The sequence below is a fragment of the Ranitomeya variabilis genome, chromosome 1 (assembly GCF_051348905.1).
Source record: "Ranitomeya variabilis isolate aRanVar5 chromosome 1, aRanVar5.hap1, whole genome shotgun sequence".
Taxonomy (NCBI): domain Eukaryota; kingdom Metazoa; phylum Chordata; class Amphibia; order Anura; family Dendrobatidae; genus Ranitomeya; species Ranitomeya variabilis.
The window spans coordinates 341,277,258-341,349,346 of record NC_135232.1 but is presented as its reverse complement, the minus strand read 5'-3'; the positions used below and the strand labels follow the sequence as shown (position 1 = coordinate 341,349,346).

Genomic DNA, 72,089 nt, shown 5'->3' with positions numbered 1-72,089 from the left:
ATAACTTACTGATACCCCGAAAGAAGGAGAGGGAGGATCATAATACTATCAGAATGATCTGTGCATTTGACAATGGGGCTCCATCGGTCAGGACCATCCTAAAAAAGCACTGGGGCATCCTTGCGATGGATGATGATCTTAGGGAGGTTGTGGGTATACAGCCACAAATTACATACAGAAAGTGCAAGACATTAGGAGATCGATTAGTACATAGTCATCTAACTACACCTACCAAAATGACTTGGCTACCAAATAGGCCCAGGGGATGCTACAGATGTGGTACATGTGTTGCGTGTGAATCAATACAGGTGGGTAAGGAATTCTACAACACCCACATGCAAAAAACATATACCATAAAATAATTTATCAATTGTAAATCAAAAGGGGTCGTGTATAGAGCCGTCTGCACCTGTGGCGTCACTTATATTGGTAAAACTATCAGAGAACTCAGAAGACGAGTAGGAGAGCACTTGGGAGATATCCGTAACCGGAGAGATACCCCCATTGCGAGACATGTGAACGCTAGTCATGGTGGAGATGTTAGGGTCATGAGTTTCATGGGGATTGACAAAGTTGCCCCATCACCTAGAGGAGGTGACTTTGATAAGATCTTGTTGCAAAGAGAAACAAGGTGGATTTTTTTGTTGGACACCTGTCACCCCCATGGACTCAATGAACAACTTAACTTCAGTTGTTTTCTCTAGGTCCATGTGGGCACCGAAGATATATTCTCTAATACTTTCTCTGGTCTCCTTCCATGGCTTCTCTGCATTGTTTGTGGCCATGTGGCCTTTCCCTCCCCTGTTTCCCTTCCTTTTTCTCCCCTCTCCCTTCCCTCTCTAAACCCCTCCCACCCCGCTGTTCTGTACCTAGAGTACATATATGTAGGTCCGTCAATCAGTGTCTGGATCTCTTGTCCTTAGAAACAGCTATAATAAACAAAACATTTGCAATGTCCTGGTGCAGGGTCATTACTCTGCCCCATTGTTCCCCTCTTTACTTTATTCCTGGTATTAGTTGGTTGGGATTCTGTTTGTGACACCGTAGGATTCTCCAGGAATGAGGGGTGCTTGCATTATATTGGACAAATTTTATAACCTGAGATAAATGTGGCACCACTGCTGGTACTAATTGGTAGCAGCTTCCCGCATAAATATAGTTCCACTTCCCACTTCTTTCTACCTCTTCCCTCCTGGGTCTTCTTGTCCCTTTTATTCCCCCCCCCCCCTTCCCTCCTACACTATTGATATTAGTACCATTTGAGATGCGCTATTAGTTTGTGTCTGGACACTTCCAGCCACACTATATTTTATATTTTTAGTATGTTAGTAGGCATGGACACTTCCAGCCACACATTTATAGCTTTCTTCTTTATTGGTTTATATCATGTACGTTATGAACAGCATATATGTGGTACGGAATGGGCTGCAGCGCACCTCAAAGTAGGAGTGCGTCTAATTATATATCTATGACGTCGCTTAGCGCCCTGTGGATTATTGGTGGCCTCGTCTTATTGAGGAGGGACTAAGTGGCTAGCGTACATAACAGAGCGGATCGCAGTCCTACGTCATCATTAGGCGCTCTGGTGCCTTTAGCCGTTTGCGTTCCACGGTTGGAGCGCATAATAACATCGGCGCACCAGAAGTTAAATATCCAATATGGCGCCGACACTTCCGGTTTTGACGATACGCTTTGATGAAGCGGCTGGTAGCCACGAGACACAGGGGGGATACGGCGTGCGTTCCAGTGTTGGAGCGCAGCGTGGATTTGGTCCGGTAAGTTCCGGTACTATAACCTGATGGGGGTGGTTACCAATTACTTCGATCCCCTGGAGGGGAGGGGCTTCCTAATTGTTATGTTTATAAGGAGGTAGCGGGCGCCATATCTGGTTGACTCACTTATTGTGGTGGATTGTCACACAGGAATGCTTATCTTCGGGATGGTATATAGCCACTGCTTATACCCCCAACTTTTGGACATTTGAGTGGACTTTACTCATGGACTTTTGAGTTTATATCTGGGCCTTTTGGCCATTGGAAACTCCCCTGATGAATCTCCGTGATTGGAGAAGAAACGCGTAGGGAGGCGTTAACTACATAATACACGGTGGGGGGTGTCCTTAGTAGGGCTCATTCGGGCCTGTCCTTGTAAGGACAGGAGTTATTGCTGGGGCACGACAGGGGATTAGGATAAAGGTCCCCGTCCCCTTCTCATTTCCCTACAACTATTGGACCCTCCCTGGGACCACCTATCTTCGACATGGGTACCCTTCGTCCATAATTGGTGAGATCAAACCAGTTCTTTTTATTAGAGCACAGTTTTCGGCATGAGCACTTTATTTTGATGTGTATTGTTTGTCCATTTTTAATATCATTAGTAAAGGTTATGTTTTAACTATATTGGGCTATACTCTTCTAGCTGATATCTACTGTTTACCCTAAGAGTTGTGCAACGGCTTGGTATATCTAAGCTGCAGCTGTTTGTCTGTCTATTTAGTTTTGGTATGGCTGGTTTTTTGGCAGCGGGGCCAGACACTGATCTGTGGCTGACGGAAGCAAAAGACATTTTCTCTGAAAAAACTTTCGCACAAAAAAATATACACCAACATATAGCACGGTCTTTAAAGACCTTACTAGAATCTATAAGGAACAAATAGTTTCGTTGTGGGAGCTGCAGAACTTAGAGAACTACATAGCAAGCAGCATTGTACCTAGGGGTCTTCGTATTCTCTTTATTACCAGCTGTACGCTGTAGAACACCACAACTTATGAGTTTGTGGGAAAAGGAGGCTACGTCCAGTTCCCTTAGGTTAATGCAGATCTTGGTGAATGAGGAAAAGGCTAACCTGGAGAGACTTAATTTAAAACTTAAAGAACAGATTGATATCACCAAGAAATTTAGCACAGAAAGTGATTTTGTTACCAAAGAAAGTCAGCTGCAGAACACTATTGAAAAATTCCAGTATAATTTAAAGGAAAGGAAACATAAGCAATACCTTAGAGATTTACAAGACTTTAAGGATAACAAAATATACCAGGTGGTGGGAGAACGACAAGAAAGGGTGGATAGGGAGACAGCGTTTTCCTCTACAGAAACAAACCTATCTGATACTGAAGGTAGGGCCGGTCCATCTAGAGGGCGACAATGAGGAAAAAACAGAGGCTATCAAAGGGGAGGTAGACACCATCCCTCTACCCCCAGGCCTGTTTTTTTAGACCGCCCCTACCAATTGAGGAGTCACAACACTTACAGCAGGGAATAGCTCCACAGGTTATCAATTTGTCCAAGAGGCATTTAGATCCATAGAAATGTCGGTTCTATCTAAAGGACTTTCCTTCATACCAACTACTGATTTTGCATTGTTCGATGTGGTTAAGGATCTGCATTTATTCATTAGGAGACTAAGGTGGCACAAGCTTTTTAAACAAAAGGACAGAAAGACTACAGCTGACCTGGGGATTCCTCTTGACATGATACAGGACGTTCAGCTACTGGCGGACTTAGAGACCATACCCCAGACGGTTAGAGGCTTAGGCCCATTTACTCAATTGAGGAATCCTAGCAAGAGGATGGCACCAATAGGGGGGGATGTTTCAGCAATTGACGTCTTCCTTAACTTGGCCATCAGAGATATTAAACAGCATACGGGGACATGGTCAAGGCACTATCTCAGTAAAGCACAGATCACAGCACTCCACAACCTAGAAACAGACAAAACAGTCATTTTTAAGCCCTCTGACAAAGGGGGCAATGTGGTTGTCATGGATGTGGAGAAATATAAGGATATGTGCCTGGCCTTACTAAATGATCAGACCACCTATACTCGAGTAATGCAGAATCCAACAGCATGTTGTATGAGGGACTTGGAGGCTATTTTGCAGAAGGCTAGAATGGACAATCTCATTAGCCAAGAGGAATATATTTTCCTCCTCCCTCAGCACCCGATTATGGCTACGTTCTATGCTCTGCCGAAGGTCCACAAAGGTATTGAACCTTTAAAGGGGAGACCCATAGTCTCTGGGATAGGGAGCATTTGTCAGAATGCAGGAACCTATATTGACCAGATCTTGAGACCTTTTGTGGTCTCTCTCCCTTCTTACATCAGGGATACCATGGACCTTCTACGCAGGCTGGAGGGGATCTCCCTGGAACCAGGGTCATTCCTGGTAACCATTGACGTGGAATCATTGTATTCCTCTATCCCACATGCTTGTGGGATACAGGGAGTGCAACACTTCTTGGGGATGAGGGGTCAACAATTTATCCCTCATAATCAATTTATGTTGACCCTCTTGGACTTTGTCCTCAATATCAACTATTTTTGCTTTGACGGGAGAGTCCTCCACCAGCTCAGGGGCACCGCTATGGGCAGCCCTTGTGCGCCAAGCTACGCCAACCTGTTCCTGGGCTGGTGGGAGGACAATGTCATCTTCTCAGAAATTAATGAGGAGTTTACTGTCTATGTCGACCTTTGGGTTCGTTATATAGACGACGTTTTTGTCTTGTGGAGGGGTACTAGAGAGATCTTCCAGAGATTCATGTCATCATTGAACCAAAACAACATAGGTCTTAGGTTTACCTTCGAAATTGAGGAAAAAAGCCTACCATTTCGGGATATTATGATCTCTAAAACCAGTGGTGATGATGGCCTTGATACCACAATTTTCAGAAAACCCACCTCCACGAACTCTGTGTTGAGGTGGGATAGCCATTTTTAATATCATTAGTAAAGGTTATGTTTTAACTATATTGGGCTATACCTTTGGCATATTGGCTCTACAGCAAGCACTCTACATGAATGTGAATAAGCTCCTGGCCGCAACAATAGAAAATGTATGAACTACAGCTTCCAGCAGACATATTTAAAGCATGGGATTCTCTTTTTTACTCTGAATTTGTATCACTACTGCATGTTTTCTGCCTGTAGTAAAATAATTGCCAGCTAGCTGATATCTTCTGCTGTTCTTGGCACTGCTCTGGTCATCTCCTAGTTTGCGACAAGTCACATTGCTCCATTCAGAACTGGCTTCAGGTTTTCGTGGACCCCGGTGCAAAAGCGTTTCCATGGGCCCCTGTAACACATATTACAATTCATGATGCACAGATACGGCAGAGAAATATACGGTAGGTATAGTACAATGCCAAACATTTCACTTACATTACATGTATTGTGCTTTTGTAGCGCCCCCCACCGCCGCAGGGCCGAGGGGTTACCCGGTACCGGGCCTCTGAGTCTCTGCTCTGGGGTTGTCACGGCGGCTAGGCCCCGGTCCGTGACCCTGCCGTGGGGCGCTCAGTCTACAATACGTATAAATGTCAGTGGTGGTGCGGTGCAGTAAATAACGAGGACACCAGGTTGCAGTCTCTTTACCTCTTTACTGAAGATCTCTGGGTCCTCAGTCCAGAATACGGTTCACCAGGCTGCGCAAGTCCGGCCGGTCCAATGGCACCTCCAGAGTTCTCTTCACAGGTGGAAATCGGTGCCTTCCTACTAGCGCTATGTGTTGCGGTCCTCCCCTGCTGTGCATACGGAAAGTCCCCACAACCGTTGTGTCTGTTTCTTAAGTTCCCTCACAACTCGATTAAATGATGTTCTTCTAATCCTCCGTCCCTCCCTGATGTTCTGGTTGGGACGGCACCCGTTTGACGGGTAGGCTCGGAGCTCTTCCGGGACCCTAGAGTCGCCCCTCTCCACAAGGTGCCCCCCAAGACTTCATAGGTGATTTGTGTGAGACAGCCCGCCTTAGACTGACTGTCCTGCCGCTGTTTAGAGTATTGCTTGAAGCTGAATGTTATGATACTCCCTCGGCGTTACGGCCACCGGTAGTGCGCCTCAGTAGGGTGTTGCTCCGGTCTTACAGCACGACCCCTACTGGTATTCTCCTATTGCTTGATCTCGTTTCTCACTCAGCACAATCTATCTCGCTTCTAGTCCTTTCTTGGGCCCCGCCGCTTCCCGGAGCTGGCGCGGACCCGTTACAGTCTTTCCAATGCCAAGCCTCTGTCAGGATCCCACCCCTGACAGAGACCCTACTGTCTCTTCCTCCACAACACCCTCTGCCACCAGGTGTTGCTTCGTCCAATCCAGTCAGCTTTCTGATCTAACTTCCTGCCTGACCCACAGTTTACCCACTATGGTGGGGAGTGGCCTAATGAATAGCACCCTTAGCTCCCCCCGGAGGCCCAGCTGTGAAATGTATTGGTGTCTGTGATACCTGATCAGATGAACTCCTTCAGTGCCATCGGACGCACCGTAGCTCCCCATAGTGGCGGAGCCACAGTACTGCAACGACCAGGACTCTGGGGCGCTGCACTCCCCCCTGGTTAAACACAGTACTCCGGGACTGGGAAGAAAACAACAATACAAGTTAGCAAAAAGACATACAATTTTGTTGAGTGCAATAACAATAAGCATATTTGAACAGAGCTTCCCTTTATGGGAGGTGAGGACACTTAAACGTTACAAACATGGTAAAACATCATAGCAACATGCTATAATTAGCTTTTCTTACCCAACCGGGTATTCTACTAAGTGCAAAATTATTGAACAATAATTTAACTTTGCCTTTAAGGACATACACTCTTAATCCACTAAAGACCTTCCTATAATCACATTATAAGGTATTTTAACTTTTTCATTCTCCTTCTTTAATTCTGCAGGACCGCCTGTCCTATCGGCACCAGACCTACTGCCTCTCCTTTCTGTTACAGGACCGCCCCGTTCAGCCGGGGCCTACTGCCTTTTCAACTACTATACACAGTATAGAACATAACATTACTTTCAGTTTAAGAGCACTAAGTCATCTCTACATGACTCCTATGAGGACTCAGGGTTTACCTTCTATCCTAACTATCTATCAACATTATCAAGCATTTTCTTCTGAACATTAAGCCTTCTCATTATCTTTCTTTCTTGCATGCTGGACACCACATCTATCCCTACGGGTTCACTGCATCCTTCTTCTATCTTTCACCTTTTTCTTCTCAGATAACATCATTAACATTTCTTCACAATTAACCAGTTGAACACATATAACTTTCTCGTACAAACATTATCATCACTTTTCTCTCATCAACATTATTGCTACTTGTCTTAAGCAATATTACTATCGAAGTGCGGCAAATGAACATCCCCTTTAAGAGGGGACCAAGTCTCTGTGAGGTAGCGTATCTTCTCAAGCTACCAGTCCATACTCAGCAAAGGTTCCAGTGCGGTATCTTCGCAAAGAGTCCTTCCTTAAGTAAAACCAGTAGGGAGCGCCTTTAATAAGGTGCAAACTATATACAAGAAGTTCGGATCATGCACTGTTCATGATTTCACAGTTTTTGAAGAACGTAGAAAGAAAATAGAAAATAACCAAAAACAATAGGGATCCCGGGTCAACAAAGGGATCCCTTTAAAAGTTTACCCTGAGCGGGTTTAGCAGAACAACAAGAAACAGTAACTATTTACAGATTCATGGTATCGAGGTTTATTCTTCTAAGTCTGGGGGCGGTCTTTGTCCCCCAGCCAACGTGGCACCCGTACTGGTAGTTGGTCTCTCAGATGCCATCAGATCAGCCGGTGCCTGGATTTGAAGGCTAATCCTGCTTGCGAGTTCGGTAGCCGCTACAAGACGTACCGTGGTGATGGGAACGAGGTCCGGCAAATCGGGATCGGTCATGATCGGGACAACAGGAGGTGCTCTCTCAGGCTCACAACGTCGAACGTTCCGGGCACACCATCCTTGTGCACTCCGATGGCGGGTGTAAGTCACCGGATCCCCTCTTCATAACGGGTCACCATTTCGACTGCAGCAGGGGGTCTTCACATTATAGCTAGTGACAAAGACATCAGTTGGTAGCCCCGGTTCCTGTATGGAGCCCCATCCCCTCTTCGGGTAGTAGGCCAGTACAGTTCCCCGCTTTACCACGTCTTTCCTGCCGGGAGCAGACTTCTTACGTTGCGTGTCAGGTGGTTCGGTCTCGTCCCGATCTTTCCAGTGTTGGATCAGACATTGCTTATACTGCTCCCAGGTAAGTACCGCAAGGGTGAGGCCATCCTCCCGGGTCCCATCCGGCCCTGTCCAGGGGGTGTCCCACCGAAGGATCACCCCGTCTAGGCCCACACCTATGGGTTCTCCCATCTTGGTTGGTAGCGGAGGCACTAGCTTCCCCATCGCATTGGAGGTGAGGATAACCCGCTCCACCAAGAAGGAACGATCATTGCCGGGGTGGGGAGCGGTCACGGGAGTGGGATCGATCAGGGGAGCCGGATCGGTCGGGAGAGCAGAATCGGCCAGGGGAGTAGGGATGTCGTCCATACCTGCGCCTGATGTGATTCCACCGATGTCGCTCCGGTCCGTTGACAAGGACACTGGAATCGGCTGCAGCCCGGACCGCGGCTCCTCCGGAATCATTTCTTGACATAACTCCGCCCTCCATGATTCCGTGACTAGGATAGGCAGGCTCGGCTCCTCCACTGGTGTCTCCAAGGAGTCCAGGTCCCTCACCGGCGGTGGACGTGAGTCCTCTTCTGATGGGTGAGGACAAACCGGGATCACCTCGCCGTTGTTCGGGCACCTGCTGTTCATCGTCGCTGTCCGGCATTCGGCGGCAATGCATGCATCTGACTCTGCCATTTCTCCAAGGTCGAGCTCCTTCTTCACCTCGTTCCCGCCATCGCAAGTCAGGGGGCGGTTCTCTGCTTTGAGGCAGGTCATCGCTTTGCAACAAGAGGCGCAGGGGGCGATCACCGCTTCTGGCGCCACTTTGGTAGTCCCCTCCCATGGCACGCCCTCCTGCTTCTCTGGCGTAGCAATGGCGGCGGTTTTTGGCGGGAACTTTTGGCGGTAAATGGTGCTACACAGTCTTTGCAATAAAGTACAGCCCAAGCACAACAAATCACAGTTCTAAGGCACACATGACCTGATTCTTCAGGCTTAAGTAGATCCTGTTCGTGACGCCAAGTTGTAGCGCCCCCCACTGCCGCAGGGCCGAGGGGTTACCCGGTACCGGGCCTCTGAGTCTCTGCTCTGGGGTTGTCACGGCGGCTAGGCCCCGGTCCGTGACCCTGCCGTGGGGCGCTCAGTCTACAATACGTATAAATGTCAGTGGTGGTGCGGTGCAGTAAATAACGAGGACACCAGGTTGCAGTCTCTTTACCTCTTTACTGAAGATCTCTGGGTCCTCAGTCCAGAATACGGTTCACCAGGCTGCGCAAGTCCGGCCGGTCCAATGGCACCTCCAGAGTTCTCTTCACAGGTGGAAATCGGTGCCTTCCTACTAGCGCTATGTGTTGCGGTCCTCCCCTGCTGTGCTTACGGAAAGTCCCCACAACCGTTGTGTCTGTTTCTTAAGTTCCCTCACAACTCGATTAAATGATGTTCTTCTAATCCTCCGTCCCTCCCTGATGTTCTGGTTGGGACGGCACCCGTTTGACGGGTAGGCTCGGAGCTCTTCCGGGACCCTAGAGTCGCCCCTCTCCACAAGGTGCCCCCCAAGACTTCATAGGTGATTTGTGTGAGACAGCCCGCCTTAGACTGACTGTCCTGCCGCTGTTTAGAGTATTGCTTGAAGCTGAATGTTATGATACTCCCTCGGCGTTACGGCCACCGGTAGTGCGCCTCAGTAGGGTGTTGCTCCGGTCTTACAGCACGACCCCTACTGGTATTCTCCTATTGCTTGATCTCGTTTCTCACTCAGCACAATCTATCTCGCTTCTAGTCCTTTCTTGGGCCCCGCCGCTTCCCGGAGCTGGCGCGGACCCGTTACGTTCTTTCCAATGCCAAGCCTCTGTCAGGATCCCACCCCTGACAGAGACCCTACTGTCTCTTCCTCCACAACACCCTCTGCCACCAGGTGTTGCTTCGTCCAATCCAGTCAGCTTTCTGATCTAACTTCCTGCCTGACCCCCAGTTTACCCACTATGGTGGGGAGTGGCCTAATGAATAGCACCCTTAGCTCCCCCCGGAGGCCCAGCTGTGAAATGTATTGGTGTCTGTGATACCTGATCAGATGAACTCCTTCAGTGCCATCGGACGCACCGTAGCTCCCCATAGTGGCGGAGCCACAGTACTGCAACGACCAGGACTCTGGGGCGCTGCACTTTCACAGTACAGTGTGTTCACCTTACAGTGGTCGTCCTAAAATGAATTAGTATCATAACATGAGGGGTCACTGTACAGTACCAGCTGACTTCGAGAGCGGTGTCTCCCTCCAGTAAGATCTGATAAGATTTTACATAAGGCACTCCATAGACTGTGACTTGTCTCTGCATTTCAGATATATAAGTACACTTTATTCACACAGTTTTGTATAAGGTGTAATTGGAGGCTCTTGACCGACCTCTATCCAAATGTCACAGAATATGAGTCCATATTACAGGGCTAAAAATATAACCGTGCCTTACTTGGTAAAAGTGACAGAAGGTCAAGGCTGAGTTATATGTTCATGTTCAACATGCAGATACATATACTACTGCAACTACATTACATACGACTACCGTAGTACTACAGGCCGGAAAAAACATTCCCAGCTTCTCCATTAAAATCATCTTTCAAAGAATCGAACTTAGATTTTTTGCACATCAATTTTGGAAAATCAGTACCAAACAAAAAGAGGATTAGATTGGCTATAAACATCTTTCGAGTTAATGCTCATGAAGAGGGGATAGAGGTGATATTTTCATGGTTTAAAAATTGGCTGTCACCTCGAGGCATTATTATAATGTAACACCATGTTGGAGAAGAATGTGGACCTGACTGAACAGTGGGTCTTATTCATACTTTGCTGAAATTATTGTCCTGTCATTTTGAACACTGTTTCTCAAACTGAATTCCACCATACTATGCAAGGTTAAAGTGGGTAGTAAAAAATGTAAGAGAATCCAATGCTTTTATGGCCTGTGGTCTGACTGTAAACCAGGGTAAGAACAAAAGATAAAAAAAGGGGAAAAGCCAGCGCTGCTCATGGTCAGAACGCAATACATAAAGTGCACATGCACATATTGATTTCTAGCTGTATTTCAAAATGAGACATTTAGCAAACAATTGATCAATTCTTTGAGCCACCCCGCCACGCCAAGGCGGAAGAATGAAAGATGGTTTAAAACCCATCAGTTAGTTTTTAGATAAAATGAGATGCCAATTGATCTTTCTTTCAAAGGCTTAGTATCAGATCAGTGACCTTTAGGCCATGTGCACACGTTCAGTATTTTTCGCGTTTTTTTCGCTATAAAAACGTGATAAAAAACGTGAAAAATACGCTAACATATGCCTCCTATTATTTACAGTGAATTCCGCATTTTTTGTGCAAATGTTGCATTTTTTTCCGCGAAAAAATCGCATCGCGGAAAAAAAAGCAACATGTTCATTAAAAATGCGGAATTGCGGGGATTCCGCACACCTAGGAGTGCATTGATCTGCTTACTTCCCGCACGGGGCTGTGCACACCATGTGGGAAGTAAGCAGATTATGTGCGGTTGGTACCCAGGGTGGAGGAGAGGAGACTCTCCTCCACGGACTGGGCACCATATAATTGGTAAAAAAAAAAGAATTAAAATAAAAAATAGTCATATACTCACCTTCGATGGCCTCCGGAGTCTTCCCGCCTCTCCGGTGCATGCTGCCGCTTCGGTTCCTATAGCTGGTGTGCGGTGAAGGACCTGCGATGACGTCGCGGTCTTGTGATTGGTCGCGAGACCGGTCATGTGACCGCTCACGTGACCGCGACGTCATGGAAGGTCCTGCACACACGCACCATCTATAGGAACAGACGCCGCTGAGGAGATCCGCTGTCTGCAGGTGAGTATAACCATTTTTTTAATTTTTTTTATTATTTTTAAACATTCTATCTTTTACTATAAATGCTGCATAGGCAGCATCTATAGTAAAAAGTTGGTCACACTTGTCAAACACTATGTTTGACAAGTGTGACCAACCTGTCAGTTTTCCAAGCGATGCTACAGATCGCTTGGAAAACTTTAGCATTCTGCAAGCTAATTTCGCTTGCAAAATGCTAAAAAAACGCGAAAAAAACGGGAAAAAAAACGCAAAAAAAAAATGCGGATTTCTTGCAGAAAATTTCCGGTTTTCTTCAGGAAATTTCTGCAAGAAATCTGGACGTGTGCACATACCCTTAGGGCTCGTGAACACAACCGTATTTTCAATCCGAGTGCTATCCATTAAAACAAGACAGCACTCTGACCAATGTTATTTAATGGGCCAGTGCAGATGAACAACTTTTTTCACTGACTGAATCTGCATGTGAAAAAGATCACAGCACACACCATTTTCCTTCAGAAAGTCACCCATTTAAGTCTATGGGTATGTTACCAAATGGAGTTAAAGTACAGCATTTGATTTTTACAGATATAGTGCAGTTCTGTAACATAGGAAACTAGAAATGGTTCTGTAAATGATTAATAATTGCTGGTAAAAAATGGATTGCATACAGACTGGACACAGATGGCAAGTGAGAAAAAATGGATGCACTTTTCTGGATACAACTCTGAAAGATTTTTTTTATATGGTCTAATTAAAGTGTTACTGGGTGCATTTTATGCACCATAGATATCAGCTAGAAAAGTAATAATTAAAAAAAAAAAAAGTCGCAAACCTACAAATCATCTAATGTGGCCTACATATAGAGGGCTGATGGCTGAAACCTATTAGGCTAGTTGCAGACGTAATTTTTTGAAACTGTTAAAAACTGAGTTTTTCAACTGGAAATCACTTCAGGAAATTCCTACTTTGGGGAGCTTTTCTTTTCCTGTAGCAGTTTTGAAGAGTTTTCAATGTATTTTGGAAGAGCTTTTTGAGGCCTTTTGATTGGACAGAACCTAGTTTGGAGCAGATTCCATCAGGAGCTTCTTCAAAGAAGTGACATGTAGTTTCTTTTTGTTCCACCAGGTGTTTTTAAAAACCTGAAGTAATAATAATAATAATAATTTTATTTCTATAGCACCAACATATTCCACAGCACTTTACATTTAAGAGGGGACTTGTGCAGACAATGAAAGACATTACAGAATAACAATAATCACAAATCCACAGATACCAAGAGGAATGAGGGACCTGCTCGAAAGCTTACAATCTATGAGGAAATAGGGGAGACACAAAAGGTGGATGGTAACAACTGCTTTCATTGTTCTGACCAGTCATAATGTAAGAAATCGGATGTTCATGTAATGCTGCATGAACCCGTTATCAGCCAGAACATGGCTGCTGGTAGCAGCTGTAGTGCAGCGGTGTGCTCACTGTGCAGTGATGAAGCAGTGAACCAGGAAAGTTCAAAGTAAACAGTTTTAATGTCCAAACCTTTCAAACAAAACAAATGGTATAGTCTGGATCGCAGCCGGGAAACAAGACCGTCCTGTAAATGTGTCCGGTTGCCGAGGGCGACTGCACCAGCGTATTATGCTGCACGGTGCCAGGAGTTCGCTCTACTTGGATCTATGTTCACTCACACAGGTTGAGCTTTTGCAGAGCCATCTGCTCTGCACCTTGCAAACTCCACACTGACACATCCAACCCTCTGCTGCAGGGGTTTTTACCAAAGAACCTGTGGTCGTAGGCCACATGGAAAATCCGGGCAAGGGAGGAAACCGACCGCCCCACTACCTTCCAGTAGTCTGTTTGAAAAATAAAAGCCCATGGCAGGGTTTCCTAAATTTGCCTTGGACAAATAGCTTGCCCAAAACTAATACTCACCTTTATTCTGCATTGCAATCACAGCTATGCCTGTGACTGCAATGCACTCCTGCAGCCTTAATATGCTTCTTTGCGCATCCTGTGGGACCCATCGTGACCCTCTCATATGACCCCGGTCACCGCCTAACACAGCGAATGCGCAAATTGGTATGTCTGCACCAAAATCTCATCTTCGGCAGCCATTTTCCTGGAGTCCACTGCATTAGAAAGTATGGAAGGTGCGGGGCTCCGGGCTTTCACAATATGACGGCGGAGCCCCCACTCCACTGAACATCTCATCTTACCAGTCTGGGTCCCGCAGCCATGGCCCAACTCCTGCCACTACTGAACACCCCATCCTACCAGCCTGGAGCCTGCAGCATCTCCTGCCTCTGCCAGCAGCGACGCTGCCACCTGAGATCCCACTCCACCACCGCTGCCCCCCAGATAAACTACTGCAAAAGCAGATTATAACATGCACCATTTTATTAAAAAAAATACATTTTTTTCCTATTTTTCTCCCCAAAACGTGGGGACCCAGGTTGGTATGACAAGGTGTTCAGTGGTGCATACTTACGAATGTGATGGACTCCAGGAAAATGGCCGTCAAAGCTGGCCAATGCGCAATTGATATCTTAAAAGATGAGATTTTAATGCCAACATACCAATTTGAGCAGATTATAAGACAAACCTCCATTTTCCCCTAAAATTTTTTGGGAAAAAAGTGCGTTTTATAATCCGAAAAACACAGTAATTTTTCAGGGATTTTTTGACCCACTCAAGAAAAAAACTTCTCAAACTCCAGCATTGGTCTTGATGAGGGGGGAGTGCTGGAATCCGATTTCATGATAAGGTGCAAGCGTCTTCATGAAACACGTTCACCACTCCTACATTTTTAACCCACTTCTGATTTTGGCTTACAAATACTGATGTAAAATACTGACCAAATACTGGACGTGTTCTATGACTAATTTCTTCAAGATATATATCACTTTTTACTTGCATAGCGTATTAAATGTATAGAGTTGGTGTACTTCTGAGTAAAAATAGGATAAGCATGCAACCGGATATATCAAAATAACATAAGACTAAAAAAATGCAATGATGTAAAGTTTCATTTTACACAAAATATACCCAAAAACTACCCACTCCTGGTTTTTGGTTTACAGATACTAATGTAAAATACTGGCCATGGCCTTATATTGCTAATTTCTGATAATTATACACAATATATGAGGTGGCTTATCCCTACCTAGCATGAAAATTCCACGTAGGCCATGCCTCGGCTCACAGACAGCCTGTGGGTGGCTGCTATGACATTTAATCCCACAGGGTCACGTGTTCCTGAAGACCAACTGGTGAAGTATTTTGAGTGTGGATATTTGGAGCAGCTGCAGGAAGGCAACAAGCACCATTTGAGTTTACCAATTTATTTTGTGGACAAAGCACGCTAATTTTCAGCAACATGTCGGACAGAAGCCCATTTGAAACAGACATGTTAACCCTTACTCGATTTGTCATGGAAAGGGGCAGACAAGCAAAGGGTACTGGAGAATTGACGCAACTTCTTAATTCCATGCTGACTGCTATAAAAGCCATTTCTTCTGCCGTGAGGAAAGCTGGCCTTGCTCAGATGTGAGTCTTTTCTAACTCGAAGTATGACCTTGTGTAACAACATGGGAATCTGTCTAAACTAAACTAAACTGCATTTGTAATTGTGATGTCGGCTCTTGTTATTTGCCATTTTGCTTCCAAGGACAGAATGCAACTAGAACAAATATATAAGTATATATGGGTATATCATCCAATGTAGGCTTTACAATGGAGAAAGGCTGGATTCACATACAGGGTTTAGGTCAGATTTTAATGTCATTTTTCATGTTCTCTTATATAGAAAAATGCTTGGTTGTTAACGGGAACCTGTCATCAGGCTGTTTTAGTTTTTTCTTTACCCCAAACTAATGCAATTTCTGTCTTGACACTGTAATGCATCCATACATTTAGGTTATTAATCAATGGTCAAAAACACAGAGAATTGACATAATTTTCTGAACCAAATCTGCAAATCAAAAATACTTAACGTGTGCCCGAGACTTCAGGTGCAATGTTGAATTTTTATGCAAATGAGCCGCAGTTGCAATGGGCAGGCTCTGCAGTCTTCCCTATCCAGCCGCTGGAGCGTTTCAGAGTAAAACATACCTGGCTGCAGTCGTGCAGCTATTGTCTGATTCCGGCGCTATGCACCCTTTGTGTGGCCAAGAGACACTGTGCAATGTTTCACTCCTAGATTTGGCACCACCACCCTCAGAATCCCGAAAATCTGTCCTACACATCTGTTATTGAAAGGTGTGGCTTCAGCCTCATCAATATGTTAGCAAAATCTATACATATGCATGAGACAATTTCAGAAATTTCTGCCATGTAAGGTCTCCTGCACATGATGGATTCTACCTTGCATCCATATCCTTTAATTGGAGCTTTCCTTATTTTCTATTGCTAATTCTCTTTGAATCCATGAGTGTATATATCATCGTGTGGCAGGATGTTTTATAAATATGATCTTAATCTATTTAGCCAATAAATTTCTGCAGTGTGTAAAGCCTCAGGGTATGTTCCCACGGTCAGTAAACGCTGCGGGTTGGTCGCTGCGTACTTGTGTAGCGTCCAACCCGCAGCGGCCAGATGTTACAGCATAAGGGATGAGATTTCAAGAAATCCCATGTCCACTGTGTATGCACAGATACCTGTGGAGACGGACATGTGGCGCGTCTTTCCAGACCGCAGCATGTCTATTAATCTTGCGGAGACGCTAGCCCCATGGCTAAGTGTTACCTCCCTTCAATAAAGCACAGCGACAGTAGGCCAAACAAGAAAAGGGGTTGGGTGGGTGGGGAAGATTCTTCAGGATCCTGTCAGAAATGCCAGTGATCTACTCTGTCAGGCATTAAGTACCAGCCTGACCCCCCTCCTTGTGGCAATCTCCATGTCCATTGGTCCATAAATTGCGGGAAAAGCTGTCTCCAGGTTAGTAAATTCTGCCCAGTAACCTGCACAGTCTTCTCCTGCCGTTTTCATTAACCCTTGCAGCTCAAAACAGAGAAATAACAGTAGTGAAAAAGACATATTAAAATAGCCTTTAAGTATAATGTCCTATAATTCCCATGCACCCCCTTTATCTTACAGGTCGGGGGCTAACAGAACCAGTGTTCATTTGTAAGGAAGACGATAGAGAGAGTTGGTTAGGTCGATTTTGTTCCTTGTGACACAAAACCCACTTTAGCTAATCAATAAAAACACCAAGACACAGTAATATTCTTTGGACTAAAAATTGGCCGTGAAGCTTTATTAAGAGTTACATAAATGATTTTAATAAATAACCGTAATATTATAAATAAATAAATAACACCAAATATTTCATCCACAAAAAATTGACACAATCCACTTAGCAGGGCTGGGCGATATTCCCACTAATAAAACTTCACAACAAAACATATACAATGAACATAAAAAGAGAAGGGTGGGCGAGTGCTTCACTCTTTTGCAGCTTCTGTAGAATAACCAGCAGCTCAGGTATTTCTAGAAACAATTCTTCCCGCTCTTTTTATTTAAACCAATGAAAATAGAGATAAAAGAACCACTGAAAAACTGGTTTAAACTGGAACAACCTGCTTGTGTCATAAACAGCTAAGGCTGGGTTCACACTGCGTTAGCAGCAGCCCGTTCAGCACATACGCCAACGGGCTGCTGTTAACGCAAGTGCCGACATCGCGCTAGCGCAGGTAGAGCATCTGCTAGCTCTATCTGGGCTAGCAGTGACGGACCCGGAAACGCTGCAGCCAGCGTCTCAGGGTCCGTCACTCAATGACGGCACATGGCTAGCGCACGCCCATTGTGGTCGTGCGCTAGCGATGCGTCAGACATTGCATTCAATGGCGGCGTTAACGGACTACGTTACACCGCGTTATGCCGCCATGTAACGTAGTCTGTCTAACGGACGCCAAGAACGCAATGTGAACCCAGCCTTACTGAAATTAACTCTTTGTAACATAGAGACCGCAAAAAGACCCATGGCAATAATAAAATGAAGGGTTCGTGTCACCATGAGACACCCATTTTAATTCTTATGGGGGAGCTTCCAATCGGCGATGAGCAGATGAGATAAGACTGGGCAGTACAGGGGCTTCTCAAAAAACTAGAATATTATCAAAAAGTTAATTTATTTCAGTTCTTCAATACAAAAAGTGAAACTCATATATTATATAGAGTCATTGCAAACAGAGTGATCTATTTCAAGTGTTTATTTCTGTTAATGTTGATGATTATGGCTTACAGCCAATGAAAACCCAAAAGTCATTATCTCAGTAAATTAGAATAATTAACCAAAAACACCTGCAAAGGCTTCCTAAGAGTTTAAAAGGGTATGGTTCCACAGTCAGTATTTGCTGCGGATTGGACGCTGTGTACAGCCGCAGCGTCCAATCTGCAGCAGCCAGATGTTACTGCATTTATGAAATTCCATCTCCACTATGCGTTCACATGCAGTGCATGTCTATTTATCTTGCGGAGATGCTCAGTCTCCACAAGATAAATTACTCAGTCTATGTATAGGATGCGGTGAATCACCATGCGTACAAAAGCCGGCAGCGCTTTGGACGGAGCTGCATCCAAAGCACTGCCAATTCGTTCCATGGAAACATACCCAAAAGGTCCCTTAGTCTGTTTCAGTAGGGTCCACAATAATGGGGAAGACTGCTGACTTGACACATGTCCAGAAGGCAGTCACTTACACACTCCACAAGGAGGGTAAGCCATAAGGAGTTGACTGCTGCTGGAGTTATTGCTTCAAGAGCCACCACACGTAGACATATCCAGGACATGGGCTACAAGTGTTGCATTCCTTGTTTCAAGCCACTCATGTACAATAGACAACCCCAGAAGCTTTTTACCTGGGCCAAGGAGAAAAAGAACTGGGCTGTTGCTCAGTGGTCCAAGGTGTTGTTTTCAGATGAAAGTAAATTTTGCATTTCATTCGGAAATCAAGATCCCGGAGTCTGGAGGAAGAGTGGAGAGGCGCACAATCCAAGCTTCTTGAGGTCTAGTGTGAAGTTTCCACAATCAGTGATGGTTTAGGGAGCCATGTCATCTGCTCGTGTAGGTCAACTGTGTTTTATCAAGACCAAAGTCAGCACAGCCGTCTACCAGTAAATTTTAGAGCACTTCATGCTTCCCTCTGCCGACAAACTTTTTGGAGATGGAAATTTTATTCTCCAGCAGGACTTGGCACCTGTCCACACTGCCAAAAGTACCAATACCTAGTTTAAAGACAACAGTATCACTGTGCTTGATTGGCCAGCCAACTCGCCTGATCTTAACCCCATAGAGAATCAAGAGGAAGATGAGAGACACCAGACCGGAGTTGATGATGAGAAGGTGAGACACGGATACCAACGGATATGTTATTCAGTTAACAAGTCAGGAGGACTAGTGTGGAAGTGGCAGACGAGGTGATGGATGATGAAGTCACTGACCCAACCTGGGAAGGTGCCGTGCAGACCGAGGACAGCAGCGCAAAGGGGTAGGCATCTGCAGCACCGCAACAGGCAGGAAGCGGCAGTGGGGTGGCTAGAGGGAGAAGGGGGACAATTGTTCCCCTGAGCAACCACACGCAGCAAGCTCCCTGGCTAAGCGTTAAGTGTTTCACAGCCTGGTGCTTTTTAGAAGACAGTGCAAATGATAAAAAAGAAACAAACTGTAATTTGCAACCTGTGCCATACCAAGATCAGCAGGGGCCTTTCCACTTGCAGTCTGACCACCAGGGCTAGACTGGCCATCTGGCAATTCTAGCAAATGCCAGAAGAGCCTGTCTGGTCGTGGGCTGCCTTGTCTGCTACGTTGTTAACAGTATGGATGTCTTGAGAACACCGTAGGCCACAGGTAGGCCACAGGTATCATTAGACATATTGGTCTTTGTAATAAATCTTGCTTTCCTCCATCCATTTTAATATTAGTAATATATCCTATCTGGTGCTTGAGGACAGTGACACCATGGGCCTGTGTGATTTCAAATGCCAGGGCTGAATTTCGGTCCCAGTCCATACCTACTGACCACCATCAGCATTCTCAGGCATATCTATGAACCCTCATCTGCCGGGATTTATAAATGTGGATGCTACAAACACATGTATCTACAGTGGGGAGAAAATAGGTATTTGATACACTGCCAATTTTGCAAGATTTCCCACCTACAAACAATAGAGAGGTCTGTAATTTTTCATTTTAGGTACACTTCAACTGTGAGAGACAGAATCTTACAATGTGATTTTCTGGATTTTTTTTATTTTTTTTTTAAGATTTTTACATAATTAGCATTTTATTGCAGGAAATAAGTATTTGATACAATAGAAAACTAGAACGGAATCTTTGTTACAGAAACCTTTGTTTGCAATTAGAGTTCAGACGTTTCCTGTAGTTCTTGACCAAGATTGCACACACTGCAGCAGGGATTTTGGCCCACTCCTCCATACAGATCTTCTCCAGATCTTTCAGGTTTTGGGGCTGTCACTGGGCAGCATTGAGTTTCAGCTCTCTCCAAAGATTTTCTATTGTGTTCAGGTCTGGAGACTGGCTAGGACATTGCAGTGTGTAGAGTAGGAGGGCTTCTTAAAGAAAAACGAACAGGTCTGTGAGAGCCAGAATTCTTGCTGGTTGGTAGGTGATCAAATAATTATTTCAAGCAATAAAATGCAAACTAACCCCTTCACCACTTTGAGCTTTTTCGTTTTTTGAGTTTCCGTTTTTTGCTCCCTTTCTTCCCAAAGCCATAACTTTATTTTTCCATAAATATGTCCATGTGAGGGCTTGTTTTTTGCGGGACGAGTTGTACTTTTGAACGACACCATTGGTTTTGCCATATAGTGTACTGGAAAACGGGAATAAAAATTCAATGTGCAATGAAATTGCATAAAAAGTGCAATTCCAATAACAAAGTTATGGCTCTGGGAAGACAGGGATCAAACACTGCTTAACCCCTTGACCACCTTGGGTTTTTCCATCAGCTGTGATCCCGTGCTGTAATATCTGTATACTTTTTATCACTTTCTGTCCAGTAGATGTGGTATGAGCAGTCAATGCTCCAGACACAGCCATTACACAGTACACAGCAGGGGCACATTTATAAGATTATCTCAGCACAGGAACATTTTATTTAATCACATCCAATTGTGGAAATTATTATTATTCCAAGATCTATTGATTAAAATGAAGTTTTGTTCGTGGGAAAAACCTCTTTTAAGATTTGTTATTTTTGACCTTTGTAATATCCTCCTAATACGTAGATGAGGGAATCGCATCACAGATTTTCTACCTAATCCCAGAAAATTCAAGTTCTGTCTCTGCCTTTTTTGTATAAATGTATTTTTAAGACCAGGTTTTAATATCTTCTCTCTGCCATGCTTGATCTTCTGTCACGTTCAGGTTTGGGATTGCTGGAAGTGTAAATGTAACTGGCGATGAAGTGAAGAAATTGGATGTTCTGTCTAATGATCTTGTGATTAACATGCTGAAATCCTCATATTCCACGTGTGCTATGGTTTCTGAGGAAAACAAGGAAATCATCATTACGCCAAAGGATATGAGGGTCAGTAATCATGGTATTGTGATGTGCAGTGACTATTTTCAGCATAAGATGTGTGTGAATGTATAAATATTCAGTACATGCATATATGTACAGGTGTTGGCTGTGGACAGTTCAATTTCATTTTCTAAAGCTATGTTATCATAGCATTGATCCTACATTCAGTGGCTGTTTTGGGAACTTATGTCCAAACCCACCAAAACGGGATTTGGGTGTATGTGCTGATGGTGCCATTAACTGTAATGCGGACAGTCACTATTTGCTCTTTTGTATATTATTTCCGGCCATATATGGCCACAAGACTCAGTAGACTGGGGTTAATGGCTTCACTTTTCTGTTCTGTAATATATCTTCAGTGCTTATTTAGTCTGCACACTCTGGCTGCCAGGATATGTGGACCCTGATGACCTCTTCACAGATCCTTCTGCACGTCTACGTTGTTGCCTGCTTATGATTGGTCATCGCCTTACAGGAGGCATAAGTGCAGGGCATCAGTGACCACTAACACCCGTTTGACCTTAACAAAAGGTAACTCATTAGGTGCCAGATATTTGATTGCTAATATCTCTGCACTGGAGCGGATAAATGATTAAAAAAAAACAACAACTTTTTATAACTCTCTGCAGCCACTATTACATCCTGTGTGCAGTTCAACATGAAATATTTGGTGAAAATTTGGTTCTCTTAACTGTTTGTGAATCTCCAGGGAAATATATAAAACATTTTTTCTCATTTACTTTATCCTTTGCTTGTACTTTAAAATAGGATGACAGTATAATAATACATACTACACACATATACCGTATATAATGTGTATGTTATGTTTTTTGTCACCTTTTTTTTCTTAAAGGGTGGTTTGAAGTTCAAATTAATTTTCCTCCTAAATCCCTACCTATTTAATGCAAAAACCTAAACTATTTTTTCGTTTCCATAATTTTTTTTAGGGCAAATTTTACAATATCAAGGTAGGGTAAAAGGTTATATGCAACAATATCACATGAGTTGAAATTCAACATACAGTTGTGCTCAAAAGTTTACATACCCTGGCAGAATCTTTGCTTTCTTGGCCTTTTTTTCAGAGAATATGAATGATAACACCAAAACTTTTTCTCCACTATAATAAGTGTCAAAAGACAGATCAATATTTCAGAATCTGGGACAATATCCATTTATCTACTACTTAATATATAGAAATAACTACAATGTACTTGTATAATGCATAAAGTGCATTTTATAGTGTAGAGATGAACTTGTATAAAGTGCAAACAGATATATATAGATATATACAGTGTGTATATATATATATATATATATATATATATATATATATATATATAGTTATAGGAGACCGGCATAATAGTCTGTGAAAGCAAGGTTCTATGCATGTAAATGTTTCTCCTAGTGAAGCTACCAGCACAAACAAATATAAGAGCATCAGTAAGCAAATGATTCCATACCAGAATACCCAACAAAATAAACGTGAGACAGTAGGGGCATCGCCACTACCACTGCGGCTTCATCAGGGGCAGGTGTCGCATTGTTGTGTGCGGCTTCATCAGGGGCAGATATTCCAGTGTTGTGTGTGGCTTTTTTAGGAGAAGATGTCACAGTGTTGTGTGTGGCTTCAGGGGCAGATGTTAGTGCTGTTTGTGGCTTCAGGGAAGATGTTAGTGTTGTATGCGGCTTCATCAGGGTCAGATGTCGCATTGTTGTGTGCGGCTTCATCAGGGGCAGATATTCCAGTGTTGTGTGTGGCTTTTTTAGGAGAAGATGTCACAGTGTTGTGTGTGGCTTCAGGGGAAGATGTTAGTGCTGTTTGTGGTTTCAGGGAAGATGTTAGTGTTGTATGCGGCTTCATCAGGGTCAGATGTCGCATTGTTGTGTGCGGCTTCATCAGGGGCAGATTTTGCAGTGTTGAGTGTGGCTTTTTTAGGAGATGTCGCTGTGTTGTGTGTGGCTTCAGGGGCAGATGTTAGTGTTGTGTGCGGCTTCATCAGTAGAAGATGTCGCAGTGTTGCTTGTGGCTTCATCGGGGAAGATGTTGCAGTATTGTGTGCGGCTTACTCACTTTAAATATCATTACTCATTACCTGAAATAAAAATCAGCTGACGGCAGCCATTCCCGATCTCGCACACACACTGCTCAGTCAAAACACGTGCAAGGAACTGGAATTTGCATAACGGAACCTACAATAATGAGGATAGCGCATGCATTCCGGCTTCAAAGAAATGGTGCCAGCCAATCATAAATACGCAATTACTCAGTGTTTTTGTATTATGGCCATGTTTGACCTTTTTAAATCTTTTCACCTGTAGCCATGTTTAATAAAATATATTTTTGGTGATCACCTTGGTATACATACTTCTATTTTTTTTTTCTTACATGCAACTTGTAAAAGGTTTGGTATGTTATGGTATATCCCAGTGAGTGGTGCCCTCCACCAAACTTGGTGTCTGTCTTGGTGCACAGTGCACAGCGCAGGGAAGTGTAAGAAGGAAGAAAAGAAAAAAAAAGTAGTGTAGTTAGGAAATTTTTTATTCAAGTGCATTAGAAAATAGTTTAGATTATGGCATTAAGTACATAGGGATTTAGGAGGAAAATTAATTCGGACCACCACTTTAATGATAATATCCTGGAAAGCTGCTTTATATAAGGATATATGGATACTGTATTTATGTCTAACAAACATGGTAGTAGATGTCACATTGCCTACACCCATCAAGCAGGTTTCAATAGATGCTTTTACAAGTAGAGTTTAACACATTGAATAGTTGAGTGCACATACAACAGTCAAAAAAGTAAATACAAAATAAAATATATATATATATATGTGCATATATATATATATATATATATATATATATATATATATATATATATACTGTATATATATAATGTGTGTGTTTGTTTTTCCTTCTTTTTACACTGAGACACACATCTTACTGTGAGATGGGTATTTCTAACTGTTGAATTGTTTTCCAATGCACGTAATTCGTTTGTTCTGTAATTTCTGAGCAAATAACCAAGGACATCAGAGGAAGAAGCTGGGTTGTTATGAATCATTTACTTTGACATCATTGCAGTTACACGCTGCATAAAGAGCAAGCACAATACTTTCTACAAATAAAGCAAAGTACACCTTTCCAGGCTTTATTCATTACTCGACTTTTTGGTTAATGATTTGTGTTTGTACTAAAATTGAAATAGCTTTGAGTAATTATCTACAAGAACATTGTTGGCTTATCACGATGACAGTCGGAAAGGCGTGCTTAGTGTCATGTAAATACACTATGAAATCATAAGGTTTAGATCTATGGGCATTTATTTTATAGTAATTTATAGGAATAAGATAAAATTGTAAAATCTAGTAATACAAAATGGAGATCCACAGCTCTTTATAAAATTATAGATTTCTGTGTCTGATGTTGAAAGTTAAAGAGAATCTGTCCCAGGCTTTTGTGCATGATGTAGTGATAGAGACCCTGATTCCAGCGATGTGTCACTTACTGGGCTGCTTGCTGTTTTTTTTATGAAATCACTGCTTTATGAGTGACATATTATCACTACAGGACTAGTAAACTTGTTTCCATATAGTCCCCCATATTCATGAGCTCCGTGTAATCCTGACCTCCCCAGTGATTGGCAGCTTTCTGACAATTTACAGTTTACACACAAATCTGACAATCAGTGGCATTATTCAGAGAATAGATCTGTAGCAGAAAAAAACGGGGATTATATTAATACTGCAGCAACCAGTAAAGTTAGTGATACTGTACATTGCTGGAATCAAGGTCTCTGCCTCTACATTATGCTGCTCTGGTATATGGGGTAGCAAAAACCTGATGATAGATTCCCTGTAGGCCAGTCTCACACGTCCAGATAATTCCGGTACCGGAAAAATCGGTACCGGAGTTATCCGTGTCCGTGAGCTCACGTGGCACATCAGTGTGGCACACGTGCCGCAGCCGTGTGCCGACTGAGTACCACACGGACCAAGCAGGAGACAGCGCTACAGTAAGCGCTGTCCCCTGCGTGTGGTGCTGAAGCCGCCATTCATCCCTTCTCCCCAGCAGCGTTCGCTGGAGAGAAGGAATGAAAAATCAAGGTTTTTTTTATTTTTTTGTGTTTAAAATAAAGTTCCCGGTCAGCTCCCGCCTCCCACCCCCTGTGCGCCCGCCGGCTGGCATTAAAATACTCACCCAGCTCCCGTGATGCTTCCTCTCAGCGTCGCAGCTTGTCCTGTATGAGCGGTCACGTGGTGCCGCTCATTACAGAGATGAATATGCAGCTCCACCCCTATGGGAGATGGCTGTCTCCTGCACTGTCTGTGTGCCGCCCGTGTGCCGACTGAGGACCACACGCATCCGTGTGCGGTACGTGTTTACACGGACCCATTTACTTTAATGGGTCCGTGTGATCCGTGCGCTCCCACGAACACTGACATGTCTCCGTGTTTTTCAAACGGACACACGGTCCATGAAAACACGCTGGCATCTGCAGAGACACATTGATTTTAATGTGTCTACGTGAGTCAGTGTCTCTGGTATGTGAGAAAACTGTCACCACACGTACTGGAGCCACTGACGTGAAACCGGCCTTAATTTAAATGTACTGGTATGTCATATTTTAATTTACCAACAGGTGGCGCTGCTGCGTAACATGACTAATGTACTCTGAAGGAGTCTTTCAACTACAATCAGTAATGACATAATGAGAATAAAACCGCCATAACCAGTTTTTTGGTCGTATCTACCCGAAAATTGTATTAATTAAAAGGACTAAAAAAATAAGCTATCACTTAGCACTTTATCCCAAAAATTGAAAGCTTTATTTCATGTCTCAGAAATTGACGACACAATCAAATGGGGGTTTTTTTTGACCACTTATATGACTGGTACGTGCGGAATCGTACTGACCTGGAGAATCCTATTGCCTGGTCAGTTTTACCATATAGTTAACATGGTGAATTTAAAAAAAATAAATAAAATAAATTGTTAAATTGCACTTGGAATTTTGTTTCCACTGCATTACATGATAGATTCCGGTTTAACACGATTTTATTTATCTTGTTATATTTTCCCAGCTCCAGTGATGCATCTGTACCTATATTTTGTCCAAGAAATGACAATCTATTAATATTATTGCTTCTTTCAGGGTAAATATGTTGTGTGTTTTGATCCTCTTGATGGTTCTTCCAACATAGACTGCTTAGCTTCGATTGGAACAATATTCGCTATTTACCGAAAGGTGAGCTTATGTATTAGCTTAAGGTGATTGGACTTTGGCTATTATTCTGTTTTCATTGCACTGTGGGAAAGAGGACAATGTCTAGCTTAATAGCATAAGACCCACTGAGAGATAATAAGTATGAATGCTCGCATGGAATAGTTCATGTCCCTAGATGACATACTTTGAAGCCCTTATTTTGTGCAGCAGCGAATGTAGATTTTCCTGGACCTGAAATTCCGTTTGGTGCCCCCTCCTATATATGGCTTAAGCGATTTAAGTATTCGTTTATGACGGCTCATATGTGTTTTGCACACTAAGGCCACGTTCACACATTCAGTATTTGGTCAGTGTTTTACATCACTGTTTTTCACTATTAGGGTATGTTTCCACTGTCAGGAAGGCCGGCGGTATCGCCGCAGCGGCGAAGCCGCTCGGCGCTAAGCCCCGCCCCCTTTCTGGGACGCGATCATGCCGGATGTGTTAACTCTTCACATCCGGGATGATCGCTCTCTCCCATAGCGCCCTGTGATATGCCTTGTGGGGACGCTGCGTCCCCGCAAGGTGTACGGACATGCTGCGATCTGAAAAGACGCGCAGCTTGTCCGTAGTCGCAGGGCCGCCGCTTGCGGGTTTCCACGCATAGTGGAGACGGGATTTCATAAAATCCCCTCCACTATGCTGGAACATCTGGACGCTGCTTGTTTGACGCTGCAGCTCTGCGCAGCGTCAAACAAGCAGCGTTTCCTGACCGTGGAAACATACCCTTATTGGCACCCCTTCATATTTTTCATAGACTGTACAATATCTTCAGAAATAAAATGGAAATGTACCATAGTTATATCCTCAGTATTTTTTTTATTCGTGGTCCAAAGCAATACAACAATAAAACATTGTTTTTCAACTTACATGTTGCAATTTCAAAGAAGAAACAGCATGTGCATCAATAAAGGAGGCCATGAATAATACTTGGTTGCACACCCTTTGGCATTGGTTACAGCCTCCAAACATTTCTTGTAGCCATCTATAAGCTTCTTGCACTTCTCAGCTGGTATTTCCTCCCACTCTTCCTTTGCAGTTTGTTCAAGCTCTTGAGTGTTTGCAGGGTTCTTTTCCCCAGTGGCAGATTTCAGCTCATCCCAAAGATTTTCAATGGGCTTGAGGTCAGGACTCATTGCTGGCCATTTTAAAACAGTCCATTTTTTCTTTTTCAACCAATCCTGTGTACTTTGGGTTGTGTGCATTGGGTCATTGTCTTGCTGGAGGACCCATGATCTTCGACTCAAACCAAGTTTTCTTACACTGGGTAGGATATTTCGCTCTAAAATCTTTTGATAATTCTGATTTCTGATTCCTGTGATATGGACAAGGCCTCCAGTATCAAACACAGAAAAGCAACCCCATAGCATTATGGATCCTCCACCATGCTTAACTGTTGGCAGGGTGTTTTTTTTCCTTATATGCTTCATTGTGACATGTGTAAACAAACTGTTGTTTTGCATTGCCAAAAAGCTCTATTTTTGTTTTGTCTGTCCAAAGAACATTTGCCCAGAAGGACTGTGGTTTGTCAAAGTACTCTTTTGGCAAAGATCAATCATTCCTTTTTATGTCTTTTCTTCAGCATTGGTTTCTTTCTTGGCCTTCACACATAAAGCTCAGCTTGATTTAGTGTGTGGCGTATAGTACTTATTGAAACCATGACCCAAGACTGTTCCAGGTTGGACTTCAAGTGTTTGGATGTTTGACATAGTGTTTTTTCCATAATTCACACCAACCTTTGAACACATCTCTTGTCAATTTTCCTCTTTCCCTCATGTCCAGGAAGGTTCTTGATGATACCATGCTTGTTAGACTTCTTAATAACATGGCGCACTGTTGAAACTGGGATACCAAGGCATTTGGAGATGGCCTTATACCCTTTGGAAGTCTTGTGTTTGATAATAATAGCAGTTCTGTTGTCCTCAGACAGCTCCTTTTGTCTTCACCATTGTGACAAAGGAACAGGGCCTACCATGTGGCTTTTTAAAACATTGAAGTTATCATTCATTTGCTATATGGTGTGATTTACCACAGGCGAATCAAAATGTGTTTCCATACTAATTTAATGTAAAGGATGCCAATACCAGTGTCGCAGCAAGCTTTAGGTTTTCCTATTTTCCGTTCCATTGTTTTTTCTTTTAACCCCTTTCTGACCTCGGACGGGATAGTACATCCGAGGTCAGATACCCCGCTTTGATGCAGGGCTCTGGCGGTGAGCCCACATCAAAGCTGGGACATGTCAGCTGTTTTGAATAGCTGACATGTGCCCGCAATAGCGGCGGGTGAAATCGCGATTCACCCGCCGCTATTAACTAATTAAATGCCGCTGTCAAACGCTGACAGCGGCATTTAACCAGCGCTTCCGGCCGGGCAGCCGGAAATGAGCGCATCGCCGACCCCCATCACATGATCGGGGGTCAGCGATGCTTCTGCAGAGTAACCATAGAGGTCCTTGAGACTTCTATGGTTACTGATCCCCGGTAGCTGTGAGCGCCACCCTGTGGTCGGCGCTCATACCACACCTGCATTTCTGCTGCATAGCAGCGATCTGATGATCGCTGCTATGTAGCAGAGCCGATCGCGTTGTGCCAGCTTCTAGCCTCCCATGGAGGCTATTGAAGCATGGCAAAAGTAAAAAAAAAAGTTAAAAAAATGTGAAAAAAATAAAAAAAATATAAAAGTTTAAATCACCCCCTTTCGCCCCATTCAAAATAAATCAATAAAAAAAAAATCAAACCTACACATATTTGGTATCGCTGCGTTCAGAATCGCCCGATCTATCAATAAAAAAATGCATTAACCTGATCGCTAAACAGCGTAGCGAGAAAAAAATATGAAACGCCAGAATTACGTTTTTTTGGTCACCGCGACATTGCATTAAAGTGCAATAACGGGCGATCAAAAGAACGTATCTGCATCAAAATGGTATCATTAAGAACGCCAGCTCGGCACGCAAAAAATAAGCCCTCAACCGACCCCAGATCATGAAAAATGGAGACGCTACGGGTATCGGAAAATGGCACAATTTTTTATTTATTTTTTTTAGCAAAGTTTGGAATTTTTTTTCACCACTTAGATAAAAAATAACCTAGTCATGTTAGGTGTCTATGAACTCGTACTGACCTGGAGAATCATAATGGCAGGATAGTTTTAGCATTTAGTGAACCTAGCAAAAAAGCCAAACAAAAAACAAGTGTGGGATTGCACTTTATTTGCAATTTCACCGCACTTGGAATTTTTTTCCCATTTTCTAGTACACGACATGCTAAAACCAATGATGTCTTTCAAAAGTACAACTTGTTTCGCAAAAAATAAGCTCTCACATGGCCATATTGACGGAAAAATAAAAAAGTTATGGCTCTGGGAAGGAGGGGAGCAAAAACGAACACGGAAAAACGGAAAATCCCAAGGTCATGAAGGGGTTAAATTATTGTTCATCATTTGCTCTTTTGGATCTAACACGAATGCCCTATACAAAAAAAAACTGTTACACTTGATTCTTTTTTTTTTCAGGAGATATTCCACATCATGTACTTAAACTTTATGGGTGTCAATAACAATGAGCAGGACTGTAAGCGAAAACAAGGAATGGGTGAAAATGCAGAATTGGTGCGCTTGTTTCTATAATACTTTTACTATGATTGCTCAGCTCCAGAATTAGCCTTGCAAATACTGACTAAATAATGAACGTGTGAACGTGGCCTTAGACAAATGCCGATTAACTGTTCTTCCTTATTCTCTCAATGTTCCGTAAAATACATCATTCCCAAGAAGACTCATGGCTGTACTAGCTCAAAAGGGTGCTTCTACTCAATACTGAGCAAAGGGTCTGAATACTTATGACCATGTGATATTTCAGTTTTTCTTTTTTATTAAATTTGCAAAAGTTACTACATTTCTGTTTTTTTCAGTCCAGATGGGGTGCAGAGTGTACATTAATGAGAAAAAAATGAACTTTTTTAAATTTAGCAAATGGCTACAATGAAACAAAGAGTGAAAAATTTAAAGGGGTCTGAATACTTTCTATACCCACTGAAAGACAACTGAACTCTTTATGACTCCAATGTGCTGCTCCACTATAGAGAACTAATATTTTGAAGCTCAGTTTGGAAGTACATTGGGGATTGATGATGCACCTACAACTTCTCAGCCTCCACACTGTTTGCCGAACAAGCAGCACCCTCCCCTGGCTAAGTGACAGCTCAGCGGCCCATGTATCAGAGCCAATGACATGCCAATCAGCCAGGGGAGGGTGCTGCTGGTCCTGATTATACAGTGGAAACTGAAAACTTGGAAGTGCATCGTCACGCCCTTCTGCACTTCCAGACACGACTCCAAAAATTGCAATTTCTGCCTTCTAGAGAAGCAATTTGTGGTCATAACGGCATTGACTGGTTAATGTTTAGCCCTTTAAAAGAATCATATAAACAGCTTGTGGGTAAAAGTTGCTGTCAGGTTCCCTTTTACATATCTTCAGACGTATTCTGTATTTCTCTGTCTTTACTTCAGTGGTATTGTACATGAAGGTAGTGCTCATACTTTGCCTATATGTCTGGCTTATTTCTCAGACAACAGACACAGAACCTTGTGATGAGGATGCTCTACAGCCTGGCCGAAACATTGTAGCAGCTGGCTATGCTTTGTATGGAAGTGCAACCCTTGTAGCGCTCTCTACAGGCCAGGGAGTGGACTGCTTCATGCTAGATCCTGTAAGTATGCCAAAATGTTGATATGGACATAGGACATAAAGTAAGTGATGATGATTATATTGGGTTTGATTATTCATTGTTTTTTTTATTGCAGGCACTGGGAGAATTTGTTTTGGTTGACAGGAATGTTAAACTAAAGAAGAAAGGAAAAATTTACAGTCTCAATGAGGGATATGCAAAATACTTTGACCCTGCCATTACAGAGTACATACAGAACAAGAAGTTTCCTCCGGTAAGAAAGAGTTACTTCTTCATATCCATATTTCAATTTATCAAAGTCTGCACTATCTAAGTAATCCAGTACTGATAAATAAGCCGTGATGTCATAAATAAGTCTGTCTCGCATTTTTGCATAGAGTTCACTTGAACTGGCAAGTGTATGTACATATTTATTTATTTTACTCACTTACATTGCGCCATTAATTTCCACCGTGTTTACAGACGTCATCACTGTCCCCTATCCCTGTCCCTATCGGTATGCCATTTGGAGTGTAGAAGGAAACCAGAGTACTGGAAGAAACCGAAGCAAACACAGGGAGAACATACAAATTCACTAATATTCATTCTTGGATTTGTGGGTTGTGCGCCTTCCTCAAATTCCATCCAAGAGATTCTATGGGGCTTAATTAAGGTGACTGTGACAATCAGTCTTGGATCTTGTAGGACTTCTTCTGAAACCAACACTTAGTGGGCTTTGGGGTATGCTTTCCAAGAAGTATCGTTTCTCCTTGTTGAGATCGACATACTTTGAGATAATTGTCCTGTTGGAAGGTTCAGTGACATCCAAATTTCAGCTTCCTCACAGAAGGCATGATGTTTTCTGCTAAGATTTCTTGATTGAATCCATCTTGCCCTTAACACACTGCAGGTTTCCAGTGCCAGAGAAAGCAAAGCAGTCCCACAGCATCAAGGAGCCACCATAATGCTTCACTGGAGGCATAGTGTTCTTTTCAGTGATGTTTCATTCTTAATCCTACAGATTTACTGCTGATCCATGGGACCGAATAGTCCCAGAAAGCATAATCCTCAAACTTCTGTAGCTTATTTATATGATTTTGATCATAATGGAGCGGACTTTTCTTGTGTTTTTGGGTCTGTAGAGGTGTACGTCTTGGTGTCTGGGTATGAAAACCTTCAGTGTTTAGTATATGCCTTAAGGTACCGTCACATTAAGCGACGCTGCAGCGATAGCGACAGCGATGCCGATCGCTGCAGCGTCGCTGTTTGGTCGCTGAAGAGCTGTCACACAGACCGCTCTCCAGCGACCAACGATGCCGAGGTCCCCGGGTAACCAGGGTAAGCATCGGGTTGCTAAGCGCAGGGCCGCACTTAGTAACCCGATGTTTACCCTGGTTACCAGCGTAAAAGTTAAAAAAACAAACAGCACATACTCACCAGCGCGTCCCCCAGCCTCTGCTTCCTGACACTGACTGAGCTCCGGCCCTAACAGCACAGCGGTGACGTCACCGCTGTGCTTTCACTTTCAGTTTAGGGCCGGCGCTCAGTCAGTGTCAGGAAGCAGAGGCTGGGGGACGCGCTGGTGAGTATGTGCTGTTTGTTTTTTTAACTTTTACGCTGGTAACCAGGGTAAACATCGGGTTACTAAGCGCGGCCCTGCGCTTAGTAACCCGATGTTTACCCTGGTTACCAGTGTAAAATATCGCTGGTATCCTTGCTTTTGCTGTCAAACACGGCGATACACGGCGACCTAGCGACCAAATAAAGTGCAGACCTTCTAGCAGCGACCAGCAATTTCACAGCGGGATCCAGATCGCTGCTGCGTGTCAAATACAGCGATATCGCTATCCAGGTCGCTGCAACGTCACGGATCGCTGGCGATATCGCCTAGTGTGACGGTACCTTTACTGTGCAAGCTGAAACCTCAGTGTTCTATCACTAAATCTTGCTGCAGTTTTTAAAAGTAACTTGAGAGTTTTTGTTTATCAGGTTTCTCAGGAAAGATAGGGCTGGAATGGGTGCAGCTAGTGGAAGCCCTAACATAACAAGAGTTTGAAGTTAGGAAAAAGGGTTAATGATAGTTACAGCAAGTAGGCATGAAGAGGGGGGGGAAAGGGGGTGCGGGTTAAAAGGACAGGTCACACAAGGGGCATTAGGTGTTCACTCGGCAAAAGTTAAAGGGGGAGGAGTAGTGTACAGTGAGGGGAGCAGAGGCAAAGGAGAGGAAAGATATTGGGAGTGCAGCTGCGAGTGGGCTCACTCCAGAATTAGCGCTAGAAACTGGAGGCCGGCATTCCGAGGTTGTGGGGGTAACTATATGCCCCACAGCAGAAACCAACGGGCAGGATATTTCAAGGTGCCTGTCCACCACTACACCCGAAGGCACAGCAGCATATAGAGCCCGGAGTCACCACTAGAAGGGACACCTGTAAAATGGCTCGAGTTGCCTGCCATGTGGGTAATGTCCGATTAAAAGGACAGAGAGAGAAAGAGAGGACCTTGTGTGAAGCCTTAGGCAGCAAGGGACTTATACCACAGTGCAGTAAGGAAGGCTTCCAACCCCACCTGGATAGGGGGATTCTGAATCACTTCCAGGCTGGCCAGACCTCACCATCACCTGTTGCCAGTACCCTGGACTGTGACTGCATACTACCAGTAAAAGGTAAAGAGACTGCAACCTTGTGTCCTCCAATTCTTTCCGGTACTACACCGTCTGTCTTCTTTACCCACTACACTGGGAGCCCTGGGGACTGAGCTTCACATGTGGGAAGCCATACCATTCCTGCTGCAGTGCCATCATCCCCAGTGGACCCCTTTAAGCAGTGTCTATCATCCCTGACCGAATGCCACAGGTGGCATCACGAACATTATTCAAAACAACCCTTAAACTTGGATGTCCAGGGCCATGGACCGGGTCACTGCCACCATGACTACCCCTTTAACGACCACCAGACCTGGCCCGAGTACCCCACGGTCCTAGCGGGCACTCCATAATCAATAAAGGCTGCTATGGCCATTATTCTCCATCATCACTCAGCATCATGTAAATTATTTTAATTAGTCAATTAGAACTATATACAATTTCCAATACCCTAAGTCATGTAGCAGCAGCCAGTGATGGCAACTAATGAAGCTCTTCGATAAGTTCCATGATAACAACTGATGCGCATATACAGTATGTGCTCTTATGAGGGATTTTGTTCAGGGGGTAGAGTTACTCTGCAGACTGCAGTAGTCATTAAAAAAAGCATTTTGTGCTGAATTTGGAGAAACCATTTGTTATATCTGTTGTGTTTACCTTTTTAAATTGATTTTGTTTCTAATAAACCTATATTGCAATGGGGTTGAATAATTTTAATTGCAGCTGTGTAGAGATTTGCGAACCCAAACAGTGAAGTTCGGGGACCATGCCAAACACCTAGTGTCCGTGCATGGACCCCTAACACAGACTTCTCCAGGAAGTCCATGTTACTGTTCAGGTTCAACACTTCAAACAACGACTGTTTCCCACGCTGTCATCTGTGTGACAGTGTGAGAAACACCAGTGGCTCTGAACAGCGGTAAGTTAGTTACCACCGTTCAGAGCGCTGCTGTTCCCATGCTATGGGGTTAGTAATGGGGTGTCTTATTGATGCCGCTCCATTACTAACCTCTGTGCTTGATGTCAGTGGAGATAAAACAGCTGACATCAACCCCAAACCTATTAAACCACTTGCCACAGCACCAGGGCAAGTGGGAAGAGCCAGGCAAAGTATCTAATAGATGTGCCTTTTCTGGAGCTGCTGCAGGCTACTATTTTTAGGCCGGGGGTGCAATATCAATGGCCACTTACTAGTCTGAGAATAGCAGCCTCCAGCTGTATGTTTTAGCTTGGCTTGTTGTCAAAAACTGGGAGGGAACTGTAATGCGGCGGTGTTCACACCATGCAGTAATGAGTCAGTGACCCAGTAAAATTCAACGCAAATGGTATCCTCTGGATTGCAGCCAGGGCGTCAAAACAGTCCGTATCCGAGACCTTTTGCCATGGGCGACTGCACCACCATGTCATGCTGAGGGGTGCCAGGCGTTTTGCTCCCTTGACTCTGTGTTCGCTTTACACAAGCCAGATGTTGCAGAGCCACCTGCTCTGCAACTTGCAAACAAACACTGATACACCCAAACATTGGCTGCAGGGTATTTAAATGGAATCTGTGGCCATGGGCCACTTGTAAGACCCGGCAGGAGAGAGTGAACCGCACCACTACCATCCTGTATTCACTCCAAAAATAAAAGCTCCTGCCGGGTTTTCTTAAAACTGCCTTGGCCAAATAGCTTGACCAAGTCCATGCTTACTTTTATTCAGCCCTGCAACCACAGCTATGTCTGTGACTGCAATGCACTCCATCGGCCTCAATACGCTTCTATGTGCATCCTGGGGGATACATACCATCCCTCCCATATGATCCCCCTCACTGCCTCACAGAACCCACAATGTTTTTTAAATTATTTATTTAAATAATTAAGAAGATGCTGTCGGACCCCTCTATTTTTGATACCCAGCTATTGTAAAGCTGTCAGCTGAGGGCTGCAGCCCGCAGCTGTCTGTTTTGCCTGCGCTGGTTATCAAAAATAGAAGAGGCCCCACATCATTTTTTTAAATTTATTTATTGCACAGGCACTGTTATCAGCTACAGCAGGCGTACGCTGATGAGAGTAGTACTCTCTCATCAGCCGATGCCTGTGACCGTCGGTAACCTTTTTACCGCTGGTCACAGCTGCTGGCTCACGCTGTCATCTGACAGCTTGAGAACTGCTGCCCTCTGACTGAAGGTAATAATGTTACTGCTGATCAGAGCCCATGTTAGCCACTCTCTCACACAGATGGCAGCGTGGCAAACAACGGATGTTCGTGACCCACATTCATCTGAATGGGGTCCAGGTTTGGATTTGTGTACCGTTCTGGTGCCCAAACTGAACATTTTTTAGATGTTTGGCCGAACTTGCTGGACTCGAACATCCACGGGTTCACCCATCATCATTTCAGCTGTGTATTCTGTGCTTTCTAACATTAGTATCAAAGGGAAATTCCAGATCGCTAGTTTATCTCTATTATGTCATAGAGGGAACCCTAGGCTGTCTGCCAGGCTCGTGCCGACTTCTCATTTCACAAAGTGAAAGTTATGGGACTATGTAAATTGATGCTCTTAAGGATTAAAGTTAGAAATCGAAAGCATGAGGATTTCCGGATCCTTTATTATAAAAGAGTATTTTATTCAATTACAAAATGTATTCTCTTTGATTAATTACTCTTATTATAAACAAGGTATTTGTAATTGTCTTCTATTCTGAGCAGCTGAAAAACTAATATAACTTCTTTCTGTCCTGATGGTCTACAGTTTTACAGTGCATGGGCTACAAACTGTTGTAAAACTGTCTATATTCTGTTGATGGACTGATTTCCTATCTTATGTGCCTGAACTCTTTAATAAAAAGTGACAAAAAAAAAATCACTGACCACCCGAGCTGCCACGTCACCGACCACCCTAGCTGCCGCCACGACCACCCGAGCTGCTGCCACGACCACCCGAGCTGCCGACTCACCACCACCAGTGCTGCAGCACACCAACCTCCTGTCTCTTCCCCACTATCCTGAAGAATGTAAGTCCGCAAGGACAGGGTCCTCTCCCCTCTGTACCAGTCTGTCACTGTAAATTTGTTTACTGTTAACGATATCTATAACCCTGTATGTAACCCCTTTTCACATGTACAGCATCATGGAATTAATGTTGCTATATAAATTATTATTATTAATAATAATAATAATAATAATAAAAAATCTGATACTCCATTGTGTAGTGAGAAACTTTAGAGGAAACCTTTCATTAGTTTCTTCCTGCACAACCCACTGGCAGCATAAATCAGAGCTTAGCTGCACAATTGTAGCCATGTATGTTTGATTCCGAAACGCTATGGTGTTTCAATAAAAATATTATTTAGAAAGCCAGCTGCGTACAATGGGGAGACTCCTGACTATGGCATGGCCTCAGGGCTCGTCAGGTTTCTTCATATGATCCCTGGCCGGTTTTTCAAGCTATGCTTTCTCTGAAAGCCATGGAATTTCATAATATCTACGGTACTTGGCTGTAATCGCATTGCCTCCCTCCTTTTAAGGATATAAAGATTGTAATTCGAATCCGTGACCAAAGTGCTATGTGAATATTGGTGCGTATATAACGAAGCGCCACCACATAGGAATAACATTACTCGGTGGGGTAAGCCGTTAAAGGAAACCGGCAGTTTGGTGGTGAAACCCCGTTCTGGTAGGCCATCCATCACCGACAAATCTGTAGAGGCTATATGGGATAGCTACTTTAAGGAGCCCTAAAAAATCTGTGTGTGTGTGTGTGTGCACGACAATCACACCTAAGCAAGAAGTTTTATGGGGTACAAATTGCGGCTGTTGCACGCTATCAAACCGGCTGATAGACCCAAACGATGCGCATTTGCTACAGATATGAGACAGCGAGACAGCTACTCTATAACTCAAAGCCGGACCAGGGGAATGGCAGAAGGCTGGTGGGCCTAAAGGCACAGATGGGACAGAAATTGTCCGACAAGGCAGGGATTGCAGGAAGCGAGGCAGGGATAGCCAGATGCAAAAGAGGTTGCCGGGAAGGCAGGAAGAGCGTGAGATGCCACTCTGTGTACACTGTGCTGCATTTGTGACGGATACCCTACTGCTAAGTAAAGTTGAACTGTTGAAAAAGGACATTGTCTCTGAGATGATTGGTGGATGCGGACCTGGAGTGAAAGTAGCCGAGGGGACCCTGACAGTAAGGCCCGGGTCTCACTTGCGAGTGTGATGCGAGGAACTTGCGCGAGTCTCTCACATCAATACCCGGCAATGCCGCCATCATTCGGGACCCGAGCATTCAGCTGCATACTCACACACTCCGGCCTCGAGTGCCGGCGGCAATGACGGGTATTGATGCCAGAGACTCGCGCAAGTTTCTCGCATCACACTTGCAAGTGTGACCCCGGCCTAAATGTGAGTGTACTGCTGCACATGAAGCAGAAGGGACATTGTATTTCATCTGTGTGGTGCCAGGGTGTGGAAGCACTACAGCCTGTTGCTACGACTACCACCCTGGCCGCTTTACACAGCTGCACAGGCGATATGTCCGCTCCTTAACTACACCTTCCCACCTGCTTGTTTTCCATCTGTCTCCGCACTTCTCTAGGTCTATGAAGCCAGAGATGTCTATCAAAGAAGAGGGAGGTGGAGAGTGAAGGAAAGAAAGGAGGTAGAAAGGTGTATATAAATGACAGGCCCCGCAGTGAAGCACTGAGTGCCTGTACTTGGTTTCAACAGTCATTCTGTGCTGACAGTCCTTTAAGGTGATGTTCATAACAAATAGTATATAAAATACATGAATATGAGTCCACACATGGAGCCCAAAATGCCGAATTTAGCTAGAATAAACAGTCAAGGAGTGAGTGGATAAACTGTCCTTCTCTCTCGTTCAGGATGGCAGCGCTCCGTACAGCTCCAGATATGTTGGCTCAATGGTTGCTGATGTTCACAGAACCCTCGTATATGGTGGAATTTTCATGTATCCTGCAAATGAGAAGAGCCCAAAAGGAAAGGTAATTCACAAAATGTAAACCGAAATTTGGATTATTGAAGTTTTTGGTTATAGATGGCACATAGGTGATGTACAGTGGCGTAACGAGAGTCTGATGGACTTCAATGTAAGATTTGGATTGGGCCCCTCCCCATCCTCAATAGATATTGTAAGATTGTAGTAGCATCTTAGGTAGTGAAGAGGCAGTGACCCACAAAGTTCCAACACAAAAGTGTCTTTAATGTGTTTCCTCACAGCATTAAAGTCCAATTCACACAAATGCACATAATGTCAGTGTGTATTATCAGTGTTCAGTTCACACCAGTTCATAGTAATACATATCATATGGCTTTAAACTTACAGTCCCTAAAGAGGTCAGACTTCCCTTGTCCAGTTTCCCTGGACGACCACACGCCATATTACAGTCTACATATACACAGCCTTATATGTTGCAGACACTACACACGCCAGCCCCCTTTGACTAGTTCCAGTGGGTGTCTTGCATCACTGTATCACAGTCTCTTACAGTCTCTTTACTCACACAGCCGTACACAGCCCAGGCTATCTTCCGGATAGCAGCCGGGCACCATATCCACCTATGTGCAATCGTTACACATGCTAGTCCTCTTTTGGGCACAGGACATCCACCTCTGGGCACAGGACTGTCCACATCCATCTCTTTCGGGCACAGGACATCCACATCCGGGCACAGGACTGTCCACATCTGACTCCTTCGGGCACAGGACATCCACCTCCGGGCACAGGACTGTCCACATCCGTCTCTTTCGGGCACAGGACATCCACCTGCGGGCACAGGACGGTCCACATCCGAGACCAGTACCATGGACAACTTGCATCACTGTACACACTGCGGGTGCTAGGCTATTCAGCTGCCCTGGGTGCTGGCTCTGCTGGCCTGTGCCTCCATGCACTCAGCCAGCGCTTTTCAGACCTCTGCTCTGCACACCAGCACACACTAGATTGATACTGACGTGCACCTCACACACCTGACACACCCATACCTCTTACTGCAAGGCTTTTTAACACATAAACCTGTGGCCTTCAGCCACATGGAAAACCCGGATAGGAAATCCGTGACTCCCATGCACACCAATGGTCTTCATCCGTCTGCATGCACAACCTGGGGAGAAGACACCGCGACCCCTACCTGTGACATGAGTCACTGCCTCACAATATGTAAATACATATATATGCGGCCCCCCGTCCTGGTATGTATGTCCCTCATCCTGGCCCCATCCTGATGTATGTCCCCCGTTTTGCTGCTGTTCTTTAATATGTAAAAAAATAAATAAATTATACTCACCAGGGTCATACATAGAAGTCATGGGGCCCCATAGCAAAATTATAATGCACTCCCCATAGTCCTCCATATAGTATAACGCACAACCCATAATCCTACCTATAGTATAATGCATCCCATAGTCCTCCATATAATATACTGCACAGCCCATAGTCCTTCATATAGTGTAATGCGCCCCTCATAGACCTCCATAAGTATGCTAAAATTGCTTATGTCAGCCTTTCATAATTTCCATAATCCATTACTTTCTCTATTTCCATTTTTCCTAATTCTACAATTACATGCTGCTGGTTAAATGTGGATTATTTTTGTAACTGCTTAATAAAAGGGCAGATGCAGATGACCATATTTTAAGTCTGCACTCTGACCAATGTAAGTCTATGGGGCCGTGCACATTTCAGATTTTTTCCACTAACTGAGCCAGTCCAAGGGAAAAAAAACGCTGCATGCCTAATTTTGATCTGATATTTGGATTGCATGTGGCCATGCAAGTCAATGAGTCTGTAGAAAACATCGGACTGCACTCGGATGACACCTGAGTGCTGTCCGATTTCCCTGGACAGATAGAATGTAAAATATGGAGAAATGTTTTTTTTTCTCCAACTTCTCCCCATCCGAGAGAATCAGATCATACTATTACACACATCGGAGTGTGATTTGCATAATTGTCCCAATTCTCTAGTCTGTACCTGCCCAAATCATTAGTTCTGTAGTCCAACTTTACCCACCTAATAGCATACGAAGGGAGGTGGTACTGCCTGAACTAAGATATACTGTTCTGTGACGATTTCTGACATGAGCTCACTCCTTCAGTATTGATCAAAGCAATGATCAAGTTGGGGACTAAATTTATGTTGGTAACCAGCAGCTCCAGCAATCACCAGTGCAGATATCACTATGACTAAGTAAGTTTAACAAAAAAAAATACAAAAATACGTATACTTACAAAAGTAGGACCTCATCACTTTGATTGTCGTGCACTGCCATTCTACTGAGTTTTCTATGGTTCTGGATAGAGTTGAGCGACTTTCATTTTTTTAAGATCGAGTCGGGTTTTGTGAAACCCGACTTTGTCCAGAGTCGGGTCGAGTGCAGTCGGCCGATTATCGCTAAAAGTCGGGGATCGACTGAAACGCGAAACCCAATGCAAGTCAATGGGGAAGCATAGTCGGCAGTGAGTGGAGGCCAGGAAAACACCTACAGTGCCCATTTTAATGCCAAAAACATCCACTCTTGTTTCTGAAGCTTGTCAATCTTAATTAACTTTATAATAATAGTTGGGCATAGGAAATTGGGGGTCATTTGGCAAAAGTTGTGGGGGGAGTAGGGCTGGCTCAAGTTTTTCGTGGGCCCAGGAAATGCGGACTACGTCACGGCGGTGTTGCAGGGAGAGGTAAGTATTTCAACGTTGCAAGTGCTGTGATCCTGAGCAAGCAGGGGGGGCCCACTCGTTCGCATTGGCACTGGCACAGGTCCCCTCAAAGTACGGCGGTGTGTTTGCATGGCGGGGGCGCCTCCCACCAGCAGCGACACTTTTGCGTACTCTGAGGGGCCCTGTGCCAGTGACGTCGCCAACGAGTATGCCCCCCCACCTGATAAAGGAACCTGCACTTTCATCTGCACCTTCCTCTTTTCCCTGTGTAAGGTGGTATAACATGCGGGAAGGGGAACCTTACTTTCAGCAGAGTCAGATTCTGGCTGTGTAGAGTACAAGGGGAATGTAGTGGTCTAGGTCAATGTACCAGCAGACTCATCTAGCAGTGGCTGGGCAATGGGCAGGATGAGGAGGAAACCGATATAGGGCCAAAGAATAAAGTAGGCTAAATGCAGTTCAAAATTGGTAACAGGACTAAACAGGCGGCATTGCTTTGTTCAGTGGAGTAGCAAACCCAAGAGCAGCAGACACTGTTTCAAGGGCCTAACCACACTAGTAGGCCAAATGCAGTTTAATATCTGATAGTATAGGCCGAAAGCCAGAATGTGGAAGCTCAGCTTTGTTCAGTTGAGGACAACACCAGGCAGGGGCAGACACCTTTAGTAGGCCGGAACAGCCAATTTTTTTTAAAAAACAGCAGTTAATAAGAGGCAGAAGGTAGAAGCTCAGCTTTATTCAGTTGAGGACAACACCAGGCAGGGGCAGACACCTTTACTAGGCCGGAACAGCCAATTTCATTTTTAAAAATCGTTATTTTGGAACAGAAGGTTGAAGCTCAGCTTTATTCAGTTGAGGACAACACCAGGCAGGGGCAGACACCTTTAGTAGGCCGGAACAGCCAATTTTTTTAAAAAAACAGCAGTTAATAAGAGGCAGAAGGTAGAAGCTCAGCTTTATTCAGTTGAGGACAACACCAGGCAGGGGCAGACACCTTTAGTAGGCCGGAACAGCCAATTTCATTTTTAAAAATCGTAATTTGGAACAGAAGGTTGAAGCACAGCTTTATTCAGTTGAGGACAACACCAGGCAGGGGCAGACACCTTTACTAGGCCGGAACAGCCAATTTCATTTTTAAAAATCGTAATTTGGAACAGAAGGTTGAAGCTCAGCTTTATTCAGTTGAGGACAACACCAGGCAGGGGCAGACACCTTTAGTAGGCCGGAACAGCCAATTTTTTTTAAAAAAAACAGCAGTTAATAAGAGGCAGAAGGTAGAAGCTCAGCTTTATTCAGTTGAGGACAACACCAGGCAGGGGCAGACACCTTTAGTAGGCCGGAACAGCCAATTTTTAAAAAAAACAGCAGTTAATAAGAGGCAGAAGGTAAAAGCTCAGCTTTATTCAGTTGAGGACAACACCAGGCAGGGGCAGACACCTTTAGTAGGCCGGAACAGCCAATTTCATTTTTAAAAATCGTTATTTTGGAACAGAAGGTTGAAGCTCAGCTTTATTCAGTTGAGGACACCAGGCAGGGGCAGACACCTTTAGTAGGCCGGAACAGCCAATTTTTTTAAAAAACAGCAGTTAATAAGAGGCGGAAGGTAGAAGCTCAGCTTTATTCAGTTGCAGCTTCTTGGCAATAATATAAAGAAGACGCGACAGGACAACACTCGGTGGATGCCATATCTGTGTTTTCAATGGAAAAAAACCTTTCAGTTAACTACTTGCAGGAGAAAGTTTTTGTAGCTGGTGGCCAATTTTTTTCAAAAAAAGCAGTTAATAAGAGGCCGAAGGTAGAAGCTCAGCTTTATTCAGTTGCAGCTTCTTGGCAATAATATAAAGAAGACGCGACAGGACAACACTCGGTGGATGCCATATCTGTGTTTTCAATGGAAAAAAACCTTTCAGTTAACTACTTGCAGGAGAAAGTTTTTGTAGCTGGTGGCCAATTTTTTTCAAAAAAAGCAGTTAATAAGAGGCCGAAGGTAGAAGCTCAGCTTTATTCAGTTGCAGCTTCTTGGCAATAATATAAAGAAGACGCGACAGGACAACACTCGGTGGATGCCATATCTGTGTTTTCAATGGAAAAAAACCTTTCAGTTAACTACTTGCAGGAGAAAGTTTTTGTAGCTGGTGGCCAATTTTTTTTAAAAAAAGCAGTTAATAAGAGGCAGAAGGTAGAAGCTCAGCTTTATTCAGTTGCAGCTTCTTGGCAATAATATAAAGAAGACGCGACAGGACAACACTCGGTGGATGCCATATCTGTGTTTTCAATGGAAAAAAACCTTTCAGTTAACTACTTGCAGGAGAAAGTTTTTGTAGCTGGTGGCCAATTTTTGTACTGTACCAGTTTTTTGTTGTATGTGTTTTTGTTTTTAATGTTAAAATGTCTGCATTTGATATCTCTCCAGTATTTTCTTTTTTATAAGCAAAATACTGCAGTTTTACATCGGTTACATGGATACACAGGCAGCTTGGTGGTCAGTGGAGGAGTATTGCAAGGAGTGACCGCAGACAGGCTATCAAAGGCCTAAAATAACAAACAATAGGCTCATGGCAGCTTTACAGCGGTTACATGGATACACGGGCAGGCAGCTTGGTGGTCAGTGGAGGAGTATTTAAAGTAGGGACCGCAGACAGGCTATCAAAGGCCTAAAATAACAAACAATAGGCTCATGGCAGTTTTACATCGGTTACATGGATACACGGGCAGGCAGCTTGGTGGTCAGTGGAGGAGTATTGCAAGGAGTGACCGCAGACAGGCTATCAAAGGCCTAAAATAACAAACAATAGGCTCATGGCAGTTTTACATCGGTTACATGGATACACGGGCAGCTTGGTGGTCAGTGGAGGAGTATTTAAAGTAGGGACCGCAGACAGGCTATCAAAGGCCTAAAATAACAAACAATAGGCTCATGGCAGTTTTATATCGGTTACATGGATACACGGGCAGGCAGCTTGGTGGTCAGTGGAGGAGTATTGCAAGGAGTGACCGCAGACAGGCTATCAAAGGCCTAAAATAACAAACAATAGGCTCATGGCAGTTTTACATCGGTTACATGGATACACGGGCAGGCAGCTTGGTGGTCAGTGGAGGAGTATTTAAAGTAGGGACCGCAGACAGGCTATCAAAGGCCTAAAATAACAAACAATAGGCTCATGGCAGTTTTACATCGGTTACATGGATACACAGGCAGCTTGGTGGTCAGTGGAGGAGTATTGCAAGGAGTGTCTGTCCCAGTACTCCCAAAATATAAATAAATGTTAATGTCTCGCAAAACAACCAAAAAAAAAAAAAAAAAAAGGTGGCATACTTAGGTACAGGGGTGGGCTCATCTGCTGAGTTTCTGACATAGTAATTTGGCAGTAACTATTTAATGGTGCCAATATAGGACACAGACACAGACTACTTTAAGTTGCATCATAGATGTCTACAAATTTGTATTGTCAGTGCCAGACATTGAATGATGTCAGCGAATAGACTAAAGATTGGTGGAGCTGTGCGACATAATTTTGCACGTGGTAGAGCACAGTTTGAGCTGGGGGAGGGGGGAACTCTCTTGAGGCCGGCGGGACCGCCCCAGGGCCCCTCATGTTACAACGGTGTGTCTGACGTTGGGTGCGCACCACCACCGCCAGAGACACTACATTGTACTATGAGGGACCCAGTGGCAGTGCCGTCGACCAAAAGCGGCCACACCCACCTCTTCAGACAAACAGCAGTCTCACGGGTGCTTGCGCCAAGTCGCGATACCACGGCCCCGTGTGGGGAGTTTCGCCATTTAGGGAGGTGTAAACATGTCGTATGCTGGACAATCAGCTGCAGCAAATTATACATTAGAAAAGTAATTCACAGTAGTCCACAGGCAAGAGCTTTTCATAGGAAAGCTAGGTGTCGGCCGGGGAAGGTGGGGCAAAAGATTTCGAAATCCAGTTGTGGTTCATTTTAATGAATGTTAGATCGTCAACATTTTGGGTAGCCAGACGAGTCCTTTTTTCGGTTAATATTGAACCTGCAGCACTGAATACTCTTTCTGATAGGACACTTGCTGCCGGGCAAGCAAGCTCCTGCAATGCATATTCTGCCAATTCTGGCCAGGTGTCTAATTTTGATGCCCAGTAATCAAATGGGAATGACGGTTGAGGGAGAACATCGATAAGGGATGAAAAATAGTTAGTAACCATACTGGACAAATGTTGTCTCCTGTCACTTTCAATTGATGCAGCAGTACCTGTCCTGTCTGCGGTCATAGCAAAATCACTCCACAACCTGGTCAGAAAACCCCTCTGTCCAACGCCACTTCTGATGTGTGCACCCCTAACACTCCTAGTCTGCTGCCCCCTGGAGCTCATGTGAGAACGATCACGTGCGCTGTGTGCTGGGAATGCCTGAAGCAAACGGTCAACAAGAGTTGATTGTTTGGTTGCTAATATTAGTTCCAAGTTCTCATGTGGCATAATATTTTGCAATTTGCCTTTATAGCGTGGATCAAGGAGGCAGGCCAACCAGTAATCGTCATCGTTCATCATTTTCGTAATGCGTGTGTCCCTTTTTAGGATACGTAAGGCATAATCCGCCATGTGGGCCAAAGTTCCAGTTGTCAAATCTCCGGTTGTGATTGGTTGAGGGGCAGTTTCAGGCAAATCTACGTCACTTGTGTCCCTCAAAAAACCAGAACCCGGCCTTGCCACGCAACCAATTTCCAGTGCCCCCGGGAAAGCTTCCGCATTAAAAATATACTCATCCCCATCATCCTCCTCGTCCTCCACCTCCTCTTCGCCCGCTACCTCGTCCTGTACACTGCCCTGACCAGACAATGGCTGACTGTCATCAAGGCTTTCCTCTTCCTCTGGTGCAGACGCCTGCTCCTTTATGTGCGTCAAACTTTGCATCAGCAGACGCATTAGGGGGATGCTCATGCTTATTATGGCGTTGTCTGCACTAACCAGCCGTGTGCATTCCTCAAAACACTGAAGGACTTGACACATGTCTTGTATCTTCGACCACTGCACACCTGACAACTCCATGTCTGCCATCCTACTGCCTGCCCGTGTATGTGTATCCTCCCACAAAAACATAACAGCCCGCCTCTGTTGGCACAGTCTCTGAAGCATGTGCAGTGTTGAGTTCCACCTTGTTGCAACGTCTATGATTAGGCGATGCTGGGGAAGGTTCAAAGACCGCTGATAGGTCTGCATACGGCTGGCGTGTACAGGCGAACGTCGGATATGTGAGCAAAGTCCACGCACTTTGAGGAGCAGGTCGGAGAACCCAGGATAAGTTTTCAATAAGCACTGCACCACCAGGTTTAAGGTGTGAGCCAGGCAAGGAATGTGTTTCAGTTGGGAAAGGGAGATGGCAGCCATGAAATTCCTTCCGTTATCACTCACTACCTTGCCTGCCTCAAGATCTACTGTGCCCAGCCACGACTGCGTTTCTTGTTGCAAGAACTCAGACAGAACTTCCGCGGTGTGTCTGTTGTCGCCCAAACACTTCATAGCCAATACAGCCTGCTGACGCTTGCCAGTAGCTGGCCCATAATGGGACAACTGGTGTGCAACAGTGTCATCTGCCGATGGAGTGGTTGGCCGACTGCGGTCTGTGGAAGAGCTGTAGCTTCTGCAGGGGGACGAGGAGAGGAGGAGGAGGGGGTGCAAACGCCTACAGCCAACTGTTTCCTAGACCGTGGGCTAGGCACAACTGTCCCGAAATTGATGTCCCCTGTGGACCCTGCATCCACCACATTCACCCAGTGTGCCGTGATGGACACGTAACGTCCCTGGCCATGCCTACTGGTCCATGCATCTGTAGTCAGGTGCACCTTTGTACTCACAGATTGCCTGAGTGCATGGACGATGCGCTGTTTAACGTGCTGGTGCAGGGCTGGGATGGCTTTTCTTGAAAAAAAGTGTCGACTGGGTAGCTCGTATCGTGGTTCAGCGTACTCCATCAGGGCTTTGAAAGCTTCGCTTTCAACTAACCGGTAGGGCATCATCTCTAACGAGATTAGTCTAGCTATGTGGGCGTTAAAACCCTGTGTACGCGGATGCGAGGATAAGTACTTCCTTTTCCTAACCAGAGTCTCATGTAGTGTGAGCTGAACTGGAGAGATGGAGATCGTGGAACTTGCGGGTGTGCCGGTGGACCTGGCAGACTGAGAGACGGTTGGAGACGGTATTGTTTCCGCCGGTGCCCTAGATGCAATATTTCCTCCAACAAAACTGGTGATTCCCTGACCCTGACTGCTTTTGGCTGTCAAAGAAACCTGCACAGATACTGCCGGTGGTGCGGAAAATGGTGGCCTTACAGTGACTGAAGGGATGTTGCGTTGCTGACTAGCTTCATTGGCCGAGGGTGCTACAACCTTAAGGGATGTTTGGTAGTTAGTCCAGGCTTGAAAATGCATGGTGGTTAAGTGTCTATGCATGCAACTAGTATTGATACTTTTCAGATTCTGACCTCTGCTTAAGCTAGTTGAACATTTTTGACAGATGACTTTGCGCTGATCAATTGGATGTTGTTTAAAAAAATGCCAGACTGCACTCTTCCTAGCATCGGATCCCTTTTCAGGGATTGCAGACTGAGCTTTAACCGGATGGCCACGCTGTCCTCCAACAGGTTTTGGCTTTGACACGCGTTTTGGGCCAGATACGGGCCCGGCAGATGGAACCTGTTGCGATGTTGATGCCTGCTGCGGCCCCTCCTCCACCTCCGCTTCTGAACTACTGCCGCCTGCACCCTGTTCCCCCAATGGCTGCCAATCGGGGTCAACAACTGGGTCATCTATTACCTCCTCTTCGAGCTCGTGTGCAACTTCGTCTGTGTCACTGTGTCGGTCGGTGGTATAGCGTTCGTGGCGGGGCAACATAGTCTCATCAGGGTCTGATTGCGGATCAGTACCCTGAGAGGGCAATGTTGTGGTCTCAGTCAAAGGAGCAGCATAGTACTCTGGCTGTGGCTGTGCATCAGTGCACTCCATGTCAGAATCTACTTGTAATGGGCATGGCCTGTTAAGTGTTTCACTTTCTAAGCCAGGGACGGTATGTGTAAAGAGCTCCATGGAGTAACCCGTTGTGTCGCCTGCTGCATCCTTCTCTCTTGTTGTTGTTTTTGCTGAGGAGGACAAGGAAGCGACTTGTCCCTGACCGTGAACATCCACAAGCGACGCGCTGCTTTTACATTTACCAGTTTCAGAAGAGGAGGCAAAAGAGCTAGAGGCTGAGTCTGCAATGTAAGCCAAAACTTGCTGTTGCTGCTCCGGCTTTAAAATCGGTTTTCCTAATCCCAGAAAAGAAAGCTTTCGAGGCCTTGTGTAGCCAGACGACGAAACAGCCTCCACAGCTCCAGACTTAGGTGGAATATTTTTATCCCCACGACCACCTGATGCTCCACTACCACTACCATCATTACCAGCTGACAATGAACGCCCACGGCCACCCACGACCTCTTGCACCAGACTTCCTCATTGTTTGAAAAACTTAACCAAATTAACTTTATTTGTTGCTGTCAAACAACTTACACGGTGAGCTATAACTTCAGTATGATTTCAATATCCCTTAACAGGTTGGTGAGACCACAAGGAAAATCAGGCACAATGTTACACACTCTGTTTTCTGTGGCACCAAATCACAGAGATGACACACACGCAGGACTGTCACTCAAGCACAAATGTCAATATTAATCTCCCACCTTTTTTTTTTTTTTTTCTCAGGGAGACTTTAGAAACCAAATAAGATAAAATGTTTTTTTCAGGGACAATTTAGAAACCAAATAATAAAATAAAATAAAATAAAAAGGCTTTCTATGGCCCACTGAGTGAGAGATGGCACACACAGGAGTGGCACACAAGCCCTGACTGAGGCCAATATTTTTCTCCCACTGATTGATGTAGTGTTTATTTTTAAGGTAGATTTTAGAACCCAAATCAAGGAAAAAAATAAATAGGCTTTCTATGGCCCACAATTTGAGAGAGAGAGGTGGCACACCCAGGTGTCAAGAGTGGCACACAAGCTGAAAGGGCAATATTAATCTCCCACTTTTTTTTTATTTTTTTTTTTTTCAGGGAGACTTTAGAAACCAAATAATAAAAAAAAAAAAAAAAAAAGGCTTTCTATGGCCCACTGAGTGAGAGATGGCACACACAGGAGTGGCACACAAGCCCTGACTGAGGCCAATATTTTTCTCCCACTGATTGATGTAGTGTTTATTTTTAAGGTAGATTTTAGAACCCAAATCAAGCAAAAAAATAAATAGGCTTTCTATGGCCCACTGAGTGAGAGATGGCACACACAGGAGTGGCACACAAGCCCTGACTGAGGCCAATATTTTTCTACCACTGATTGATGTAGTGTTTTTTTTTAAGGTAGATTTTCGAACCCAAATCAAGGAAAAAAATAAATAGGCTTTCTATGGCCCACTGAGTGAGAGATGGCACACACAGGAGTGACACACAAGCCCTGACTGAGGCCAATATTTTTCTCCCACTGATTGATGTAGTGTTTTTTTGTTAAGGTAGATTTTCGAACCCAAATCAAGGAAAAAAATAAATAGGCTTTCTATGGCCCACTGAGTGAGAGATGGCACACACAGGAGTGGCACACAAGCCCTGACTGAGGCCAATATTTTTCTCCCACTGATTGATGTAGTGTTTATTTTTAAGGTAGATTTTCAAACCCAAATCAAGGAAAAAAATAAATAGGCTTTCTATGGCCCACAATTTGAGAGAGAGAGGTGGCACACCCAGGAGTCAAGACTGGCACACAAGCTGAAAGGGCAATATTAATCTCCCACTGTTTTTTTTTTACTTTTTTTTTTTCAGGGAGACTTTAGAAACCAAATAATAAAATAAAAAAAAAAAAAAGGCTTTCTATGGCCCACTGAGTGAGAGATGGCACACACAGGAGTGGCACACAAGCCCTGACTGAGGCCAATATTTTTCTCCCACTGATTGATGTAGTGTTTATTTTTAAGGTAGATTTTAGAACCCAAATCAAGCAAAAAAATAAATAGGCTTTCTATGGCTCACTGAGTGAGAGGTGGCACACCCAGGAGTCAAGACTGGCACACAAGCTGAAAGGGCAATATTAATCTCCCACTGTTTTTTTTTTATTTTTATTTTTTTCAGGGAGACTTTAGAAACCAAATAATAAAATAAAAAATAAAAAAAAGGCTTTCTATGGCCCACTGAGTGAGAGATGGCACACACAGGAGTGGCACACAAGCCCTGACTCAGGCCAATATTTTTCTCCCACTGATTGATGTAGTGTTTTTTTGTTAAGGTAGATTTTAAAACCCAAATCAAGGAAAAAAATAAATAGGCTTTCTATGGCCCACTCAGTGAGAGATGGCACACACAGGGATGGCACTCTAGCAGAAATGCCAATCTTAATCTCCCACAAAAAAAAAAAAAAAACAGGGACTGTCCTACAATTACTTTCTCCCTGCAGTAATCTCAGCCAGGTATGGCAGGCAGCAATAAGGAGTGGACTGATGCACAAATTAAATAAAAAGTGTGGACAAACAAAAAAGATAGCTGTGCAGAAAGGAAGGAACAAGAGGATATGTGCTTTGAAAAAAGCAGTTGGTTTCCACAGTGGCGTACACACAGCAATACAGCTATCACGGAGCCTTCTAGGGCAGCCCAATGAGCTACAGCGCTGAGAGGAAAAAAAAAAAAATGTAGCTTCCACAGTCCCTGCACACCGAAGGTGGTGTTGGACAGTGGAAATCGCTACAGCACAAGCGGTTTGGTGGTTAGTGGACCCTGCCTAACGCTCTCCCTGCTTCTGACGAAGCGGCAGCAAGCTCTCCCTAAGCTCAGATCAGCAGCAGTAAGATGGCGGTCGGCGGGAACGCCCCTTTATAGCCCCTGTGACGCCGCAGACAGCAAGCCAATCACTGCAATGCCCTTCTCTAAGATGGTGGGGACCAGGACCTATGTCATCACGCTGCCCACACTCTGCGTTCACCTTCATTGGCTGAGAAATGGCGCTTTTCGCGTCATTGAAACGCGACTTTGGCGCGAAAGTCGCGTACCGCATGGCCGACAAGCACAGGGGTCGGATCGGGTTTCATGAGACGCCGACTTAGCCAAAAGTCGGCGACTTTTGAAAATGAACGACCCGTTTCGCTCAACCCTAGTTCTGGATAGTTATCTGTGACATTTCTGCCAGTATTCCATTTTTTGCAATTGGAATTTTATGAAATTTATTGAGTAATAGCAAAGGTTCTTTACTTGTGCACATGTCATGAGTCAGTGATTGTAGTCATGCTCCCCAGGACAGCTGACAACAACTAATAAGTGTAAGACCTAGGGAACAGAGTTGCGACAAAGCAGCATAAAGTAGTACATCCCTCGTTTGTGGTCAGACACATGTTCTCAAATAATCTCTGTGCTCATCATCATTTGACCAAGCAGGATGCCTATTCTGATAAACTATGAATTGGGATCATTTCCTTCTTGAATCGTGACTTACAGTAAATTGCACCTGTTGCGTAAATGTACGAACTAATATTAAAGGGGAAGTCTAGGACTTGCGCAGTTAGGATAGTTACACGTTCTCAGGTATCGCAGCTCAGCTTCCATTCACTCCAGTACAGGAGAACACCACTACACCGTGTACGACGCCATGCTGATCTGTGCTAGCACAGCGTGTACATCCCATTTGTAGGGACCAGGAGTGTAACTACAACAGGTGCAGGGGTTGCAATCGCACCCAGGCCCTGGAGCCTAGGGGGCCCTAAAAGTCCCTTTGGCCTATAGAAAAAGACTATTGCTATTAAAGATTTAAAATATTTGGGGGCCCCGTTGGAGCTTTTGCATCGGGGCCCATGAGTTTCAAGTTACGCCACTGGTGGGGACCTGATAACCGCTGGTTGGTGGCGTGACCAAGTGTCGGACCTCTACCAATCTGTTATTAATAACCTGTCCTAAGATAAGGTCATCATTCTGTAAGTATTAATAAAGGGGAACTTGTGACATTGCATAGAGGAGCCGTTTCCTTGTGTGTAGAGGGAATCCCTGACACACACTCTGCTCCCTGCTAGAATAAGACCTTATCTGAAACCCAAATGGTTATGTGAAATATACCATCGAAAATTGTCTGTCCGGCGGCCGGAGACAACGGACAAAGTAACGTTTTTTATGTCCTTCAAAAAAACAGACAGCGATGGATCCGGCACTGTCCGGTCTTTGCTAGAATGGAAGCCTATGGGCGCCAGATCCGTCAAATGATGGATTCCGGCAACAGATTCCATTTCTTTAAACTGAGCATGCTCCGATTTTTTTAGGATCCGGTGAAAAAACTGATCCGTCGCATCAGTTTTTCACAATCTGCGACGGATCAGTTTTTTTCAAAATTCAACAGATTGTGACTGAGGGCAAAAAACTGATGTGTGAAAGCAGTCTTACAACCATTTATTTGTCTCGGATATAGCAATCTAATGATACAGTGCGCTTTTCGGACTTGTATGGAGTTTGTTCCGACGTGGAGTTTCCTACTATCTATTCATTCCAGATGAAGATCTCAGGTGCCTATAGACACATCATATCTTTAAAGTGTACTTGTCCTTTCACATGCTTTGAATCAAATAGGATGTGCAGTACCCGGCCTTGGCCACTAGCTGTGCTGTTCAGCTGTGCACTGAGGACTTCCTGCCCAACGACTGCACCAGGAATCAGATATTGATGAGCTATCCTAAAGGCTTTTGCAGACTACTGTATTTTCAGTTCGAGCACGATCAGACAAAACACTGGATCGAGACCGGACCAAAGTTATTCTATGGCACCGTACAAATGTCTGTTTTTTTTTTTCTCTGACCAAGTATGTCTGAGGAAAAAAATCTCGGCATTCATGATTTGCAGCTATAAATCTAATCGCACTCTATCATGAAAGTCAATCGGACCACAATCGGATGACATCTGAGTGTGCTCCAGTATTCCCTCACTGACAGAATGGAGATCTTCTCCACACTCGGGAAAATCAGATCTCACTATGCTCACATTCTGATCAGTGTGTGATTAGCATAATCAACCTGATTTTCTGTGATGAGTGAAAGTACGGTGGCCAGGGCCGGACTGGGACTAAAATTCAGCCCTGGCATTTGAAGTTACACAGGCCCACTTGTCACATGGTGACTGTATAATATCTTTGTACACTTGTAGGCAGGGCCGGTTTTAGGCAAAGTGGGGCCCTAGGCAAAGTTTAAAATGGGTCCCCAAATGCTAACATATTGCACATCACACAGAAGCCTTTCTGTTGTATTTACGTGCGCTGAGTTCAGGCCGCTAAACGAGTTTGATCGACAATACTGAAGTTGTTCAACGCTTGTTTCCCGGCCTCTTTCCACCAGCTGAGGAATAATGATGGGACAGAACGATCACTAATAGATCACTAACAGATCACCATACAGTATCATGTTTTCAGCAGCACATCTACAGTTTACACTGGCAATGTGCTGCTGACAACAAGGCTTTTTGTTCCAGCAAAAACAATCCGAATATGCAGCATTTTACTTGTTTAGTAAAATACACCCCATAGTCCTCCATATATTATAATGTGCTCCATAGTCCTCCATATAGTATAATACACTCCCTATAGTCCTCCATATATTAAAATACACTGCTCAGTCCTCCACATAGTATAATACACTCCTCATAGTCCTCCATATAGCATAATACAATCCTCATAGTCCTCCATATAGCATAATACAATCCTCATAGTGCTCCATATAGTATAATGCACCGCCACAGTCATCCATGTAGTACAATTCACTTCCCGTAGTATAATGCACCCCATAGTTCTTCATATAGTATAACGTATTCCCCATAGTCCTCGATACAGTATAATGCAGCCCACATATAGTATAATGCAGCCACCCCAGAGTATAATGCAGCCACCCCAGAGTATAATGCAGCCACCCCAGAGTATAATGCAGCCACCCCAGAGTATAATGCAGCCACCCCACAGAGTATAATGCAGCCACCCCAGAGTATGTAACCCCCATAGAATATAATACAGCCCACTTCCCCATAATATATAATGTAGCCCCCCATAGAATATAATGCAGCCCCCCATAGTATATAACGCAGCCTCCCCCATAGAATATAATATACCCCCACAATAGTATATAACAGCCACATAGTACATAACATGGCCTCCCCCATAGAATATAATATACTCCCCATAGTATATAGCAAAGCCCGCATATTATATAGCACAAACCGCATAGTATACAGCACAGCCTGCATACTATAGCACAGCTCGCGTAGTAGATAACACAGCCCACACAGCAGTATTCAGCACAGACCACACAGTAGTATACAGCACAGACCACACAGTAGTATACAGCACAGCCCACGTAGAAGTATACAGCACAGTCCACACAGTAGTATACAGCACAGCCCACAGAGTAATATATACAGCACAGCCCACAAAGTAATATATACAGCACAGCCCACAAAGTAATATATACAGCACAGCCCACAGAGAACTATATACAGCACAGCCCACAGAGAACTATATACAGCACAGCCCACAGAGAACTATATAAAGCACAGCCCACAGAGAACTATATAAAGCACAGCCCAGAGTACTATATACAGCACAGCCCAGAGTACTATATAAAGCACAGCCCAGAGAGTACTATATACAGCACAGCCCAGAGAGTACTATATACAGCACAGCCCAGAGAGTACTATATACAGCACAGCCCACAGAGTACTATATACAGCACAGCCCACAGAGTACTATACACAGCACAGCCCACAGAGTACTATATACAGCACAGCCCACAGAGTACTATATACAGCACAGCCCACAGAGTACTATATACAGCACAGCCCACAGAGTACTATATACAGCACAGCCCACAGAGTACTATATACAGCACAGCCCACAGAGAACTATATACAGCACACAGTAGTATACAGCACAGAGCACAGCCCACAGAGAACTATATACAGCACAGCCCACAGAGAACTATATAAAGCACAGCCCACAGAGAACTATATAAAGCACAGCCCAGAGTACTATATACAGCACAGCCCAGAGTACTATATAAAGCACAGCCCAGAGAGTACTATATACAGCACAGCCCAGAGAGTACTATATACAGCACAGCCCAGAGAGTACTATATACAGCACAGCCCACAGAGTACTATATACAGCACAGCCCACAGAGTACTATACACAGCACAGCCCACAGAGTACTATATACAGCACAGCCCACAGAGTACTATATACAGCACAGCCCACAGAGTACTATATACAGCACAGCCCACAGAGTACTATATACAGCACAGCCCACAGAGTACTATATACAGCACAGCCCACAGAGAACTATATACAGCACACAGTAGTATACAGCACAGAGCACAGCCCACAGAGAACTATATACAGCCCACAGTAGTATACAGCACAGAGCACAGCCCACAGAGAACTATATACAGCCCACAGTAGTATACAGCACAGAGCACAGCCCACAGAGAACTATATACAGCACAGAGCACAGCCCACAGAGAACTATATACAGCCCACAGTAGCATACAGCACAGAGCACAGCCCACAGATAACTATATACAGCCCACAGTAGTATACAGCACAGAGCACAGCCCACAGAGTACTATATACAGCCCACAGTAGTATACAGCACAGAGCACAGCCCACAGAGTACTATATACAGCCCACAGTAGTATACAGCACAGAGCACAGCCCAGAGAACTATATATAGCACACAGTAGTATACAGCACAGAGCACAGCCCACAGAGTACTATATATAGCACAGAGCACACAGTAGTATACAGCACAGAGCACAGCCCACAGACAGCTATATACAGCCCACAGTAGTATACAGCACAGAGCACAGCCCACAGAGAGCTATATACAGCCCACAGCAGTATACAGCACAGAGCACAGCCCACAGAGTACTATATACAGCCCACAGTAGTATACAGCACAGAGCACAGCCCACAGAGTACTATATACAGCCCACAGTAGTATACAGCACAGAGCACAGCCCACAGAGTACTATATACAGCCCACAGTAGTATACAGCACAGAGCACAGCCCACAGAGTACTATATACAGCCCACAGTAGTATACAGCACAGAGCACAGCCCACAGAGTACTATATACAGCCCACAGTAGTATACAGCACAGAGCACAGCCCAGAGAACTATATATAGCACACAGTAGTATACAGCACAGAGCACAGCCCACAGAGTACTATATATAGCACAGAGCACACAGTAGTATACAGCACAGAGCACAGCCCAGAGAACTATATATAGCACACAGTAGTATACAGCACAGAGCACAGCCCACAGAGTACTATATATAGCACAGAGCACACAGCAGTATACAGCACAGAGCACAGCCCACAGAGAGCTATATACAGCCCACAGTAGTATACAGCACAGAGCACAGCCCACAGAGAGCTATATACAGCACAGAGCACAGCCCACAGAGAACTATATACAGCCCACAGAGTACTATATACAGCACAGCCCACAGAGTACTATATACAGCACAGCCCACAGAGAACTATATACAGCACACAGTAGTATACAGCACAGAGCACAGCCCACAGAGAACTATATACAGCCCACAGTAGTATACAGCACAGAGCACAGCCCACAGAGAACTATATACAGCCCACAGTAGTATACAGCACAGAGCACAGCCCACAGAGAACTATATACAGCACAGAGCACAGCCCACAGAGAACTATATACAGCCCACAGTAGCATACAGCACAGAGCACAGCCCACAGATAACTATATACAGCCCACAGTAGTATACAGCACAGAGCACAGCCCACAGAGTACTATATACAGCCCACAGTAGTATACAGCACAGAGCACAGCCCACAGAGTACTATATACAGCCCACAGTAGTATACAGCACAGAGCACAGCCCAGAGAACTATATATAGCACACAGTAGTATACAGCACAGAGCACAGCCCACAGAGTACTATATATAGCACAGAGCACACAGTAGTATACAGCACAGAGCACAGCCCACAGACAGCTATATACAGCCCACAGTAGTATACAGCACAGAGCACAGCCCACAGAGAGCTATATACAGCCCACAGCAGTATACAGCACAGAGCACAGCCCACAGAGTACTATATACAGCCCACAGTAGTATACAGCACAGAGCACAGCCCACAGAGTACTATATACAGCCCACAGTAGTATACAGCACAGAGCACAGCCCACAGAGTACTATATACAGCCCACAGTAGTATACAGCACAGAGCACAGCCCACAGAGTACTATATACAGCCCACAGTAGTATACAGCACAGAGCACAGCCCACAGAGTACTATATACAGCCCACAGTAGTATACAGCACAGAGCACAGCCCAGAGAACTATATATAGCACACAGTAGTATACAGCACAGAGCACAGCCCACAGAGTACTATATATAGCACAGAGCACACAGTAGTATACAGCACAGAGCACAGCCCAGAGAACTATATATAGCACACAGTAGTATACAGCACAGAGCACAGCCCACAGAGTACTATATATAGCACAGAGCACACAGCAGTATACAGCACAGAGCACAGCCCACAGAGAGCTATATACAGCCCACAGTAGTATACAGCACAGAGCACAGCCCACAGAGAGCTATATACAGCACAGAGCACAGCCCACAGAGAACTATATACAGCCCACAGAGTACTATATATAGCACAGAGCCCACAGTAGTATACAGCACAGAGCACAGCCCAAAGAGAGCTATATACAGCCCACAGCAGTATACAGCACAGAGCACAGCCCACAGAGTACTATATACAGCCCACAGTAGTATACAGCACAGAGCACAGCTCACAAAGAACTATATACAGCCCACAGCAGTATACAGCACAGAGCACAGCCCACAGAGAGCTATATACAGCCCACAGCAGTATACAGCACAGCCCACAGAGAACTATATACAGCCCACAGTATACAGCACAGAGCACAGCCCACAGAGAACTATATACAGCCCACAGCAGTATACAGCACAGAGCACAGCCCACAGAGGACTATATACAGCCCACAGCAGTATACAGCACAGAGCACAGCCCACAGAGGACTATATACAGCCCACAGTAGTATACAGCACAGAGCACAGCCCACAGAGTACTATATATAGCACAGAGCACACAGCAGTATACAGCACAGCCCAGAGAGCTATATACAGCCCACAGCAGTATACAGCACAGAGCACAGCCCACAGAGAACTATATACAGCCCACAGCAGTATACAGCACAGAGCACAGCCCACAGAGAACTATATACAGCCCACAGCAGTATACAGCACAGAGCACAGCCCACAGAGAACTATATACAGCCCACAGCAGTATACAGCACAGAGCACAGCCCACAGAGTACTATATACAGCCCACAGTAGTATACAGCACAGAGCACAGCCCACAGAGAACTATATACAGCACACAGTAGTATACAGCACAGAGCACAGCCCACAGAGAACTATATATAGCCCACAGCAGTATACAGCACAGAGCACAGCCCACAGAGAACTATATACAGCCCACAGCAGTATACAGCACAGAGCACAGCCCACAGAGAACTATATACAGCCCACAGCAGTATACAGCACAGAGCACAGCCCACAGAGAACTATATACAGCCCACAGTAGTATACAGCACAGAGCACAGCCCACAGAGAACTATATACAGCCCACAGCAGTATACAGCACAGAGCACAGCCCACAGAGAACTATATACAGCCCACAGCAGTATACAGCACAGAGCACAGCCCACAGAGAACTATATACAGCCCACAGCAGTATACAGCACAGAGCACAGCCCACAGAGAACTATATACAGCCCACATCTCTTCTCTTCCTCCCCTCACCTCCTCCGAGAATGGCCCCACAGTCCAGAAAAAAAAAAAAACTCTCCTCACCTCTCCTCGTGCCCAGCGTTGCTTCCTGGTTCCTGCTCCTGTCTCAGCAGCTGCAGTCTGCCCGGGACACAGCAGGTGCGCGATGATATGACGTCATCGCGCACCCGCAGTGTCAGAGGCAGAGCGGGGAATGATGGGAGAGGAGCGTCTGTAGACGCTCTCTCCTCCATCATTGCATTCAACTGTACCGGCGTCTATACGCCGGTATAGTTGAATGCGACGGCGGGGGCGGCGGATTGAGCGGCCCACCACTGGCACCGGCCCTTCTGGCATTTGCCAGAAGTGCCCTATGGCCAGTCCGGCCCCGGGGCCCGGCCTAAGGTTAGGCCATTAATGTAAAAGTCCAAGACAACCCCTTTGTATGTTCCCTATGAGGCTACAGTAGTAGAACCAGGGCACTTTTTATTCTAAGCTGGATGAACCAAAACCACATGAATTAACTATTAACTGGTAAAGTTGGTAACCCATGTATTACCCCATTGTGGTAGCCAGTGTTTCTCTTTAGTTACCCGGTTACCTCATGCTAGCCACACATTGTACACCTGTACAGCTCCTTTGGTGTAAAAGGCTGGTGGGCCGCCATACACCACCGTGTTGACAGACCGGGCCAGCGTAGATGAGTTGGACACCAGAACACATAGGGGGATATATTAAGGCTTTTGGCATATTTTCCCCAGTCCATGCTGCACCTGAAGCTGTGTGCTGACTCGTGGCCTGACCTTTGTCACACTCCAAGTTCCGTACATTATTATTTCAGGCTGCTTGTAAGAAGACGTGGTTGTTTTCTTCATCCAGCCCTCTCCTTGACTTCACAGCATTATCACACAATGTTCCTGTTTACTGAACTCAGACAACGCAGTTCACCTGAAATACAAGGGACTTGGCACACAGTCAGCTTTTCGCTGCAGTGTGTGTCCTTATTCTTGGCCCTCCCATCATGTCATATGACTGTGTTCTTGTGTGCGATTTGTAATACTGGCTTTTCCACAGAGGAAGTCTCTGACGTTTAGCTTCATGTTGGTTTATGAGAAGTTTTTCGGGATCTAAATTCTGCCAATATGAGAAAGCTAGTTAGATATTGTACATAACAGGGATCAAATCAGGCATGATCCTTTGGTAAGACATGAGTAAACACTTGGTATACTGCTAATTGAGTGCCCAGTATACAGGCTGGCATAATTGAAAGATTTAGGGCATTTATGGTGCTGTGGACTTAATGGAGATAAAAGCTAAATGAAAATTGCACTTTTCCTCTACATGTCATTTATATGGGTTGTGTAAGTCAGAGAGATAGGAAGAGATTAAATTTAAAGAAATATTAGTTAACGTTTTACAGTTTATCTATAGATAGTTTTGTAATGTAAAGGATAAACATTTTACTGTGCTTACAAGCCTACATCATAATGCATATATTCCTCAACACTGAAACTGCAACACCGAGGAGGAAAAGTCATGGAATTATGGAAATCACAGGATGGATAGACATGTTGCTGGTATGCGAATGAAGAAAAGATGGAAATGAAATTTTCAAAACCTCTCGATTAATTCAGTATCAAGTATGAGCTAAAAAAAAGTCCAGCTCACCGTTATTGACATCCTTCGGTGTTCGGAGTACAGGAAACGCTGTGTCAAGGCAATCCCAAAATAGAAGAAAATCTAGCTCAACGAACTTGGGGACAAACTTCTTTCTTTATTCACCAAAAGTGCTCAGCAAAGGGTAACAATATGACTGTAGACAGTTACATGATATGCGACATCGACACGTTTCAGGGGACTAAGCACCCTTAATCATGATGGAGCTGGATTTTCTTCTGTTTTGGGATCAAGTATGAGCACCACACGTAGAAATACATGTACTTATATGCAGCGCCCCAGAGTCCTGGTCGTTGCACTATTGTCGCTCTGCCACAAGGGGGAGTGATGGTACGTCTGATGGCACTAATGGAGTTCACCTGACCAGGTATCACAGTCACACACTACACTTCACACTCCGGCCACCAGGGGGAGCAAAAGGTTCTATGTATTAGGCCACTCCTCACACTCTGGTAAAACTGGGAGTCGGATAGGAAGTTAGGGAGAAGCTGACTGGGTTTTGCCCAGGTAACATCTAGTGAGAGAGAGAGTTGCTTGGGAAGACACAGGGAGGTCCCTGTCAGGGGTGGGATCCTGACAGTGGCCTAGCACGAGACAGATCGTTACGGAGCCGTGCCTGCACCTCATTGCGGCGGCATCCTAAGAAAGGACACGAAGCAAAGTATATTGTGGAGAAGTGAGAAACGAGATCACAGCACAAAGGCGATAGAACCAGAAGGAGTCGCGCCCCGAGATCGGCAACATCCTTCTGAGGCGCGTAGCCGGCGGCCGGAACGCCGAGGAAGTAATAGGCTCTACGCATTACTTTGAACTACGGCAGGGCAGTTAACTCTAGGTTGGCTGTCTCACCTTTACACCTAATGAAGACAACGGAGGCAATTGTGGGAGAGGGGCGTCTCTAGGGTCCCTATAAAATAACTCCAGGCCTACCCCGTCATACGGGTGCATCCTATCCAAACCATCTGGGGGACGGAGAGAGAGAACAGAAACATACACGACAGTTGTGAGGACTATCCCGTGGTGCTCAGCAGGGAAGTACTACAACACCCAGGCGCTAGTAGGTAGGCTACTGATTTCCACCTGCAAAGGGAACTCTGGATGTGCCTTCGGACCGGCCGGTCTCAGCCAGCCCTGTTAGCAGTGCTCTGGATTGCGGATGCCGAAGCCTTCAGTAAAGAGGTAAAGAGACTGCAGCCCTGTGTCCTCGTCATTTACTGCGACCTACACCATTACCATCTACTCATCAAGGGAAGCCCTGGGGACATACTTCACCTGTGGGAAGTTACAACATCTAGCTGCCATTCCATCACCCCAGTGGACCCCTAGCAGCGTCGGTCACCCTGACCGAATACCACAGGTGGCGTCACGAACACTTGACAAACTTTCACCTACACCTTTATTTGGGCGCCCCTTAGCAGGGCCACGGACCGGGTCGGGCCACCGTGACACCCCTAGAACCGAGACCGAGGGACCCGGTACCGAGTACCCTGCTGCCCTGCATTTGGGGGCCGCTCCATATACCCTTGGCATGCTATCAATAAGGTTACTAATAGTTGTCTGAGGTCTGCATTTCCCAACTACTGGCGTCCCAGAAGTATTCAATGGAAGACATGTCTGGAGACGCTGAAGGCCATGAGAGCACGTTTTCGACAAGCTCAATGGCTCATGCGACATTATGGAGACATCGCTGTACTAGTACTTCTACCACCAAGTAAATGTAACCCAAACCTACTAGTGAACCTGGAATAAAGACTAGAGAGGTCTGGCTACCACTATCCTAGTGTCACTGCCTACGTGCTCTGCAGATGGAGACCGGAAGCTGCAGTAGAGGTTTATCCTCTTCAGCGATGAGTCCTATTTTTGTCTTGGATGCACTGATGGCCAGAGATTGGTCTGAAGACCATATAGGGAACATCATGAATAGAGATGAGCGAATTTTTGGGGGTCCCCTCTTATTCAGGAAGCTATAGCACTTACCAAATAAGCTGCAGAGGGAACCCGGATAAATGGAGCGCGCCGGCTGATCAGCCGATTGGCTCCGCAGCTGCATGTGTCGCGGCTGTGTGACAGTCACAGCACATGCATGGAGAGCCTGTTTGGTGGGCTCTCCATGCATGTGCTGTGACAGTGACACAGCTGTGACACATGCAGCAGCGGCGCTGATCAGCTGGCGCGATCCAGGAAGCTGGGTTCCCTCTGCAGCTTATTCGGTAAGCGCTATAGCTTGCCGAATAAGAGGTGACCTGAAAAAATTCGCTCAACTCTAGTCATGAACAGGCCTTCATGAGTTCCAGGATTATGGTGTGGGGTGGCATAATGTATTGTAGCCAGACCCTTCATTCAAGGTAAACTAACAGCTCAGCATTTCATTGATTTGGTCATGGATATAGTGGAATAGACAATCCTTCAAATGTCCCAGGAGCCTCCTGTTGCTCGCCCTACTATGAACAGCTTCTATGTCCTAAATTTGCTACCATGGACTCTGGATTTTTCTTCCATTGAGCACACCTGGGATGTCATTGGTCAGCAACAGATCTTGATGATTTTCCCAAGTGCATTGAGTGTAGCAGAATGTTCCTCAGCCACTAATAACCTCATTAGGAGCAGGCCAAGGTCTATAAGTATGCAAATATTTCTGAGTGTGGTACTCATACTCAACACTAAGTAAATTGAGATGTTTTTGAAAATTTTGTTTCCATTTAACTATTTGCTTATCGTCAACATTTCTATCCATCTTGTGGTTTCCATAATTCCAAAACTTTTTCTTCTTGGTGTAGCAATTTCAATTCTGAGGAGTGTATATAATGTTTATATTAAAAAGAAAAATAAATGCAAAACAATGCTTAAAAGTAGTTTCCAGAAAAAAATATTTATATTTCCATGGTCCAGCAACCCGTCCTCATTGGCAGCTGGACTAGGGCAGTCCTCATTTTGACACCTGGCATCCTCGAACCAGCATCCGGAGCTCCTGCAAATCATTTTCCTCAACTCTCCTTGAAGTAGTAGTAAACTATTAGACGTTGTTTGTTATACCATTTGCCTTCCTCTGAATCAACTGAAGTTTCTTACCAGGGGCTGTTCAGTAGAGGCCAACCCCTTTAAATGTAGCTATCCTTTTTAGTAACTCAAGTCTTCAGCATAAAATAAAAAAAAAGTGCATACTTACCTCCCCAGACTAGCGCCACTCGGCCCATCTCCCTACTGAGTCCCTCGTCAGTCACATGCTACAGCCTTCTCTATTCTGTCTGAGTGGAAGACCACTGTGATGGAAAAGAGTAAACTTCAGACAATCAGTAGCCATTGATTGGCAGCAGTGGTCACCATTGTAGAAAGTAAATATTCACTTTTTAATTTTGTGCAGCAGACTGAAGCCATTAAAGGGAACCTGTTACCCCCAAAATCAAAGATAAGATAAGCCCACCGGCATCAGGGGCTTATCTACAGCATTCTGGAATGTTGTAGATAAGCCCCCAATGTATCCTGAAAGATGAGAAAAAGAGGTTAGATTATACTCACCCAGGGATGTGTCCGCTGCGGTCCGGTCCGATGGGCGTCGCGGTCCGGTCCGGGGCCTCCCATCTTTTTACGATGATGTCCTCTTCTTGTCTTCATTCTGCGGCTCTGGCGCAGGCGTACTTTGTCCTGTTGAGGGCAGAGCAAAGTACTGCAGTGCGCAGGGAAAGGTCAGAGAGGCCCAGCACCTGCGCACTGCAGTACTTTGCTCTGCCCTCAACAGGGCAAAGTACGCCTGCGCCAGAGCCGCAGCGTGAAGACAAGAAGAGGACGTCATCATAAGAAGATGGGAGGCCCCGGACCGGACCGCGACACCCATCGGACCAGACCGCCCGCCCAGGTGAGTATAATCTAACATCTTTTTCTCATTTTTCAGGTTACATCGGGGCTTATCTACAGCATTACAGAATACTGTAGATAAGCCCCTGATTCTGGTGGGCTAAGCTCACCTTCGATTTTGGGGGTGACAGGTTCCCTTTAAAAAAGGGTTGTTCAGTAGTTGATATTCTCTTTAAGGCTATGTGCACATGTTGCGGATTGGTGTGTGGATTTTTCCGCACTGTTTTTGCAAAATCCGCAGGTAAACCGCCCTGTGGATTACCCGCAGATTTACTACGGTTTATGTGCGGATTCCAAATGCAGTTTTCCACCTGCGGATTCCTATTGAGGAGCAGGTGTAAACCGCAGCGAAATCCGCACAAAGAATTGACTTGCTGCGGAATAAACACCGCAGTGTTTCCGCACGTTTTTTTCCGCAGCATGTGTACTGCGGATTTTGTTTTCCATACGTTTACATGGTACTGTAAAATCATGGAAAACAGCTGCAGATCCGCAGCAAAATCCGCAACGTGTGGTCACAGCCTAATAGTCATGGAATTTAATTGTAACTGCAAGATTATATTAACCTCAATATAAGGTATAAGTTCTCATATTTGAGCATCTTTGGAAAGAAATGATATTCAGTTGAATCCACAGCATACACTTCCTGTCCGTAACATTCTGCTGACATTACACTTTTGTGTCCCGCAGTTACGCCTGCTGTACGAGTGTAATCCAATGGCCTTTATTATTGAGCAAGCAGGAGGAATGGCAACCACTGGAACTCAGCCAGTGCTGGATGTTAAGCCAGAATCTATCCATCAGAGAGTGCCACTGGTTCTCGGCTCTCCAGATGACGTTCAAGAGTACTTGGCTTGTGTGAGCAAACACCAGAAGAGCAGCTAATCATATTTACCTTCATTTTTCATTCATGTATTTGTATTTCTTATTCATAAAGGAAGTTCTGAACAATCTCTCAGAGTGCATCATTAATGAACGTAAGAGGACCGAATCATGTAAAACACCTGAAGGCTGGGTGTGGGAACTTACGGGTGACTAGTGCCACAGATGTACGGCCAAGTTTTAGAGATTTCAGGTGCAGCAGACGTCCTAATGATTACATTCACCGCTGTCCGTTTTCATTTCATGATCAGCCCTTCCCGCTACAATTATTTTTATGAATGAGGCTTACAAATCCACAGGCAGTCTGTCTGTCCCTGCAAATAAAGATGGTTTTATAATGCTCCTATTGCTATTTTAGAGTCTTCCAAATTATTCCTATCCATACAGTAAAGAATTATCATGACCATTAGTGGCACTAAAAAAGCCAATGTAAGCATCTACTGAAGAAGAAAACAATGGGGTACATGGATATACAGAGGGGGTGGACCAACCAACCTTCTGTGAGCCAGAACGAAGGACCACTCTGTATGAGCAATCTAGCGCACTCCATCCGTCCTTGTATCACATGGAAAGCAATTCTCTGGAGGGCCACCATGTAATATTCCATTTTTAGGAAGGTAAATGTCTGGCTAACCACAACTGGTCCTTATAAGTAAAGATAGTTTGCCAAAATGTTCCCACTAGAACGAACTGTCAGAATGTTCTTACATATAGTGGTAGTATCCTTGTTTAAATGTGTATCCTCCAATAAATGCAAAATCTAGAGTAGGGCACCTCCAGCTTGATTTGCATACAGCTTCAAGGCTCCACATCTCATGACTGGCACACCTGATCTCTACAAAAAAAGGTATTGTTATTGAAGGACAAGCACCTACACAGCCATACTATTATCATATTTAAAGGGAACCTCTCATGTGAAAAAAAACGCTATTAATTTTCAGATATAGGGTTAATCTGCAGGTTAATAGCGTTTTGAAGTTGTATGGCCACTGCACTGAAAGCCCGGCCAGTGGCTGCCAAGAGGAATTAAGTTTATTTCCTCCAGTAGCTGGGCTTTCAATGTGGTAGACGCATGGCTTCAGAACACTATTAACCTGCAGATTAACACTACTGACTGTATGTCTGCAGATTAATAGAGGCTTGGTTTTTTTACATGATTGGTTCCCTTTAAAAAAAAATGCTCACATGATCCCTTTTAAAGAGAACCTCACACCTGATACATGCTGCCCAGTCTGATTTACAGTGTTTGAGTCACACATACCAGGCTGTGATCATACAGTCAGTGCCTGATGCATGGTGCCCAGTCCGTACCATAGTGTTTCCGAGTTACACATATCAGGCTGTGTTCATACAGCCAGTGTCTCATGCATGGTGCCTATGGATTGGGCAGCATGTATTGGATGTAAGGTTCTCTTTAAGTCTTGAGTCTGCCAACCTACTCGGACCACTTTAGATGGCTTTCGATAATAGCTTGAAACACTGTAAATACTACCGGTATATCCAAAGAGCCTTCTACTGCTTCACCTTAAGCACATGGAACACTTCTGACATCAGTTAGGAGTAACAGCGTGCACTTATCACAAAATGGAGAACTCTAAACTTTAGGACATGTCAGATTAGAGGTTGTTTACTATGACCAGTGGCGTAACGATCACGGTCATAGATGAGGCCGGGCTCGTGGTTATTTGCAATTGGAGGTACGTCCTTGGATACGCCTTGCCAAAACTGTATTCCTTAAGGTACCTTCACAATTAGAAACATTATTTAGGAAATTATCTTGTAGCCGTATTTTTCTGTCACATTTATACACAAACACGATCAACTCCATTGGGGTCCACGCATTTGAGCTACATGCTAGTGTGTGTGTAATGGTGGGGGGCAGGTCTAAATTTTGCCCTGGAGCCCATAAGACTCTAATTACGTCACTGACTTTGGCCCATTGCATTTATTAGAAGGCTCGGGCAACAATAAACTGATAAGTTATTTCACTCCTGGGACCTCTGGCAATTGCCCCTCATATATGGTTGCACCACCAGCCACCACACAAAATACGAAGTGTTGCCCAGTTGCATTACATACAGTAGATGACCCAGTCATTTATGCTTGTGCTACGATTTGCTCTAGCCAAAAATGAGGGTCCTGAAATGGTCATCCAAAGTGACAATCCCTTTTTATAACCGTTTGGGTGATTTCAGGTTATCTGTATGTTCAAGATGATGACACAGGTATTTCCAAGGGATATTTTATTATATATGCCAGCACTCAGCAGTGTAATGTCATCTTGGTCAGGCAAGATTTTAGAAGTCAAGAAAACTGATGCTACAGTGGAAATAATCAGAGTCCTAAACACTACGTCCTACAGACACCAGACAGAAGAAGCTGTGCTCTGAGGAGTCCTCCATGCCTGACCTCCCCGTCAGCTGCTGTTACCATTATCTGCACCCAGTGGCAGTGCCAGCACGAAATGATGCATTCCTCGTGTGCAGCAATAAGCAAGGATCACATGAGAAATGCTTGTGGGAAAGGGTTAATCATTTGGCTTGGTCCACACACTAGCAAGAGAATCGCTGACTCAGGGAGAGTATGACGCAATGTTCTCCTCCATGCATATCACATGCTAATGGTTCAGAACACTTGGCATTGTTAGTGGAGAATGAACCCAGTGACCTGAGTAATGTATTTCCGGTATAATTACATTATTTGCGGAACTTGACACGAGGAAAAGAATTAGTGTTCATATGTGAGCAGGTTGCGGGATACAGTAACAGATAGGAGGCAGAGCAAGGGTTAAAGTTAACTTTACTGAAACAGGGGTATACTCCACCAGGAAGAGGGAAAGTATGGGCAGGTAATATTAGCACAATCAGTGTGCTGAAGGAGGTAATGAGGGCAAAAGGTATAACAACTGTTCACTGAGAGTAAACTTATCAGTCCGACGGCTTCCCGAGTGCAGAGTCTTAGATTCCCACGCCAGTGCCAACTTCTCAACTCTCATATCCTCCCTGTCTCACAACCCTAAACAGCTTTTCAACACTTTCAATTCTCTACTCCGTCCCCCTGCACCCCCTCCCTCCCCTCTCATTTCTGCTGAAGACTTCGCCTCTTTCTTTAAACAGAAGATCGATACGATCAGAGAAAGCTTTGGCCCACAGCGCCCACTGCCCCTCTTAGCTGCTCACCCCTGCTCCTCCAAAACCAGCTTCTCCACCATGACAGAAGATCAGCTCTCCACCCTCCTGTCGAGATCACACCTCACCACCTGCACGCTCGACCCGCTCCCATCTCACCTCATCCCTAACCTTTCCACGGTCTTCATCCCAACCCTAACGCACCTCTTCAACCTCTCACTCACAACAGGTGTCTTCCCCTCATCCTTCAAACATGCCAAGATCACACCCATCCTCAAAAAGCCCTCCCTCGACCCATCCTCTGTGTCTAGCTATCGCCCGATATCTCTTCTTCCTTATGCCTCCAAATTGCTGGAGCAACACATCCATCTTGAACTGTCCTCTCACCTCTCCTCCTGCTCCCTCTTTGATCGATTACAATCTGGCTTCCGTTCCCATCACTCAACTGAAACTGCCCTAACTAAAGTCACCAATGACCTACTAACTGCCAGGAACAAGCGACACTACTCTGTCCTCCTCCTGGACCTGTCTTCTGCCTTTGACACTGTGGACCACTCCCTTCTGCTACAAATCCTCTCATCTCTTGGCATCACAGACTTGGCCCTTTCCTGGATCTCATCATATCTGACAGATCAGACATTCAGTGTCTCCCTCCGCCACACCACCTCCTCACCTCGCCCCTTGTCAGTCGGTGTTCCTCAAGGCTCTGTTCTAGGACCCCTACTCTTCTCCATCTACACCTTCGGTCTGGGACAGCTCATAGAATCCCACGGTATGCAGTACCATCTCTATGCTGATGACACGCAGATCTACCTATCTGGACCTGACCTCACCTCCTTACTTACCAAAATCCCGCACTGTCTGTCTGCTATTTCAGCCTTCTTTTCTGCTCGCTTTCTACAACTGAACATGGACAAAACAGAATTCATCATCTTTCCCCCATCTCACTCTACCCCTCCACCAGACCTATCCATCAATGTCAATGGCTGCTCACTTTCCCCAGTCCCACACGCCCGGTGCCTCGGGGTGATCCTCGACTCTGCCCTCTCTTTCAAGCCACATATCCAAGCCCTTGCCTCCTCCTGCCGCCTCAAACTCAAAAACATTTCCCGGATCCGCGCATTCCTTGACCGTGACACCACAAAAACACTAGTGCATGCCCTTATCATCTCCCGCCTCGACTACTGCAACCTCCTACTCTCTGGACTCCCCTCTAGCACTCTGGCACCACTCCAATCCATCCTACACTCTGCTGCTCGACTAATCTACCTGTCTCCCCGCTATTCCCCAGCCTCTCCCCTATGCCAAGCCCTTCACTGGCTTCCTATTGCCCAGAGACTCCAGTTCAAAACCCTCACAATGACCTACAAAGCCATCCACAACCTATCTCCTCCATACATCTGTGACATGATCTCCCGGTACCTACCAACACGCAACCTCCGATCCTCTCAAGACCTCCTTCTCTACTCCCCTCTCATCTCTTCTTCCCACAACCGCATCCAAGACTTCTCCCGTGCTTCCCCCATACTCTGGAACTCTCTACCCCAGCACATCAGACTCTCGCCTACCATAGAAACTTTCAAAAAGAACCTGAAGACTCACCTCTTCCGACAAGCCTACAGCCTGCAGTGATCCTGAACCTACTGAACCGCCGCACAACCAGCACTGCCCTCTCCTAGTGTATCATCACCCATCCCCTGCAGATTGTGAGCCCTCGCGGGCAGGGTCCTCCCTCCTTATGTACCCGTGTGCCTTGTTTTTTTGCTCATGTTTAATGTATTTGTCTATATTTGCCCCGTATTTCACATGTAAAGCGCCATGGAATAAATGGCGCTATAAAAATGAATAATAATAATAATAATAATAATAATCCGGTGTCGTCCTGCAGGCGTTGATGGTCTGCTTCCTGGCAATGTTGATGCGCACTCGATGTCTTGCATGGGGTTCTGGGTTGCAGAGTGAAGGGCAGTCTCTAATACTGTTGGGGCTTGACAGAGCTCGGCAGAAGTATGTGGGTGAGAAAGGGTAAAGTTCTCGGTAAGTCACCCGGTATTTCTTAGGCGGCACGCGAGCGTTATTCACTGGCCAATGGCGTTGAGTACCTTGAGCAGTGAGGGTCAATGGGCTGAATGCGGTTCTCCGATCACAGTCCTTGTAAGTGGCAGCACGGACAATGTAGCACGGACCTGCGCTGTCATGGTGCTCAGAGGACGGAGCACCAAACTTTCCCTGCCGCGCGCTGCATGTGTAGCGCCCCCACCGCCGCAGGGCCGAGGGGTACCCGGTACCGGGTCTACGGGTCTCTGCTTCTGGGGTTGTCACGGCGGCTAGTGTCATGGTTCCCAATGGCAAGGGAACGTAAGAAACATAAATAACGAACGAGCTCTCGGGTGATGGAAACTTGAGTTGACCGTGAGCTAAATCTACCACACAACTAATAGTAGCCAGGGAGCATACCTACGGCTTCCTATATGCCACGCGCCAGCCGGAGGACTAACTACGCCTGGTAGAGGAAGAAACAGACCTGGCTTACCTCTAGGGAAATACCCCAAAAGATGATAACAGCCCCCCACATGTAATAACGGTGAATTAAGAGGAAAAGACATACACAGTATGAAAGTAGATTTAGCAAAGAGAGGTCCACTTACTAGATAGCAGAAGGATACAAAAGAGGACTTCACGATCAACTGAAAACCCTTTCAAAAACCATCCTGAAATTACTTTAAGACTCCTGTGTCAACTCATGACACAGGAGTGGCAATTTCAGCCCGCAAGAGCTTCCAGCTACAGAGAATTACAAAAACTGCAAACTGGACAAAAGGTACAAAACAAAAGGACAAAGTCCACTTAGCTGATCAGCAGACTAGTAGCAGGAACATGCAACCGAAGGCTCTGGTTACAATGATGACCGGCAAGGAAATGACTGGAGAGCAAGGCTAAATAGGAAACTCCCAAACGCTGATGGAAGCAGGTGAACAGAAGCAACAAAGTGCAAACAAGTCACCAGTACCACCAGCAACCACCAGGGGAGCCCAAAAAGCGGATACACAACAGGCTAGGCCCCGGTCCGTGACCCTGCCGTGGGGCGCGCAGTGGATAATAGGTGCGACGGGTGTTGTAGATGGTGGTGCGGTGCAACAAATAACGAGGACACCAGGTTGCAGTCTCT

At 45.0% G+C, this 72,089-nt stretch overlaps 1 protein-coding gene across 1 annotated transcript; it reads left to right on the top strand.

The window, feature by feature from the left end:
• Positions 1-15,021: 15,021 nt before the first annotated feature.
• On the top strand, positions 15,022-65,863 carry LOC143818199 (fructose-1,6-bisphosphatase isozyme 2). Its single transcript, XM_077299590.1, has 7 exons — positions 15,022-15,305; positions 21,144-21,306; positions 26,459-26,551; positions 31,138-31,278; positions 31,373-31,510; positions 38,743-38,862; positions 65,601-65,863. The coding sequence occupies exons 1-7, from the start codon at positions 15,136-15,138 to the stop codon at positions 65,793-65,795; spliced, it is 1,020 nt and encodes a 339-aa protein (XP_077155705.1). The 5' UTR covers positions 15,022-15,135; the 3' UTR covers positions 65,796-65,863.
• The last annotated feature ends 6,226 nt before the right edge of the window (positions 65,864-72,089 follow it).

Bases quoted from the DNA above. Each gene is read 5' to 3' on its own strand.
- LOC143818199 (XM_077299590.1), top strand. From the start codon at position 15,136: ATGTCGGACAGAAGCCCATTTGAAACAGACATGTTAACCCTTACTCGA. The intron at 15,306-21,143 runs GTGAGTCTTTTC...TGTCACGTTCAG, and splicing joins AAAGCTGGCCTTGCTCAGAT to GTTTGGGATTGCTGGAAGTG. The intron at 31,511-38,742 runs GTAAGAAAGAGT...TCTCTCGTTCAG, and splicing joins AGAACAAGAAGTTTCCTCCG to GATGGCAGCGCTCCGTACAG.